The 65,598-nt window shown below is 39.7% G+C and overlaps 2 protein-coding genes across 2 annotated transcripts; both read right to left on the bottom strand.

The window, feature by feature from the left end:
* Positions 1-6,168: 6,168 nt before the first annotated feature.
* On the bottom strand, positions 6,169-35,942 carry slc4a5a (solute carrier family 4 member 5a). The gene is made up of 25 exons (XM_062418109.1): positions 35,885-35,942; positions 34,820-35,035; positions 32,122-32,251; positions 30,972-31,132; positions 29,334-29,486; positions 28,570-28,692; positions 27,765-27,820; positions 26,221-26,378; positions 26,019-26,106; positions 23,622-23,776; positions 23,224-23,352; positions 22,609-22,783; positions 20,919-21,052; positions 17,767-18,038; positions 15,932-15,966; positions 15,292-15,483; positions 13,531-13,644; positions 12,444-12,605; positions 12,155-12,333; positions 11,877-11,949; positions 11,456-11,524; positions 10,695-10,868; positions 9,969-10,145; positions 9,802-9,860; positions 6,169-6,334 (listed from the first exon to the last, which is right to left on the bottom strand). The coding sequence occupies exons 1-25, from the start codon at positions 35,940-35,942 to the stop codon at positions 6,169-6,171; spliced, it is 3,408 nt and encodes a 1,135-aa protein (XP_062274093.1).
* Positions 35,943-46,502: 10,560 nt separating this feature from the next.
* zgc:110329 (uncharacterized protein LOC550500 homolog) lies at positions 46,503-61,965 on the bottom strand. The gene is made up of 8 exons (XM_062416660.1): positions 61,683-61,965; positions 57,546-57,731; positions 56,894-56,968; positions 56,675-56,770; positions 54,373-54,489; positions 50,752-50,802; positions 49,404-49,520; positions 46,503-47,754 (listed from the first exon to the last, which is right to left on the bottom strand). The coding sequence occupies exons 1-8, from the start codon at positions 61,767-61,769 to the stop codon at positions 47,419-47,421; spliced, it is 1,065 nt and encodes a 354-aa protein (XP_062272644.1). The 5' UTR covers positions 61,770-61,965; the 3' UTR covers positions 46,503-47,418.
* Positions 61,966-65,598: the final 3,633 nt, after the last annotated feature.

Raw genomic sequence — 65,598 nt, 5'->3', positions numbered from 1 at the left:
CTTTCCAGCTGCTCCTCCAAATATTGAATTTGTTTTAAATATAAGGATTTCTCACTGACATCACAACTGAATATGTCCTCCATGATGAGGGATTCTTTGCTTTTTCTTTTAGTATATTTGTTGGTTTGGTTTGAGCTGCCCTCACTTTTCTAAATAAGAGAGTTCTTAAATCAAGTTGCTTTGAAATCACACTGCTTTGTTGCTAGGGAATGCTGCCTTCAGGGACTGCTCACACTCTTCACCTTTCATCTTTCCATCCCTCTTTTCACCTTCTTCTCCATCTACCTCGACCTTTCCTACTGTTTCCTGCATCTTCTCCTCCTGCTTTCTCTTCTCCCGGTCTCCTCTATCTGATTTTTTCCATTCCTGTGTGTGTGTGACTGAAAATAAGGAAAAGTATAATACGTTTTCTTACGTAATGACAGATGTGCACATCTTTCCTCAGGAGTCCTACCTCACTCCAAAGTTCAAGCAAACTGTCGAGTTCTTTCTCAGCAGCTTTTCAAGAGGTAGAAGATCACTTTGAATACAAAATAAATGAAATTGTTGCCATTATAAGAGCTGCTTTTCACATTTTCTGTTGACAACAAAGAGTCTCCATTATGCCACGCTGGGCTGAGTTATAACAGAAAACTAAAAACTGAAAGCTCTCAGATGTTTCCCAGCCTCAGTGTTACTGTTTGATATGGAAATCAATTTGACATATTACACAATTTTATGATTGCTTTGAGTCAGTCCTCACAACAGCTTTCTGGTGAGCAGCACTGCTATAAAAAAAAGAAAGGTTTCGAAGGCTATTATGCTCTGGCTTCTCTTATAAATTGCACATTTTTGCTCAGAAAATCAGTAGTGCAGACTCTTTTTTAATTAGTTTTTAATTTGAGAGAGCAGTGACAGAGCAATAAAGTAAACATATTAAGATGACAGGCAGCTGTTTTAAATTGTAAGTGAATTCACTCTGTTGAAACCAATATAATATTTCCATTGAGCTTTACTGATGATGTAATTTCTTCTTTTTGGAGAGCATCACAGTCTGCACAGTTCATGTGGTCTGAATAGAGAGAGATAATCCACCTGCTGACCCAGATCCACCATCACAATGTTTTAATTTTTTTTTTTTTTTCTGACAGTAGTATTTTTTAGTACTTTGGAGAGCCAGTTTGATTTTTGAATCAAAATTTTTTTTCATTTGGATAGAAACATTTAATAGGGTGAAAATGACAGCTGAAGATCTTTGATATCAAGTTACAACATAAAAAAAGAAGCAAATCAGCTGGAAATTTAAAAAAGAGCATCACAGAAAGAGTATCAAACATCCTGCTGTGGCAAGCAGAACAAAAAAGAGCGAACATCTATTACAGCCACTTTAGCAATAAAATACAAAAAGCTGGATTTTTTAAAACTGTTTTCATTTAATTATTTTATTGTGATATTTCTTTTTTTATTCTTATTATTGATTATTACCAGCTAATGACGCTGTGTCAGAAAACTGTAAGACACTTTTATTGTCAGACATGATATTGATTTATTGCTAAATGATCCTTAATATGTGACTGTCATGGTAACGTTATATCATACAGTTCCATTCTGCACACTGATCATAGAATGTGACCTAACAATGATCTAGAATCTACAGATCCACAGAAATAGAACCCATCCTCAGTCCTTCAGATCACATCACTGAAAGTACACCCAAATCTTCTCACAGAGACATTTTGTTCATTATTTTTGTTCTTTTCGTCCGTATTGCATTAAACTTACTTGTCCCAGACATCACTTGACATGTCATGTAAGCTGAGAGTGGTGAAAAAAAAGTAATATATCTTAAACTCTGAACAACTGAGTAACACAGAAAACTCTTCAGTTATGTAGATATGTGAAAATACCTCAAATGTATTTGATTAAACAATTTTGGATAAAACTTTTAACAACAAATAATCTTTATATTTGAATTGAAAAAAGTTATTCTACTGCACACAAGAACAATGTTTCAGAAGTTGTGTATTGTCAGTGCATATTAATGATGAATGGATGATTTTTTTTGCAGTTGGAATAATCCAGTCTGTCTTGATATGATTTTCTTTGCTGTTGAGATGCTGTAAATGCAGCAGTAAAGTATATGGTGCTTTAACAATTTGAACAAAGAACAAACAAACAAACAATTGAATAAAATCGTGTTTTTAATATTTGAAAAATCATTTAATTTAATAGCAAGAAGTAACATGGCTGTCTTGATTGTGTGACAACGTGTGTTTTCATGTTGTGTTCATCTCCTCTTTTGACTACAGAATATTTCCCCATATGCAAAGGAACCGAGGTGGCCTCACGCTTTGAGGTCCAGGCCTTTCTCGGTGAAGGCAGCTTTGGGAACGTTGCCCGGTGTCTGGATGTGGTTACCGACACCAAAGTGGGGATAAAAAATCACCAAGGATAAACCTTATCTGACCAAGCAAGGTCTGGAAGAGGTAAACTAAAGCTGTGCAAGCAGGTTCAAGCTTCTGGATCATCATAAGATCCATCCAGTCCTCCACCAGGTATGATGGATTTTCTTCTTCACTCTTCTTGTAAGAACCATTTTACTGCATTTCTAAAAATGAAGAGAAATCAATATCTATGTACATTGTGTTGACCTAACAAGAATAAATCATTGTGTGTTGTCAGCTGACCACAGCGCTTCTTCACCTGGAGACCCTGAAGCTCATCCACGCCGACTTGAAACCAGACAATGTCATGGTGGTTGATCGTTGGCAGGAGACGCTAAGGGTGAAGATCATAGACTTCGGACTGGCTCACTATGTCTCTGATGTTCTCCTGGGATCCTGCGTTCAGTCTCTGTTGTACAGGTGACTACAGCAGCTGGAGAGTCATGTGGCAGAGATGCTGTACTGGGGGAGCTCCAGTATCAGTCACAGGGAAAGAGCCAGATCTGATGTTACCTGGAAAAAAATAAGAGTTTAGAACTGACAGCGTGACTTTTCCTCTTTGCTTAGAGCTCAAGAAGTCATGCTGGGCCTGGACTACACAGAGCAGATTGACATGTGGTCACTGGGTCTGATAGCTGCAGAGATCACACTCGGCTTCCAGCTGTTCCCCGGGTCCCACCAGTACGACATGGTAAAGATCCTCTTTACAGACTGCTAAATTCTCTATTAGGTCCTCAAAGAAGTGTACTTACAAATGAGACATCGGCTCATGGATCAAATGGCGCTGTCAACGCTGGGTCCAATCCCAGATTACCTCCTGAACTGTGGGCAACATAGCACCCAGTTCTTCAACATCATGGACAGCTTCAATGAACTGACCTGGAAACTTAAGGTATATATCTATCCACCTATCCATCCATCCATCCATCCATCCAATGTAATGTAATGTAATGTGTGTCTTTGTAGACCCCTGAGGAGTTTGCCAGGCAGACTGAAAACAGTTTGAGGACAGCAGACCATTTGAGCTCCAGTCACTGGATGTCTAGGAGAACATAAGTCATCTCTTTTGATCAGTCACTGGTTACTGTTAACTGACGTTTTACAGTAACACCTTCAGTTTAAATTTATATTTAAATTGATATACAACAAAGTTATTAGACTTGTTTTTGACTTGTTGTTCCAGATGATGTGTTTCACTAATGAGGCCGTCCACATCCAGATGCAAAACTTTTTGGACCTCATGAAAAAACTGAGAGAATTATTCCCAAGAAAGTGCTGCATCATCCTTTCTTCATTGTAGGGCAGCACAGCAGCCAAATGATGGCTGACATGGAAGCAACGGTCCCTGAACCCGAGACTCCTCATGAGGAAAGTGACCCACAGAGTGTCTCAGCATTGCTGATGGAGTTCCAGCCTGGTTAGTCACATGTCTGAAGCCTTTGTGATCTCCTTGAGTTAATTGCTTCAATCAAACTAGCAACATAAATCTCTGTGGTTTTCAGAGGTCAAGACCAAAAAGAGAGGTGGCTGAGTGAAGAGGTTCTTCAAGAGGATGAAGAAAGCGGTGGTGTCCTTCTTCCACCATGCCAACTAAATGCCCTCACTCATGACTCACTAAACCTCTGATCTGTATGATTAGTCATTGTTTTAATTTTTTCATTCATATTTTTTTTCATTGTTTCATCACTGGCTCCAAAGCAACTGAGCAAACTCTACTGATGAAGACCATGAGATTGTTTGTCAGATATGGTGTATATGTTCTGACATGCAATAAAAAGATCCGAAATTTCAAAGATATAACCCTGTAGGTGGTATTTCATTCTCATTTAGTCTAGAATGAGAAAAAAAGATATTTGTTTTGTGTCATGTAAAAAAAAAAAAATGTAATACTATACCTCTCACTTTACTGCCTTATATGAAAGACTATGTAAAGTGATTGGGAGTGGTTGTTTGGTAAAACTTTTGCTGCAGTTGGCAAAAGTGCATCAAACGTTTCATTTGGCTAAATATAATAATGATCCCAATATAAGTGTGCCTAAAGGAAGACCCAACACCATGAACCACTACGGGGTAATGGATCCATTTCTACAGGCTGAAACGCCCTTAACACACCATTTATTCACTGCTCAGTCATTCATATTTCATCTTTACTGTGTCATGACATCTGAATCCTCGGCTCGCTGTGGTCCCATCAGTCATAAAGTATCTGGAACTATATGAAATATAGGAGGTGTATTCCAGGCAGGTACAGGCAGGGACTTTGATGAATTTTCCAGGAAAGTCTGGGAGTGTCAGGGGTTATTTCACAGTTTGTCTTTAAAAATTCATTTCATTATGTGGTTTTATGCTGAACTTCAGTAAAAACCTTGAATTAGGAGGCTATAAAATGTTAAACGTGTGACTTAAAAATATATATAATCATGAGAAGGTCAGAGAATTAAACATGAAGACCACATCATCTTTAAATCATTTTCTTCATATGTGTCTCATTTTCTCTCTGGGTCCAGATCCTCCTGAATGAATTGGGCTTTTACAGGGGGCTTCATCACTCTTCTTTGACTGTGGGGGGCGCTGTCTGGATTGCCAGAAGACCTGGACATGAGCTACCACTACGAAAATGCAGAGGTCACCCTCAATGTTTCCCTGGGCAAGGACTTCACCGAGGGCAACCTTTACTTCGGTGATTTGAGACAGGTCATGACAGGTCATATGGCTACAGTATTATACTAGAATACTATAATTACTGCTATCGGAATTGCTTCTACTACTTTTATTGCTACTGGTACTACTGTCACTGTTAATAGTATTCGTGGAGATTTAAAAGAGATAGTTGACACCTCCAGCCGTTGATGTCACAATAACACAAAACAACACATATAACATAACACACATGATTTAGAATATCTTTAATTACATAAATTATATCTGTCAATTCAAGAGTATCCTATATATGTGTGTGCATTTCTTAATTATTGTCAAGCGTGTAGTGTTGTGCTGGAAGTTAATTCTATTCTCATACAGAGTCCATGAGAGCAAAAAAAACAAACATAAACCTGCAACAGAAACATCAAGACTTTTTGGTTGTTTCTTTTTGTAAAAGGAGAGCTGGATCTCTGGGATCATATTCAAACACACCATAACACCAACATGCATCAAAAGCTAACATAGAGAAAAGGCATGGCTTTGTACAGTTGATTTTACAGTTTTGTGTAAAATAGTTCTGTAATTATTATATAATTGTACTTGTCTCCACATTTCCTGCCTCAAAATCAAACTCTGTACACACAGGCTGATGTGAAATTATTGTACAATCAGATTTTACTGGTTTCAAGTTTAGTTTGGATTTAGAGTAATTACAACAACAGTACAATATTAATAGATGTCTATTATATATAAATATGAATATTTTCACATCAAATATGATCCTATACAGCACATACCGATAAATATTTCCTTTCTTCTTATGGCCATTTACATCATACACATAAATAAATAAATAAATTCAGTATTTAATATATTATTCCATTGAAAAATCTCTCACAAATGCACCAGTTTAAAAGTTGACTTCTCCAGCTGCACTGACTGGATCAGTCCTGTTTCAGCTATCTGTTCGGGTGTCAGTCTGCACACAGCTGTCACTCTGTGCCAGCTCATACTGTGCTTGCTTCAGCAGTGGCTTTGTACAGCATCCTGTAGTCTGCCCACACCTCAATGTGCTCTGTTAGCGAGACACCAAGTCTCCGCTTTATAACGTGGTCTCACTGCTCATGTCGCGGGGCCGGTGGGGGTCGATGTCCGAGTCGTAGTCCGACTCCATCTCGATCTTGACCTGGGGCACGGGGCAGGCCATCCCTCGGCCCATGGGCATGGCCGGAGACGACGGGCAGGAGATCTTCAGGTGGAGGGTGATGCTGAGGAAGGGCAAGCTCCGGTTACCATACACACCCACAGCCAAAGACACTGAGGGGTTGGGGGGTGGAGGCCGGGGAAGACAAAGGAGCTCAGCCACATGGCATGATGACAACAGCCGGAAACTAGCAGCTCATGACAGTTGATGAGCAAGAAAAATGAACTAATGGGTGGCAAGAGCCGCTGTGTTGACTGACTGGAAGGAAAACTCGCAGAGTCCTTGGTCACAATGTCTTATGGCTGAGAGTGATAAGAGAAGGTAACTCTGGGATTAACTCTATGAGGATTGGGTGTAAAACAGTGATTGAGGGAAGAGGCTGGGAAGTGGGAATAGGTTTTTTTGTGGCACTTGCAAACCTTCACCTCAAGTCATTTTTAACAGAACCAATGAAGATCACAGATCAAGCTCAATTTCAACACCACTTTTTCCAAACTTGAAATTGAGGATTTGATCATTGAGATTGGAATTCCTCAAATGTTTCTCTTGTTTTACCTACAGTGGAAGAGACCGGAGGAGCTTTGATGTCAAAATCAGGATCATGATCACACTGGAAATTTAGAGTCAGGTTAAATTTATAACAACAATAGAGGAAAGTACTCTCAACTCAAGTACAATTTTCAGGTATTGGTGTATTTCAATTTTATGGTAATTTACATTTCAGAGGTAACTTTGTACTTTTTTACTGTAATTCAGTCATTATTGTACTTTGCCAAACAAATAGGTTTGTAAGGCATGGTGACAAATGCATTTTAATCAGTCATGAAGAAAATGATATTGTATAACAAGTACAGATTTTTTTTATCACTTACACCGTCAAATCCAAACCATGCCTCTTTCAAAGCAATGCAGACATGATGGGTAATCTCCCAATTTTCCACAAAGGAAGTTAAAAAAAAACAGAGGCCAAAAAGGTAAACATTTAGCATGTGCTGTGTAAATTAACGGCAAATGTTATATATATATATATAGCTTTATCAGCTGCACTTTCAGTTCAGGAGATGGTAGTTCAGAGAGTAAAAAGCTACAATAAGATCAAGCTACGTTTCACATGCAGGTGTGGCTGATTTGCTAAAGAGATTCAGCACATGGAGGAAAAAGAAACAACCAAAACAGTGATGCTTGTTGCATGTGGATGATTATACAGTTATGTATGAACTGGCCTACAATAAATCCTCTAATTTTACTACTCCCAAATATACTAGATGCACAAGAGACTTAACATAAGACAGCTTAATTTTTATTTAGCTATTTAAAGTCCACATACTGTATGTTAATCTGAACAAAGAGCAAACTACACAGCATGCATTTCCATTCATCACCCTTCACCTCACAGACACTGCCTTTCAGTATAACCTAGTACACATCAAGGAAGAATTACAATATGCCCAGATGAGTGTACAAAGGGCAGCGCAGTGCACATACTGTGAGACATATAGCACATGACACAGGAAGAGTAGCAGCAAGGATTATACAGTTAATAGAGTTACAAAGATCTGCATTGCCTTAAAGTGCATGGAGAGGAGACTGTAATTACACCTCAGCCCAAACATGAGGGACTATGAGAGCCATAAAAGTGGTCGTGTGTAACATTTACATTTTAATTTCCGAACATCTGACAGTGAAAGAAGGAAGGAATGAAATAGTACTGAAGGGCACAGTTTTGTCAGAAGTCATGTAATATAACACAAATTCATTTAGTAGTAAACAGTACACCACATTCACAACTAGTAGTTCGTTCTTCATGGGGGGAAAATATTAGAGGTAGCAAAATATAATGCAACGCAAGCAATGCAACATAAAATAAGTCAAATAGTCAAACTGGGAAAAAGTTAGTGTTTGTAGCCATCGTTTGAACATTGGATGCTTTTGATAAGATGCTATGTTGAAATGTACTGTTTTGTTCATGTCTTTAAAGGGTTGATTCACCCAAATTACACAGAACGTATATTGTTATACTCCCAGTGGAGAATATCTGAGGGGTCCCCCAGCTGTTTAAAGGGATAATAAAGAATAAGAGATTTCTGTTACACATAAGTGTTTATATTTTGTTTTTATTTAAAGGATCAGTGTGTAGGATTTAGTGGCATCTAGTGATGAGGTTGCAGATTGCAACCAACCCCTCCTCTACCTTTCAAAGTGTGGAGGAGAAACTTGTGAAAAGCATAAAAGGCCTTGTCCAAAACCAATGTTTGGTTTGTTCAATCGAGGCTACTGAAGAAACATAGCGGTGCAACATGTCGGCTTTGTGGTGGAACATGGTAGAAGAGGACCCACAGGACTAGATATATAAAGGGCTAATTCTATGGTAAAAAAAAAAATACAACAATTCTTATTTTCAGGTGAATACTTCTTGTGTCCGTTCTGCTAGATGCCCCTAAATACTACACACTGTACCTTTACATTAAACTCCATTTGTTTGCTTTTTTCTTGTGAAATACATACTTTAGCTGTTTAGGGCTCTAAATATCCTTCAAATTAAAGAGTCAGATGAAAAAAAAGCTCATGCTTGTCATCATGAAGGGTCACAAGTACATACTGCTTAATTTTAAGGGCCCAAAAGACAAAAGAGTACATTGTAACTTAAATGTAAAAATGGTTAAGGCTATAGCTAGCTAGCTACTGGCTGGTTGTTGCTGGTTTACCTTTCCATTGCAGCCACTGGACTCACTTGACTGTCGGTTGGAGGAAGTGGTGACATGTCGTCCATCTTTATATACAGCAGTATATACAGTAAAAAATTGCATTGTATTCTGTCCGTACACACTGTTAGATCTCTGTCTCTACCTCAATGGAAAAGAGTGGGATTTTGTTTGGGGTGCTCACAACATTTCAGCTTGACATTTAACAAATTAAAAAGCAATGACCTCTTTCAGAACATATATCTTTCTTCAGGCACTCTTTCATTTCAGGCAGAGCATCAAAAACCTTTATCTAGTCAGATATATTGGTAAAAATTCCAGTTAGTTTTGACCTAACAGGGTTTTTTCTATGTACCAAATACTTTGAATGACACACAGACCTCGCTGTGAACTGTTTTCATTCTAACTGCTTTTTAATTTAAGAAATAGTCCCTCAGATAACAGTTAATAATCAGGTGTCAGTGACTTATTGATTGTGGAAAATAATAAATAAATGTTAGTTTTCAATGCTGTGAGCACCACTAATGAAATTGTATTTACATCTCCTGTATTGTCTCTCTGAGTCATACATCTCAAAAAAATTTTGTTTGGGTGAACCGACCCTTTCAATGATTGTATTTACAGTGTATGTGTGACTAAATGTTCACATGCACTCACTTGCAACAGGTGTCTGTTCATGGCTGTGTAATAGATGGTGTGTGTGTGTGCGTGTGTGTGTTAAAGCGCACTGTGTGTGGCAGCAGCCTGGCAGTATGCTCCCCAATGAGACTGTGCAACATCAGGATAGACGAGATCTCTGTAGGGGATGTGCAGTTTGAGGACACAGTACCTGCGATCCAAGTCCGACTCTGAGCTGGGAGAATGGTTTGTATAGGAGTGGAACTTCTCCTGCAAGCCAACACACGCAAGCGTTACACACTCAGGTCAGATCATTAGAAAAACTCCCCTCATGATTCATTCTTCCTGCAGGGGGCAGAAGAAGCCCGAGTTTCTCACCTCATCATCGCTGTTATCTGGTTTAGACTTCTTCTTCTCCTTATCCTTCCCCTTCTTTTCGTCTTCACCCTTCTTCTTCTTCTTCTCTTTCTCAGGCAGCAAGTCGTCGAGCCAGGCCAGGTCATGCTGGGAGAAGACCATGTCCAACATCTTCCGGACCAGCAGCAGACCAAGGATCTGAGGGTTAGACACAGAGATATACTGACATACAGGACTTGTTTGTACCTCTTATTAACATTCATCTCATAACCTGGTTATCATCTGCACATGATTTAGCTGGATGGCATTTATAGATGACATTAACATGAATCACTGGTATACACAATGAAATCAGATCGCCTCCTCTCTTTATATTTACACTCTTAAAAATGGCTTTAAGCCTTCATTCAGGTCATGTTTCTTTCCATTCATTTGTATCCTGACAATCAATAAGAATAAGATACGGTTTTATTTGAAAATGCTGCTTAGGTCAATATAGAAAAAAAATTGTTTGGGCTCTATAATTGAGAGGCATTATTTTAGCAGCAGTGAAGCATATTTGATCCTTGGATTTTATTATTGAAATTGAAATTATATCCAACTTTTTGAACATCAATTATGCATGTTAAAGCAAAAACAGCTGTCTCTTTTCCTCCACTCGGATACAACAACATGAGATCCCTCATCAATGTATATATACATGGACAGGGCAGCATAATACAAATAAAAGTCTATTCTATCACATACCATAACAGGGAAGATGATAGCCAAGAAGGTGGATTTGAGGACCCAGAGCACAGCCAGACATATAATCTGGATGAGCGTGAACAGGTGGACCTTCCTCAGAGGAACGTGGCGCAGGAAGGAGAAGTCCGGCTGGTGCTTGGACGGCATCATGTACAACTTGATCCTGTCCCAGAACTATGGAGGATGGAGGGGACCAGGTGGCAGAAGTGTGAGATGACGAAAAGGTTTGAGGGGCACAAGTTAATTTCATTTCTGTGGTATGAATGATTCATCTTAAATGATTTGGAGGAGGATTTCTATGCACCGCAGTTGAGCTTGGGTGTGCAGGGAGTTGCGGTTGAGTGGAGGAAAGTTATCAAAGAGCACCTGCCCTGGCACAAAGTCACCCAGCATGCAGTTTTAGGATTCCAAAACCATCTAAATGCCAATCTGTTACTCCACATATTAGTTATAATGTGACGTCTGGCCATCAGAAACACACATACAGATGCATACAATCTAGGCACACATGTACAAATTATATATTCAAGCCAGGGTTTAATATCCTCTTGTTTTCCCACTGCGCACAATTTCAACTTTTACAAAATCTGCAACCCTTCATTACCAATCATATCCGCATGCTTGACTGCTTGTCTGCATACTTGGCAGATTTAAGTAAGCTCATACCTGCTTGCTGTCAAAAAATTTAATAAGGAAGATGTCCAGCCACCATAACTTAATGTATTATGATAAATAACATCAGCAGCTGGCACACGTCGTACCTGGATTCCACTGAGCGAAGCTACACCCATGTAGAGGAAGACACCATACAGCACAGGCATGGGGATGAACTACAAGGTAGAGGAAGGACAGACACCCATGTAATATTGGCAGTTAGCAAAGTGTGTTTAAGCCTACACTCAAGGCAGTGATATCGTGGAAAATAATAACAAAGCCAGTGAAATTTGAACACTAGTAAGAGATTGTAAGAAAAAAAAACCTAATATGAATAAAAGAAAATACAGTTATATAGTCTCAGGAAAGCATTTGTTCATGTTGTAATCATGACATGCTTAAGTGGGGAGTAACCTGTACTCAGATTGCTTTGCCCTCCTTTACAACCGTGATAAGGAAACAGCACACAGAACAAAGCCATGTGTTAGTCATGTGACACATGTCAATCATCCACAGTGTACTTCATACCTTAAGTACTGGAGCGAGGAAGATGGAGACTCCAGTGAGAACAAACACCAAAATGCCAGTCATTCTTTGTTCTCTGTATGTTGGACATTGATACACAAGAGACTGTCAAGTCAATTTCACATACCTTCTCTATGCTTCAACAACAGTACAAAGGATTTAGCAAAGTGTTTCTCTCATACTGTGATATTGCCAGTGGCAGCCTGAAGGCATTATTTCCCAAGTTGCAGTTTTCTCTTTTTATTTCTGTGTCCGGTGATTTTATTTAGCTTGAGACCAACCTGACCCCGAGGAACTGAGGCTGCTCTCCGGGAGCGCTGGACTCGCTCTCCATCTTCAGAGAGTCGATGTGGGCGATGGAGATGACGGTGGCGGCGACGTACCAGGGAAGGCCTAAGAAGGAGCAGACGGCCATCAGGACCCCCACCCAGAACAGATCCAGATGGTAGCCGCAACCTTTCTGTCCAGGACAACAAACACGGATATATCATATATAACAAATGTTAAACAATACACTTCAAGAGAGATCAACACTATCCATTAATCCATTTCCTCCAATAGCACACCTACTTTAAGTTTGTTCTCCTTGCGGTTGACGATGACGGCGCTGATCTGCTGGTCCATGAAGATGAGGATGGTGACGAGGAGGGCGGGGACAAAGCTGGCCACATAAACCCACCACGGGTTCTTACTAAACGGCATCACCAGCCAGCCGCGACCCGGCCGAGTTGGCTGGTGGGAGATGACAGACCATTTTTATTTCCACAACAAATGAGCAGCTGTACATGAACATTTTAGATGAAAACAAGATCTTGGAAATGACCATCAATACTTTAAAGATTTTCATGAAGCCAAATCCCATTGATGCTATTTGTGTTCTGCTTTCCTGCAAAAAAAATTCAGTGCATTTACATTCTCTAACTATCTCTTTATTTAGTAGTTTAAATTGTTAGTGGCAGGGTCTGCCATGTCTGTACTGGATTCACATGAACTTCACATGCACAATTGATTCAAAGCAAACAATGAAGTTATTCAATGTTACTCTTTGTAATATTCCTTCACTGATATCAGTCTCAGTGTTTACTGTTCACTCTCCTCCAGCCATATCAGAGCTGTATTAAATTACTGATAATGCATACGGTACATTTTACACTGCTGCTGCTTCATATTCAAAGCACTCAACTGGTCAAACGTGGCTTTTATTGTGAAGTAGTCACGAGAAAAATGCCAGATATTTTCAGTGTCTTTTGACAGCGGATCGGTTTTAAACATCGCAGGGAGTCAGTGAGCTGCAGGCGACTTCTTTTACTTATTTAAACTGTGTCCCAACACAGTGCAGCAAGAAGTCAGATCATGTTTGCTGATGGCATGAGGCCAGTATCTTTATCTTATCTTCAGTGTTAGTTGGTTTGGCTGCACTGGAAACAGATACACCAAGAAGCTTTTCATGTTTACTGCTTACTGTCGTATTAAACCACACTTTCTGTTACCACCAGTAGCCATCAGTCGCCAAATCTAACAGGACTGATATGTCAGGGTCTATTACTTTAGAGTACCATTATTTGCTTTAATTCATGCTGTGACTAACTTTGTGCGAGCAGCCTATTTTACAAATAGCTATCTAATTTGTGAATGATACTTCAATGACTTGCTTTACCTTAAATTCTGTTGGGACGATCAGCTTGGGGGTTTTTAGACCTATCAACATGTCAAGCCCCACGAACGTCATGATGGACATGAAGATGGAGAAGTCACTGATGAGTTTCCTTAACTGGTGCAGGAGAGAGAGAGAGAAACAATGAGACAAGACAATGTGACAAAACTGAACAAATCAGAAGTAAAAGCAGAAAAAAATGTCTGAAAGGAGGCAACTCATAAATACTGAAAAAGCTGAGCTGTTCCTGGCTACACTTGAGTCAGCAGTAATCCTATGACTGGAAGAAGAAAGGACCAGATTTTTGTATGTTTGACTATCCAATTCCAGACACAAGATAGATGAGAGCAGCACTGTGGTGTTGGGCCTGAGGGGATTGTACCAACCCAGCTATATAATCAGCAGCAAGTCACTGTGCTGAAAACTACCTGCATACATAAAGAGTGACAATAAGTGAGTCATCTGCTTGAGACATTTAGAGCACAGCAGTTACTTTCTGCTGGAAATCTACACTATCGCCCATGATGTTGGAATAAAATATTTTTTACCTCTTTCCATGAAATGATTGTGACAATGTGATTCATTCTTAACAGATAAAGCGTTTATCTTCTCAAAACTGTATAAATCAATCTCCTCCAAACATATCACAACGCAAATTTAAATAGGAATAAACAGAGGATTGTATCTGAAAACAAAATTATTCCAACTTTATGGACGACAGTGTACTTGTAACAACCTATTTTGTTTACAGTTTTTTTTTTTTACACCTTTAACAAACGCTTTTTAAATTGAGGGAACTACAGGTCACAATCAGTGTTTATTGCTGTGCCATTTATTGACCTTTTTATTCACAGGAAGTTATGACTACTGTAAGGACTGTGGAGCAATGTTTGCTTAAGCTTGTATGGTGCACCTGATATAATAAACATTCCTGCTGTGAGTTTTACTCAATTCCACCGATCGACAGTCTGTAGCATAAATGGCAAAAAAAATCAAGCAATGCAACATTTAATGAAGACGAATAATGTAAGATAGAAAACTCCTTGCATTCGCCAATTCTTCTTATTTTTTTTTTACTCTAAAGTTTTCTCTTAGGTGTGAATGAAAAATCTGCTTCACTGTCATCACCATAGCTTTCCAATTAACTGATACATACTTTTCTTGGAAATTTTTCTCACCCTTACAGCAGCCTCTCTGTTATAACACCTGACAGTGTAACATATCCTACTGTATAATATTATCTTCTCCCCCCTCTTTATTTCTATCACAATACAAAATTGCTCTGATTACACATTGTTGGCAGCTCTATTCATATTTTCTAATTATTTGGGGTCCCCTAACCCCACCGACACTCCCAAAGCACAGCTCAAACCTTTGAGTGGTTCTTTTTTACTCTTGGGTGACATTATAGGAAAAGAAACGTGCCCGCTAACAGAGTGCGATTTAAAGGGAGCCAATTATTCTAATGAGCTCGTCTCATGAATGTGCTCCTACTCATGAGAAGGTGTCATTTATCAATTGAAACAAGCTATTTTGTGCAGTTGAGAGAGTTTGGTAAATCAGGCTCGAAGTACTCACATGAACCAGCCTCACAGAAAAAAGTAAGAGAGATTTAAGATGAAGATGATGATGATGATGAATATAAATGAACTTGTGTTTGTTTAGAAGACTCCACAGGCCGCATTTCATTTCTCTGTTAATCATAACGCCTGATTGAGGAAAGACGGACACATAGATAAATTGATCAGTAAGTAGTTTTGTCACCTTGGTGGGGAAGTAGCGGCTGAACTTGAACTTCTTGAGGGACACGGTCATGGAGTAGGTGCCGAAGAAGAGGATGAAGGACATGAGGGCCAGATCGGGGACGTACTTGCAGGTGTTCCCCACCAGAGATCCTCCGTACTTCAGACACTCCTTCTTACTCAGCTGGCTCCAGTCCAGAGCTGTCACATTCAACTGGGGTGGTGGGTGGCAGTGATGGAGAGACAGGAGAGGAGGAAGAAGAGTGAAGTATTTTGACAAAGACGTGGAGGTTGAAAAAATCATAAAAATGAAGTAAACAGTGAAAATCGTTGGCACGGATGTGAAGTTGTGTAATCCACGGAGGAGAGCGAGCGAGGATGATGGGACAGATGGTGATAAACAAACAAAGGAGAGAAAGAGGAGAGCAAAGCGACTTCATTGTCAGAGAGAGTTGATACCTTGGTTAGCTGTAAACAAACCATTTTTTTTGCTATTTTGTTTTTAACAATGCTGCCATATAGGCTTTCAAAAACAGCTTCAAATTCATTCTGGGGAAAAGCTGAAATGTCACCAACTCTTTAAACTTTCAGCTTATAATGCAATGCATCAAAGTAGGGGTTAAAAAAAAAGAAAAGAAAATTGAATTAAAACAAGCACTTACCCCAGAGACACTAGAGCTGTTATCTGGTATTGGAACTAAACCATTGAAGATCATTGCAGCCACTGTTTATGGATGGGAGAGGGACAGACAGAGACAGGGAGGTTAATGAGACAGAAAATGAAGAGGTGGGTTAGGAGGAAAACAGAAGGGAATGAAAAAGAAACGCAAAACATTATGAGAATCCAGCTCCCGGACATTGCAGAAAGCACTCTGAGGACCATGCAGACGAACAAAAGAGGTACTCACTTGCAAGAGACGGCGGCCAAATTGTTTGTGCATGGCGAAAACAAACAAGAGACAAATCAGTTACAGAAATCAATTTCAACAGAAAGTACTGCAATATTGAAAAGGAGTAAACACAGCGAGCAATTGAGAACTTCATTTAAAATGGATGTGCATTAAGCTACAGTCCAGTTCAGGTTGGTCATCTTTATACAATGTAACCAAAACACAATGATATTTTGAGGAAAATGATGAATTGATTATGTTTATTTCAAACTTAAAGGTACCCTATGCAGTTTTTCACCACTAGAGGTGCTGTGGACCAAACTTTTTAAGAGTGTGTTCTTGTTTTATTAGTATCATTTACAAGGGCACACATGCATGCTGGGGCACGATTCAAATCATGCTGTTTTCATGCTTTCCTGTTGACCAACTGCTGGTGGCAGTAACATACAAGGAATTGCAGCAATGAGCAGTGAAGAAGAAGCCTGCAAGCTAGCAAACAGGATGTAAACAATGCAGGAGTAACAGTATTTTAAAAAATCCACTTTGTAAAGGTTTTTTGATGAGGGGTACTTTGCCAGACCTCAAGGAACATACTGCGTTAAAAATTTAACACACATTTTGTTTTCAGGAAATCGTCAAAGGGCATCTTTAACTAAGTAACATTTGAGAATAATCACAGCATAGTCATATTGGTCAGATGAACCAAAAGGATAAGAATGACATCATCTGGTCTATGATGTAACTGTTATATATATACCTATAATTCCAGGTCTAAAAGAACAAATTTGAGGTTATGCATGTTTAGCCAGTCAATTAAAAAGTGTGCATACTTTGTCACATTACATACACATCATCAACCAACATTTTCCAACACATACTCGCAGGTGTTACCAACGCCGCCATTGGTTTACATGTATTTCAATTGTATAAAAATGAACATGCAGAGACTTGGAAAGTTGTTCAGTAAGGTGTTGAGTTGAGATGGGTAATCTTAAAGCCTCTGAAAACTCTGAACTTTCTTTTTTTAAGTATCAATGTCTAAGAAAGCAGTAAAGTATGGACAAACACATCTTTAGATATTATGTATAATGAACACTCAAATATGTAAAGTAATTCTCCTTCATCCGATTTGATTTGACAGCAGCCTGGCAACAAAAACAGACAATCCCACAACTGTAATCAGACTCTTAATCAAATGTTGCTAAATCCTGATTGGTGAGCAGAATCAACAAGCCATCAAATCAGCGAACTTAGAGAAAAAAAACAAATATAGAAATCTCTCATTGTGAAATAACCACCAGTTCTAATTTGGAGACAAATAAATAACGTGTTCATGTAGGACGCCATCGCTCATAATGATCATTTTTTATATTTTTTAAATATTTTGTATAATAGTCACTGCTCTGAAGATTCACGTTATAAAAGATCAGTAGGAGATAAGTGTTGGTCTGGTTGCTTTTCCAACCTGAATACTGATCGATTTACTGCCCATCACAACCTGCCTGGAACATCAGTCTACCGAGCCCAAAACCAGACCCTCGTAACCACACTGCCTCGCTGTGGAGAATCCCCCTGTATCTCCCCCCCGAGCCAAGGGGTGAACTCACTCGGGTCTGGGGCCAGGCACTCGCACTTGTAGGCGGTGACGTAGTCGGGCTTGAAGTCGGTGTTGATCGGGTAGTATTTGAAAGAGCCCACCATCTTCTTGATGGCGTCGGAGATAAAGATGAAGGAGATGAGGCTGGAGAAGCCCTCCTCGGTGAAACGCGTCATGTATTTGATGATGTAACTGGCGTCGGTAGCCACCAGGATGAAACACTGCAGGCAGGAGTGCATGCCGATCCACAGACGCAGCTCCATGTAGTCTATACCGTTGTTCCTTTGGGAGGGAGAGGTCAGAGAAGTCATGGTGAATGCATTGATGAAGTGAGTTAACTAAGACTCATATACATACTTATAGTGTATGTATACATATCCATTATGTATTCATGTTATCTGTATTCATAACATGAACATACACAGGACTCTATCTCAACATTTAACTTATTCTACCTAATTCATCTTACAGTCTGTGTCATGTCATCAAGTTCATCTGTCAGTTAGTACATGCATGCTACTCCCTCTTCTTTCTCCTATTAATATTTCTGTTTGTTTATGCAGGTTTGTGATGATCTATGCAGGAGTGCTGTTGACACTTCCAACAGTTTGTGTCATTTCTGTACTGAGCTGCAGATATTACCACTGTCTGACACATACGTCTGTCCTGACCATATTTTATGATCCCATGGTTATTCAAATTCCATTTTTTGCTAAAAAAATAAGTCTTCATGCCAGCTTTAGTGAAGCAGTTTATGTTTTACAGCTGAATAGCTCTGCATTAGCACTTAGTATTTCTACTAATTAGCTGAAACTATCTGTTTTTACATATTTTGAGGCTCTGCAGTTCACTTGCTCACAGTGCTGTGTGGTCACTGTTTTAACCCTCCTGTCGTCCTCCCGGGTCAAATTGACCCCATCTCTTTCTCTCCTCCCTCTTTCTTTGCTCACTCCTCCTTCCTTTCTTCATTCCTTTCTTCCTTCCTCCTTTCCTTCCACCCTTCCTTCTCTCCTTACTTCCGTCCTCTTTTCCTCCCTCCCTCCTTCCTCCTTTCCTTCCTTCCTTCCTTCCTTCCTTCTCTCCTTCCTCACTTCCTCATCCCTCCTTAGTCCTTTCTTTCTTTCCTTCCTTCCTCATTCCTTCCTTCCTTCCTTCTTTCCTCCCTTCCTCCTTTCCTTCCTTCCTTCCTTGCTTCCTTCCTTCTTCTTTTCCTCCATCCCTCCTTACTCCTTTCCTTCCTTCCTTCCTTCTTTCCTCCCTTCCTCTTTTCCTCGATCCCTCCTTACTCATTTCCTTCCTTCCTTCCTTCCTTCCTTCCTTCTCTCCTTCCTCCCTTCCTCATCCCTCCTTAGTCCTTTCTTTCCTTCCTTCCTCATTCCTTCCTTCCTTCCTTCTTTCCTCCCTTCCTCCTTTCCTTCCTTCCTTCCTTCCTTGCTTCCTTCCTTCTTCTTTTCCTCCATCCCTCCTTACTCCTTTCCTTCCTTCCTTCCTTCTTTCCTCCCTTCCTCTTTTCCTCGATCCCTCCTTACTCCTTTCCTTCCTTCCTTCCTTCCTTCCTTCTTTCCTCCCTTCCTCCTGTCCTTCCTTGACCTGAGGACAACAGGAGGGTTAATGAAGCAGAGTGGTAAATGATAAATAATAATCAATGTCTGGATCAAGGTCCTATCTTTTCTAATTTTGTGCAATGTTAAGAGTCAGTGAAAGCAGACATTAGATGTCTGTCACTACATTTTAAAGGTAGATTGAGTGTCTGGAGTGAGTTACAAAAAAAAAAAAAAAAAAATCTTCCGCCTCTTTAGCAGCCCTCCAGCTGGAGGTGCCCTCATAGGCAGCTGTCTAGCTTATCTATTACTTTTTCAGTAATTCACTCAGTTGGCAGTATACATATATATGATAGGAGGATTAATCACACAACAGTTTGACAGGTAGTCTGACTCAAGCATGGCTGGTAGACATGTCTTTACTTTTTTATCTCTAAACCTCAAAGTTTCTTTTTACTGCCTTGAGATCAAAGATGTGAAGCCAATTAGACACCTTCCACTCGTGCCCTTTAAGTGGATAAAGGATAAATCAGCTTTTTGTTCACATTGGAATACAGATGTGAATGTATGTTTTCCCCTTTATTAACAATACAGATCAGATCAATTCTATCAGTAACAATGTAATGATCACACTAACACACTGCTGGTTTGGAGGGATATGAGATAAATATTTAAATATTCCTTCTGTTATTTCTGTTGTCCCCCCTGGCACTAGCTTCTGGCACATATAAGGGGTGCTGATAGTGGGGACTTATCAGATTTGACAGGCCTGTTGATGACTGACTCTTTAAACTCCTTATCATTTTAAAACTGTTACGGTTTCTGCCAAATCTCTCAAAGGTAAAATGTATTTTATTTCAATGGATACGTTTTTACAGTTTGTCTTATCTTATCGTATATCTATTTGGCTCCAGAAAATGCTCCCCAGCAGCTCAAACCTCTGCTGTAAATGTAAAGGTATGTTCATCCACCTGCTCTGGTCATTTGATCATATCCAGATATTTTGATTCACTCTTTGTTCCAAGATGTTTACATTGTCCTATCTGCATTATCTGTTAAAACATGTCAGTGATCTGCCCAACATATTCCTATAGTCAACATGTAGATAGCGTAGATATCTGTTCTTATTCCACTGGAGAAACTGACCCATGATCTCAATCATAAATCATTTAATAATGAATTAATAATAATAATCATTCTTGAGATTGTGCAAACCTTTGTATTACAGATGTGTTTTTTTTTATCGCTGGAAGGCAATGGCCAATTGCCCCATCTGTATGTGTTATTGAGCTTTATTATTATTCCAGTACAAATTCTATATACATTATATTCAATGTTGGTCAGAGATAGGATGTGTTTTTGTTAAAACTATACAATATATATCTAAAAAACCTGATGCATCGACTTCTGATGGCTTAACCTGTCATTCAATTGCAAATCATTAACGGAATCAAGAAGGGGAGGTCATGCACTGCAGACCAGGATATTCAGTTGCATTTTTCTCAGTAATGGGATTATCAAATAATCCTCTACTTGGTATTAAAAAGGGTGCCCACGGTACTCCACAGTATTCCCACCATGTCTGCCTAGTGCAGGGTCATTAGGCTCTTAAGTGGCTCACTTGCTGAATTCATACAGGAGCTTTTCAAAGATGAGGATGGGTCCGGTGGAGCTGAGGATGATGAGTGGCTGGCCGCTGAAGAGACAGAACACAGAGCCAGCCAGAGCTGTACCCAAGAAACTCTCCATTACACCCTGTTGGAAGAGGAACGGCACACGGAAACTTAATATACACACACACACAGACGGAGTTCCCAGACCAAGTTGGTGGGAAATGAAAATGTGGCTGAAAATAAAAGGATTGGTGACAGAAAATGGTTGAACTGTACTGTTGGTAAAGTCTGTAAATCAAGCATCGGATAAGGAAAGAAGAAGAGAAAAGAAGCAGCAGAAGTGTGTGTGTGTGTTTGTGGATGTCTGGATGTGTGTGTGTGTGGGTGTGGGGTGGTATTGGCAACTATGTCTGAGTGTATTAGACATTACACAAAGGTTCAAGATGTATTTCAACTTGACAGCGAGGAGGACTAGTGAGTTCCGGTCAAAGCACTTATCTAAAATGATTCCCGTGTGCATGTGTGTGTTTATGTGTGTGTGAGTGTGTGTGTGTGTGTGCACATGCTGTTGGTGCAAAGGTATTGATGTGCAAATAAAAAAAGAGAGACCTGATCTGATGTAAAACTCTAAGAACTAAAAAACACTGCATCCTCACAGCGCAGTGGACTTGCAGAGTCACTTACAGAGATTTATGAAGCCAGACACTCTCACTAGGAGAAATATATATTCACTGTTTTATGACCGAGCAGAAACATGAAATGAATCATGATGCCTTGTAGTTTTTCTGACATGCGAACAACACATTCAGAAGACTGACATGCTGAAGTAGATGTTATTTGATTGGAGACAAACCAAATTAAATACAGGAAAGCAGTGTCACTTATATAACAAACTGGCCGTGCACAGGTAAAGACTGACAATATATCTCACCTAACCTGATCACCATGACACACAAATTACACGAGCTTCCTGCGCTGACACCAGTTGATTTTAATCTAGTGCTTGCTTCTTGCCTGTGTTTATATTTGGCTTACAGTCTAAGAGCTTCCAGGCTCTGCTCTTAACACATGTTCAAAGTACAGTAAATGCGACGTGCCTTATAACATATTAATCTTATGACTTTTAGGGGATATTGTGTATGGCGTTTAGTTATTTGAAAAGTGAGAAGATGACAAGAAATGAGTTGAGAAAGAGATGGAGAATCACATGCAGCAAAGGTTTCCAACCCTCCCTAATGTCGGAGGAGGAAAGAAAAACAGGTGAAATAAAAATCCACTGTTGTGACATCTCGAAGCAGAGCTGCTTTTTTTCTGTGTTTCAAGATTATGCATAAATGACATTTGTATTAACATGGAGTGCATTTTCACAATAGCCCCATTTATCCTAGACAAAATCTGTTGAAAGAAGTGTGAATCCCAAACAAACCTTTAAAAGTGATGTTATTTTAAATGAAATACTATGTATACCACTATTGATATTTACCAAACATCTTTTCGGGATAATAAGGGGGTGGGGTGGGGGGGTGGGGGGTCTTTGGAACATCATTCTAGACCATTCTGCAGTGTTTTGTAAAGCTGGAGACACACTGCATCTCTGTTCAATTGCATATATAAATATATATAATAATATTAACATACAGTAAATTGACTAAAATAAACCGACTTGTACTGCTTGGTGAGTTTGGCACACTCTTTTACCTGGTAGTTGTCAGTGGCGTCTCCCAGCAGGCCACCAAAGGTGATGGCATTGGTGATGCACCCCAAGTAGATGAAGAGCACGGCGGAAATGGACTGAATGTGGAAACCCTCGTAGATATCACTGGGCACCCATGGCAATTTCCGCTTTATGTCCAGGAACAGACCGCCACAGAAGCTATTGTGCACGGACACACGCGGCGGTTAGGATGTGTCACCTATTCCGCCTCTCAGCATGATACATATTACTTTCTCCAAAGCAGGAGAGTATTTACTATGACAGGATGTGATACTCTAACAATGATATAAAGTGCTATCTAAACACATCTGTGAGAGCAACATTTGTCAAGTTTCTTTTATGTCATGAAAACTGTCAATACTTCTTTTGACAGTTTAAAGATTTTTTTTCTTTCAACCTACTAATCCAACTTTCAGTCACTACATCTAATCAGGATCCTCATCTGAAGTGCTCATTTTGGAGTGTCTGGATCTTTTAGTGAGTTGAATTTGCCTACTTTGCCAAATTTTGATGAACTCATATTAAAATTCCCTTTCATTATGCAGGTTAAGATTGATCAAAACCTCTCGGCGGTGTGCCGTGTGGTCTGGACTACCTACCGTCCAGTGAATGCCAGCTCCTCTCCAAGCTCATGTTGCTCTGGCATCTCTTCGTCCTCAGCCAGTCCTCCTCCTCCGCCGGCTGTACCGTTCATCTGCCCCAGTTCATTTAAAGAAAACACTGACTTCCTGAAGAAAACATACAAACGGCACAGATGGGGGAAAATATGAAGCACATCAATTCATTTGTGTTTGTTAAAGTAATAATCCATGAAAGTGTGAGGATGAGGTTTCACCCCTACAAGCTTTGGCTGATGCTTCCTAAGTTGGAGCCGTTTTCCACCTTGCATTAAGCTCTTACCTCTGGGTTTCATGCTGGAAAGAATTATTTTGACGTATAGCTAAAAAGCTGAGAGCTTAATGTGCATTACACACGACATGCATGGTAAAGCTCCAACCTTTTGTCAGCGGAGGGGACTTTCTTGGGTGGCTCAATGCGGATTTTGGGATCCCATTCCCCAGGTGGAAGCACGATCACCTCATCCAAAAACTCATCTATGCCTGCAATGAGATCCTCGCGATCTCTGGCCTTGTATGCTACATCACTGAAGAGCTAGGAGAGGGAGAGAGAGAGATTAAGGGAGAGGATTTTTTTACTTCGGCTTGTATCATGGTGATAGTTATCAGTATGTACTACTATGTTTAATAAGAGGGATTCAGCTCTGTCTCATCCCGTCTGATGGCCTCTGGAGACTTGTTAAACATGAATTAAGGAAGCTATATCGACACTTTGACCTCAGTCGGATTACATTCAAAAACAACTGTCACTCAGTAACTAATCATGCTCTAGAAACACTGCTGGTCAAGTGCACAAGAGTATCATTCTGAAAAAAAATCAAAGGGTTGATTCTAATTGGCAATGACTTGGGCATTGGTTGAGTCTGGTTCTCTTAATGTTTGCTACTGACTGCACACACAGGTCATTAGTTCTGTAAACCAAAAAAACAGCACAGACTGAATATCACAGTGAAACTTTTTAAAAATTAAAAGCAGTAGGTATTTGCAGCGTGTGGAAAATAAAAAAACATTGTTTCCCAACGGTAGTATGTGGTACCGTCATTGATTTTCTTCCTCCCACACAAACAGCTTAACTCAATTTTGGTCTGTTGAACAATCACTGACTGTAGGCTATTGGGGCCTTTTTTTCTCATGTGCTGCCAAGCTTGTAGATTGACTTAAATCTAATAACTAATAAATCTAACTGCATATGGATCTTATAGGTTGCCTTGACTTGATTACATATGTTTAATAATATCGTGAACACTTATAGGTCCGTCTTGTAGGATTCGGTGGCATGTAGCAGTGAGATTGCAGACTGCAACCAACTGATTACCCTTCTCCTCTTCAAAGTGTGTGGGAGAACATACAGTGGCTGCAAAAAATGTGAAATACCCTCTCTAGAGCCATTGTTGGGTTTGTCTGTTCTGGGCTACTGTAGAAACATGGTGGTGGAGCATCCATGGGAGAGGACCTGCTCCCTATGTAGATAGAAAGTGCTCATTCTAAGGTCATAATACTTATTCTCAGGCTTGATAACATGTTACATGAATCAGTTCTTTTCTGACATAACTCGGCCCTTACAATCTTTGGTTTTTTTGCTTACTGTAAGCACAAGAAGAAACACAGTGAGCCTTTTGTCATCAAATAGATAAGAAATAAGCACTAAAACAAGATTAAAGTCTACAACCATGTCAGCAAACTAGCTATAGTTTATAGCTAGCTATACTTAGCTAAATGTCTGGCTGATGGGAATGCTATTCATGTTGCAGGTATTTGGTTATGAATGAAAGTGAATTGATCATTAGAGTTATTACAATTCATCCTGAGAGGATCATGCACGTACAATCCAATGCATCAATCCATCTAATAGGTGACACCTGACTCAACACCACAAATATCAATCTCATTGGTGGTGCTACAGAGAAAAGTCAGAGTATCAAAGTCATTAGGATTTATTTCTCTGACTATCACGAATGTTTATTCCAAATTTCATAGCAATCTATCCAATAGTTGTTGAGATAATGTGGTCTGAAACTAAATATTGAACCAACTGATGACTCACAGAGCCGTGAGTGTGGTTTAACAGTTCCACGTTGAGATGAATTTGGAGTGCTACCTGCATTGCCAGGCCAACACATATTTGTGATGTTATTTTAAAACTGAATTGAAAAAGAAGTGTCAACACTAAGCTACAACATCACATTATGAAAATCTGAACCTGACCCACATTGTGGCGGGTCGAAGCTGGTGTATAAGACGGAAGATTCGACCCTTATTAAACAGCCAGATTATAATGGAGTTAAATACAAGATTTCTAACCACCAACTTTACTGTTGCTGATTGATTGTGGCTGGTGCTGGACTTGAGCAAGTTCAATTTAAAATAACAGCCTATTATTTCTTTGCTACTTGCATCTGCTATTAAATGGCACATTCGGCTTTTTTCTTTGTGATATAGGAAGCAATAACAACTGAAACTGCATTCAGGAGTGAGAATAACACTACCATTATCGAGCCACGGGTGGCCCATTTCCCAACAGAAAGCCTGCTCCTAACTGATGCTTATCAATCAGCATCACTTCCTGATGTAATTAAAACACAATAGCAGGGTACCGTTCGGTGGATCATCGGGTAAAGCACACACCACATGCATTTTAGCTTCATCTCCAGCCTACATGTTTTAAAGAAAATCATACTTTCTGTCTCTATATTTACTGAGTCAGTGTCACTGTGTGTTGTCTGTTAAAAATGACAATGAAAAAAAAAAAAATTAAAATCACAATGACAGGTACTTACATCATCCACCATTAGCGTTGCTATGGCTCGGCCGATCTCGTTATACGATTTGGCCTTTCCTTGGGGGCCCAAGAGAATAAACAGGAATCTGTAAAAACGACGAGACGGTGTGAGGGTATGCACAGAGATGCCATCAGCTGTCTGTGATAAGGACTTGGCTAAGTGATGGTGAAGAAATGTCAGACGCTGAAGATCATTTCACCTGGTGGGTACAGGGACCTCAGTGAGACCTCCTAGTGTTGTAGCTTGGGACAGGCGGACAAAGGCTACAAAGGGTTTGGTGAGGAAATCCACTTCACCCACCAACACGTTGGATGCCTCAGCATCTCTGGGGATCTTCTTCATGAATTTATTTTTCAACTACAGAAAATGAAAGGTAAGAAAGAGACACAGTAGTAAGACATCATGTTCATGTGTTAGCCTATATGTATTTTTTCTTCTGTTCTTTGATGTGGCTTTTTTTTCATATTTATAGTCATATGTTTTGGTATGTGCTTTAATTGACATGCTTTAGTGTTTATCCTTTCCCTATTTGCTTGCTGCGATGACTTGTTCTCCTTACGGGAGCCATTAAAATTTCCTTTTCTCATCATTTGTTCCTAACCTAAACCTAAACCTGGCAGATTAGTCCGGAAGGACATCATTTAATCCATAGACGTTTCCGAGATAACAAGCCTGTGTTGGGTCCATTAGCGTTAAACCTCAAGAAAACACCAAGCAGAGAGAGGCAGATCAAATGTAGGCTGACACAGCTGTAACTGAAAGAGGGATGGCAAACTAACCTGACCTGTGTGATTGCATGTAAAGGTGTGGCAGGAAATTGGAGCGGCACAATAACACTCAATAACAAAAAGAGCCTTGCCAATAACCCACAGCTCGAGTCTGTGGCTACATGTGAGAGCCTCGCACGCGGACTGCACAATGAGATCCATGTTTTCCCCGTGCCAGCTCAGTATTGACACACACGATATGGCACACACACACACACACACACACACAGTCACAAACTATCACTTGTTCATTGTCACATGTGACCTACTGTAGGCCTTTAAATACGATTTGAACATCAAGGCAGCCTCTCATAACTGGGGTACTTAGAACAGGACAACCAGTGCTCGTCCTCACAGTCGCACTGACAAATAAAGTTCAGAGTCCACATCCCTTACTCCCACATAAAATTGTCATTCATTTAATTTTCACACGGTATTCATTGAAGTGAACGACACTTAATCCTGACCTGTCCGTTTCAAAGCCTAGGAGCCTAACCCGAGCAACAGCACGCCCTTGTATCAGTGCGAGCATGCGTTCCCCGGGTTTAAGCCACATTATTGCATCAGCCCAACAAATGAGTGAGTTATGTGTTCGCACGCTTTCTCTCTATGTAGCTGTCACCATCGCTAGGGACCGCAATGAGAGATTGATGACATGCAGGACAGAGCCGCCTCTCACCGCTCCGGTACGACATCAATTCAACACAACGCCTTAACAAGACATGAGATGTGTAATCTCACCGATAATGGAAAGCAACAAAGTGGAAAAAACGAGAATACATCCCCAGAGATATGCTTCCATACAAATAAACAGATATTTACGTTATGCTGTTTATTCAATTATAAAAGTAGAATTCATCATTCGACACTGTGAGGAAATGTTGAGGTCGTAAAGCCAGCTTGGTATTTGTTTCTTCTCATTCAATATCAGTATTTAATGACTATAAATGAATAGAAGAAGATTAAAATGAGTTACCTGATCTGTGCTGGGAGTATCTGCAATATCATTCATACTCCTACTCTGGGCGTGACCTGGAGGGCAAAAAAAAACAGCAACAATAACAATTATTACACCTCAACTATATGATAATTATGTCTACTCTGATATTGTTATGTAGCGTGTCTTGTAAGTGTAAAACAAGCAACAAATAGTGTGATGTTCAAATATGATAGTGTAACAATAGATACATTTATAACAAATAAAAAAGTGAGGTAAAGCAATCAGGCAGAAAAAGACAATGTTGTTTTTTTTACTACTTCGATTTATCAGTAAGAGAATAATTCTTCTAGACGACTATTTGAAAACCCATTAAAAAAAGCAAATGGAGTGAAATTGCTCTTTGTAATGCAAAACACAAGTTGCCGCACAAATCACCCGCTTCAGTATCAAGATGCTGGTTGAAGATGAGAAAGAGAAAATCTAAATATAACAGTTTAATTCGTGGAGACAAAGCGACCTCCGCAAATGTGTCTTACTGAAGACATTTAATTGTCATGAGCTGCTACAACCATAATTCTAAAAAAATTCAAATATCTTGGGTGTTGGGATGGATGTGGCGAAAGGATTCAACCATCCTTACTGAGTCTAATAAATCTTTGTTATTTTTATATCAAATATCTAACAAGAGAAACATCATATAGTGGTGTAGTGTAGAAGTCCAGGTAGTCGATAAAAGCTGTTGTGACATTCACAAACCTAACCAAATATTTTTGTAGCTTACAAAAAAAGTCAGGGTGTGAGAAATACTATGATGCTGTTAACCCCGTACACTGACACTTACGCAGGCGGCCATAGTTACTTGGCTGCTGTTTCATTCGGATGTCTTCTGTGGATCGGTTAAAGTTGGCCATCTGCCCCGGCCCTGGCGCTGGCCCTGGACCGCCGCGGGGCCCCACGTTCCGATCTGGCAAGTGGAGGAGGGGGGGGATGAAACACAGAAAAACAAGACAGAAACAGCAACAGAGCGGTCAGAGGTGGTGCTTTATGATTCATCTAGCAGTATTTGCTGCGCCCAAACAAAATGAGGAAATGTTACAGCGGTAATTAACTCATCAAACATTAATGCGTTCCCTGTGGAGGATATGAGCCTTGTGGACTCCTGGAGCGCATTCAATCATTTACCAAGTGAGTCGAACATATGCATAATAAAATATATCAGAGGCTGCAAAAGATTATACATGGAGCCCATTATCTACTAATCATTGATATAGAAAAAGAAATGGCTACATTTCAATATTACAGTGTCATTTCATGTGATGGTATATCATAATGTATGCTGTCCAGCTTTGCATGTAGTATTGTTAATCATGGTACACTGTATAAGTAATAAAGGGCCATGTGGCTGCAATTTTTCATTCCAACCAAGCAGGAGGACACCAGGCTTTACTCGTTTAATCAACTAATCTCAGTCTTCAGACAGTTGATTGGTCGGATCATGCGCTCTTGATCGGTTGGAAAGAAAAAACTACCCTTTACGGAATAGTTTGGACGTGCCTGAATGAGATGATGATTTTTTTAGTGGCTAATACAGTTATGGACACTCACTGGTTGAGGAGCTGGACTTGCCGATGTCGGCTAGCGAGCGGTGGATAGGCTTCTTGGTCTGGTGTCGATGTTTCCTCAGCAGGACGAAAGTGATCTGGTCCCTGAGGTCGGGAGAGATCATGCCTTCCTCGATCTGTCTGTCAATGATGTCGTCTAGAAGAATACGCGGTTATGTGTCACAGTTTTATTCATAAAGATGTATGCGGTGCAGTGTAGAGCACACAGCCAGGGTTAGTGCTCCTCTTCCCAAACTTGTAGTCTGACAATAAAATGTCAGTTAAATGTCAGTTTGTCTAACTTGTACTCAACAAGAGTTTACACTCAATAGCAGTAAAGCATTGTTTGGTGTTCAGTGTAAAGAATGATTCTCCTGAGATAAGCTGCTGCCATGGAAACTGTTATCCCCCCCCCCCCCCCCCTATGTTTTTCAATGATGAGTTGAGAGACGCACAGCATGCACGTATTTCATATTTATAAGCCAAACTTACTTCTGTCAGAGAATTCCCCCCAGAAAACATTCACCAAAAATAGTGAATAGTCACATACTGTATTGTAGCTGGTTAGTCGATACATTGCTATCACAGCTCAATTTAACAATCAAGAAACTAAATCACATTTTGCTCTACTAGCAGCATGGCTGACAAGGGACAGAATATGAAAATGACATATATAGCCTATCTATATCAAGGTCCTATTCCGATGCTTGTACACATAGGCTGACACTGTTATCGCCCCTATATATTCAATTATGATCAGTTGAGAGACACGCAACATGCTAATTTGATATTTAAAAGCCATATGTATACATTTTTCACAGTTAACAAATTCTGCTCAGTATTTTAAGATGAAGAATGAATAATGTGATGCAGTGTAAATAGATGACTGGTGAAGCTCCTACATTTTGACCCCTCTAACATTGTACTTACCATGAAAAATAAACACAATTCTGTCAGGAAAATGCCTTAAATAGTCTGGAAAGAGCTGTAAACTATCAGACTGTTATCAACTTTATTGTTTTAACTCTTTTTTCATGAAAATTTGCATCTGAGACATACAAACCCAACTGTTAATACTTCATAAAATGTTTCTAAACATATGTTACCGCTGTGGCAATTCTTAATTTTTCAGTATAAATAAATGAATGATATTATTCTAAAATGTTTTCTACCTAATCCACTTGAGCAACCGGTAGGAAATTGTGGTTTATGCAGTTAATCAGTAATATAGAAGCTGTATAGAAGCAGTAGTTAAGGAGATGAAACTGTAAATGCTGCCATTGATTCTTTTTCAATGGATTATCTAATTGATTTATCGACAACTACGTACTAATGTATCTGCAGCTTCCGTTTTGGTGTGAAGAGAGAAGTATAAAGAGAAAGCCTGAGATGAAAATTGTATAAATAGTAAAGGTTTTAATATTTAACAACTCTAACTTTAACAATTAATAGAGAAACAGGACATGATAGCTTAATGTACATATGAACTATTATTACACTGGCTAAATGCAGCTGTCAACAAGAGTATGTACAACTACTTTTAAATCTTCAGTAGCTGGATAAACAAACCAGAGATTTGGATGAACTGCAACTGACTCACACTATTAGAAAATATAATTATCAGTGGTCTTGAACATCTCACCAACTATCTGAGGCAGCGAGTAGCCTTCCAGGTCCAACAGAACCGTCCCCGTCTGAAGACACGTCCTGAGCTCGAAAAGACTGTGCAGGGACAGCGTGGACACGTGTGGTTTACTCCACCTCTCTCCTCCTTCCTCTACCTTCTCCTCGAACTTCACCCACCTGGAGGCGGGAAAAAGATTGAGAGAAAAAGAACATGTGATGAATGCACAACTATTGGGGTTTTTCTTTGAGCAGACAACTCTACTCTGTTGGTGAATTGGACTTGAAAGCTCCGAGGCATGACACAGTCTGAATGGGAAGCAAAGTGTTGAAAAGATGCGGAGACCTTTGTTGAGTTCACCCACAGAGGAAACCTGTACTGCTCAGTGTGTTGGCTTGTGTTGTATTATGTCAAAGAATCTCTTTTATGACGGCACCAAAAAAAAGTGTGTGAAAACTTTCCTGTGTACTTCTCTGTTTTGAACTTAGTGAAATCTTGTCCTAGACCTCCTAGCACTACATAGTTTGGTAAAGCAAACGCACAGTTTTCGTCGCAATCTAGGATCTGGATTTGCTTGAGCCAGACTTAATTTTAAATACTCACCAAATGCGCCATTGAAAAAATTACATCTATTCTGGAAACATAACATTTCTTCTAAACTATCTAACAAGTTTCTGAATACATTTGGGATGAGATAGGTATTAGTCATGCAGTTGCAGAATCATGCTTCGTTTTGCATCTGCAATGAACCCACTTCACAGTACACATTTTGATGTGCACTGTGAAGTGGGTGGAACTAATGACATGATGGCCCTTTGCATCCATGCCACAGAGTCACTGTGTAGAATACTAGGACTCTGGAAATTACGTATCTAAATGGTATGACATCATCGTTAGTTTCGCCTAAGTCAAAATGTTAGTCGTGAAATGTATGTCTACATTTATAGTTAAGTTTCATGAGGGTGTGCAGAATATGACATCATAGTCTGAACACTTTTCATAGTTTGTCTGAAGCTGCCACGTATTTAACCAGGCAAATCTCATGAGGATATTCTTCCAGATTTTAAATGCGGAACAAACATAACGCATAACAGCAAAATGGGTTTTATGAGGACCGTGACTGTGACCGATTGTGTCCGTGGATGAGTTTGTGAGTGTAGTCATCCACCTGGCAGACTCCTTCCACTCCAGCTCATCCCCTTCTCGTTGTAGAGTGTCCATCTCAGTGAAGAGCGTCGGCGTGGGCATGTCATCCTCTTCGTTTAGGATGTAACGTAGCCGCTCTGCCGCCGGGGACACTTGATGAGATGAAAGAATGATTTTGACATTTTTTTACAACTTTCGAATGATATGTTTGGTTTCAACAAGCTCCCAGGCATACAAAACATGCACAAATAATGTTATGAAGAAGATGTTTTGAGGTTCAACTCGAACACCATTCAATCGTCGCATTTTTCAGTCAAAAATATGATGATTAGTGGTGAACTTTTCCCTGGTGAATGTTTGTTTGGTCTTTAGCAGGGAAGCTAATGTGGGTTGTTCAGAGTGTGTGGCTGTGTTGTGTAGCAGGATGCAATCAGGCTCAGTGTGACTGTTAGCTCTGCCTATGATAGAATGTTGCTGCTTTATGCAAAGATTAGATTGGTTGTATGGAAACAAAGTCTCCTGCTGGTAGTTGGATAACTTGGTAATCTGACAAATGAATACAAAACTAGGGGGCACCATCATGAAACCAAACAAAATATAATTTTTTCCCTTCAATTTGAGATTTTCCCCCTTCGGTTTCAGATCTATGAAGAACAATAACCAGTTTAATTTCAGTTGGACTTTTACTAAGTTTCAAATTTCAAGTGTATTTTACTTATATAGCGCTTAAAAAAGCAAATGGATTTTGCACCAAAGTGCTTTAAAGAAGATATATACACAAATATAAGCATGGGGACATTTATGTGTAAAGCAGATGGTTGTGAAAAAAGAAATCAGATGAAAAAAAAAAAAACAGATAAAAAAAAAAAAAATTAAAAGCCAGATAATCTATCAATTGAATACTTTAATACATATATTTTTGGAAGTTACCAGCTGGGCTAAATGACATTAGTGACCTGGGACTCAGCGCTGTAATCTAGAGCATCTCCGGCATACGAACAGGACGTCCCCTTTCCTGCCCTGGGAGATCAAATCAAAGCTGACCTTTCACCTAAACAATATCAGTATCACTTATCACACTGAATGTACGAAGCAATCTCTGATGTTAATCGATGAACATGGTATTTGTAATTATAATCTTTTCACTGACACCATGTTTAACCAGCTGTAGGCTGTTGTATATTGTTCAATGTGCAGTATTTCCTCTACTGTACTGGCAGTAATGAAGCCTACATACAGATTACTACCTGATTATAGGTATTCAATCATTTGCCTCCTGTACGTACGATCCATGCAGAGAGGACTCCGGCTTCATGAATGGCGCTGCAGGGTAATGACCTGTCAGCCGGCCACAATGCTGCTACCCTATGGACTGAGCTGTATGCTAATTACAGTAAACGGGGTGTGTCTTTTAACGCCACCAGTGATCAATGATATTGACGGGCTGCATTGACAGCAACCCGGAGTGGATTCCACTTACATGTTGTTTTTTCTGAATGGGCGAAGCAATGTTGAAATCAGTCATGCAAAGCCAGAGAAAAATTAGAGGTTGCCATGTAATCTACTAACTGGTCAGAGCCCTGTGAATACAAATGAATTGCAGTGGTTGCCACAGACAAGCACTCAACAGAATGACGATCATCAGAGTCTATATTCCTTCCTGTACTCTCTAAGTTGTTTACTCCATGCTGGGCACCATTTCCTCCTGCTGTTGTCCATGCCATGACAACATATGCATTATTGATACAAGTACTGCAAAACACACAAAGAATTTATGTATGCATTTGTGCATATAGTCCAGATAGGGGTTGTCGTACTACTGATTGCACTACAGTAATTCACCAAGACGGGAAAAACCTTCCCAGCCAAATTCTTTGAAAGCCAAAGCAGCAGTGTTCTGTCAGGCTGTTCATTACTCCTGAACCTGAAACAGAAGCACACTCTCAGCCCATGTCTCAGGCTCCCGCTGTTCACGGTTAATACTGCCGGAAGGATAGAGGAGTGCAAAATTGTAAAACATGACACCATCTGATTCATGTCTAGATTAGGCTTTTGGTATATTTGAAGCAAAAGCCACCCTGGCACAGCAGTACAGCAGACGTTTTCTATAAACCGCACTTCACTTGAGCTTTCTCCAGTTATTTCTCTTTGCAGCTTTACTCCCCTGCAGCCACAGCACACTAATTAGAATGAGAAGTGTATTAGAGGCTGTTCATAGTGTTTGTCCTCAACAGAGTGCTTTAAAGCAAGGTTAGAAAATGATTTTTTTTTTTTTAGATCTGGCAAAGAAAATATTCTTTATTGTCTGTATCATTCTTTATTTTATAACCCTTGTTACTAGTTTTTCCTACAGTCATGAAACTGTGTACAATCTAAATCACAAGAGCATATAGGAGCATGAAGTAGAGGGAAATCGTAATGGTGGTAATTGATAAATAATGAAGTAATTGTGGGACAAAAACCAGATCTAAGACAACCTCATAGTCTTTAAATAAATAGTTCAAAATGTTGGGAGACTCTCTCTCTTTCTTTCATTCACTTTTTTACAGAGATTTTGATGAGAGGTAGATCGATACCACTCTTGACTCATACACCGTTCTAAGGTTGGTATTTAAAAGAGAGCCAAGCAGCCAATCGAAATCCGATTTGAGGTTTGACCTTGTGAGTCTATTGTCTCAGCGGTTCAAGGAAGATCGCGGCTCCCGTGGCCACCGACTTACCTGTACGGTTGATGTCTGGTAGACTCTGGTCGTTCGTATCGGTGAGTCCTTCCTCGATGTCTATGTCTCTGTACTGGTCGTGCTCGTGGTGTCTGCGCTGGCTGTAGCGCCTGCTGTCCCTTTCCAAATCGGAGGCCTCGCGACTAGAACGCCTTCGCCTGCGTTTGCGTCGATATCCTCGAGGCACCGGGACACCGATGTAGATGGACTGATGGTCTGTGGAAGAAAACGGGCAATTTAGTTGATGAACAAGCTTTAATAAGATCGAAGTGACTTAAATGAATGTTTGATGAAAGGCACCAAAAAGAATTGACTGACAGCCAATAACATTTGCAGATTGTTTAATGAGATCTTTCATTAATCCCTCATACTCAGGGGAGTATTTTCATGAATGTTAAACCACTTTAACAAACTCTGAATAAATGATGTTTCACAGCTCATGTCTACTTATTGACAACAGCAGTGTTCTGTGTTGGCACGGTTCAGAATCACCCAGTCCTGTAGCTTTCCGACTCAGCTCTTGCTGTGTGTTATCCCAGTATTGCCACAAAAACCCTGGATGATGTGGATTTGATCATCTGCTGGCAATTAAGGCGTCGCTGTAAAACTAATTGCACACAAAAGTCCATGTGGAATAACTCAACAGCAGGGAGGCGTGAACCAATATTGGATGTTTGGGAAAACACAACCTTCTAACCTGCTGCACAGTATGAAGACAGAATACACCCACATGCATACACAATTACTCAGCCCCCCTACACTCATGTTCACATGCACTAAAATACACACACACACACACACACACACACACACACACACACACACACACACACACACACACACACACACACACACACACACACATTAAAACACAAAAACTCAGCCCATTAACTGCATTCACCCACACAAACTCTCAGTGCAAATTAGGAGCTGTAACTTAGTGTGATGAATCTACTGTCTCGCCATCATATTAAGAGACAAAGTGGGTGCAATGACCTAATTTGATGTTTCTATTAGCAGAGCACCAGTGTGCACAGTGTATAATATGCGTGCTCACACACTCACCCTCCTCGTCCTCATAGCGAAGGTGAGAGACGCCCATCCCTCTGTCTCCATGGTCCATCCTGATGAAGAGGAAAAGAGGCAATCGTTGGCTATTTTGAAAATGTGAAAAGACAACTCAGGAATATGTTCCCTTTACTGTTTATGTAATTGTACATGTGCACATTAAGTGATTTAGGTATGTATGTATATGTGTGTGGGTGTGTGTGTGATTGCATGACACACACAAACATATACACACACACACACACACACACACACACACACACGGGATGTACACTATGTTGCTTCAGCAGCAGCGGCAGAAGATTTTGTTCGATGACCTGCATGTTAGGTTACAGTGTGGATCAATGGGAAAATAATTAAAAGCGAGGCCAAGTCGATGGAAATGTGCATAATTAAAACAAATGTGAGGGTAACTTACTGCACGTGGCACAAATTCACACAATGAATGCCACCAGCAGAATTTAAGGCCATCGTGTTCCCGCTGGAGAGAAGTTAGAGAGTATATATATATATATACACACTCACAGTAACATGTACAGTAGTTGATACAACTACCTAAATGGTCTTGACAGGGAATTTTCTTAATTATTTTAAAACAAGCAATGAAGCAAACAAGGCCTGTGAGAAGATGTAAGAATTGGTTACACTTTATTTGTTGTATTATCATAATCATTGCAGCATGTGGGAACATACTGGACTTATGAACTGACAGCACTTTATACAGTTATCCCTGAACTCTATGCACTTTATGGATGTTTTGCACTTTGGCACTGGATGCACTCTATGTACTGTGTGTAAATGTGATTTGTTTCTAGATTTCAATAAAAAAGTGAAAAAAAATGTGGACATCATTGGTCAGATTGTTGTGTAAAATCAATAACACTGGCTCTGGCATGTATGTTCAAACCCTGAACAGACTTCTGTACCGAGGTCACATTCACCATACAGATGTTAGATCATCAGCAGGGACAGCCTCGGCCATCAGCAGCATTTTTTTTCCTTCTTTTTAATATTCGATTCTATCATTGATTTACACAAAAATGTATAAATGAGAGGAGGACAGAGCACAGATCAGCAAATAATGAGACTCCAATCAAACTGCCATAATACTGGATAATAATGTTCATTTCATTATTAAAATGCACATTAGAAAAAAATAATGAAATACAGTTTGGCCTGAAGTTGCAGTGTTAGCCTAAAATATTTAAAACTGTCAATCAGTTGATTTATGATACACATCCAGCACACACTGTGCAACATTAGCATTTATTGAGTACATTTGTGTTTCTGTTAATAACCTAATAGTTAGTCAAATATCCAGTTTCCCCTTTAGTCTTGTTGTTAGTTGTTCAGATTGCTTACAACTTCCTGATCAGCCAAGTTGTGTTCAGTGGGTTTATCTGGACTTTACAGTAAATATACAGCATTAAAAAAAAACTATCACTTTTGCATTACAGATTTTTTTAACTTATCATAGCAGGAAAAGTCCTGGTGTAACTCTTATAAATGTTGTCTTATTTGAGCTTCAGGCATAGATCAGCCTTTATCTTCTGCATTCATGCTTGTAGACACAGTGATTCCCAGTGAGAGGAGGGAAAGAGACAGTGCAGCAAATGTGTTCCATTATCACTGTGAGTTAAATGGTTAGTAATGTTGGATAAAATGAAAGAGTATGAGCCAGGTTCAGGCTTCGGTTTCAGGTCCGTGCATAACACCAGGATTTTTCAAATCGGCTGACCTAAATGAAGTCCGCGCTTCATAAGTGCTCTCGCTTCCCATTCAAGTGACACGTGTTTATGAATTATAGCTGTGCTTTAACTGCTGTCATGTCAAAAATGTCGGCTGTGGGAAGGGGATACTGCATCACACCGCCTGGCAAACCACCAGACATCAGTACATTATATGAAATGAGTGATGAATGATACATAAGTATAATGAAGGATTATGTATGGATAAACTATTTTAATCATAACAGCACATCAAAAGACTATTTGTGGACATTAAACACATACATTACATTTATACACCATAATACTTAATGACTTAACTTAAACAAAAGATACTATAAAATCTTCATGTTGTAGCTCATCATATTAAACATCATTGCACATAATCTGGCGAAGAGTTCAAATACGATCTTATTATATCCTGCAATCCCTCCAGGCCCAGATCAAGGTGCCTCAGTGTGGCAGCAGTTCTTTCCATCCCTATCAAGTCTATAAACTCTTCCAACCACCTGCTTAAGCTGTTTGAAGTTCCTATTTTCCCATTTAGAACTATTTTCCATTTAGCTGTAAGACAACTTAACGTCACACATCTCATTTTACTGATAGACGACCCCATCTATTTTGTCTCCTGGTGCAGTAGAGGACATTTAGGAACATCGAAGACAGACGAGGACATTTGTTACCGCTGACCAGAGGGAATTGACTAATTGACTAATGTTTTGCCACCTACTGAAAATAAAGGATTGTGTGAAAGAGGGCAGAATGGGTGAGAGACGACTGTAGTTTTGAGCCTTTTTTGTGGACCGATCAAATGATTATCTGTAATGTGATAGGTGTCATTTATTGGGACAAACTCACATGTAAGTATGACTGAAGTTCATCGTTTTGGTTTTATGGCCTGCACTTTATTGATGTGAAGCAGTTGGTGGAGACCCATTTTTTCACGTAGGCAGAAACGTGACTCCAAATAAATGCTGATTTTGCTCTTTGTTGGATGTGTGAGTATAACAAAAATGTTAAGGAACGTATGAAGATGCATGGTTACGTTTACACAAATCTATATCATGCTTTAATGGGTCAACATAGCACAAAGTGAAATGGTCATTCAGCCAGTACTGAACAAATCTCCTCTTTACTTTTATACGTAAGGCAGTTAGTCTTAACATTAACAATTAGGGCACATACACTCAACACCAAGTCCTGCAAAACAGCCCTTTGAATCTAAATTCAAGGCAAATTTTAATTACTTTATGAATCAAAAAATTACCTCCAGTGTCAGAAATAAAACCACTCAAATTAAATCAATTTGTTATTAATACTTTTTCCAGGCAAATCAGTTGAAATAAATTATTAAAACACTTTTTTAGATATTGCAAGGTTAATAATGTACCAGCTGCAAAAGTCAAAATAAAGTATTTTTAACAAGTGAATTGCTGTTGGGGGTTTTCTCTTTCACTTTTTTTCCAAGCATGTCTGGTTTCTATATCCTCTTACTCAAAGCACTGTTTCTTTAGACTTTACTATTTGTATATAATATCTCATGTTGGCACGTCACTCCTGAAATACAATCCAGCCCGGAGGGATGAGGGGTGTAAATTGGCTGGTGGAAGATGAGTTTAGCCCAGCAGAACCCGGTTGAGCTGCTGCTGTGAATGTTTGTAGCTCTGGCTTCCTGCCTCTGTAATTAGTGCTGTCACATCGGTGTCCTTCACACCCAGTGGGCAGATGGAGCGAGAGCTACAGACTGCCCCCCTCACGAGCTGATCGATGGGCTCACCCTGCCTCCAAAAAACCCCACACCAACACACACACACACACACACACACACACACACACACACACACACACACACACACACACACACACACACACACACACACACAAACTCATGCTCACGTGCGCATGGGATTATGTGTTCATGTCCTCTGCGAGTATGCATGCAATGTATACAAGCCTCTGGCAAACACCAATAGGCAGCAATGTGCATATGGTACTGTACAGATACGGTACAAAAAAAATCAAACAGGTCATTCCGTCTCATGAATGAGTCGTTAACATTACAGAGTACAAACAGCATTTCATATCTATAAATACATCAGAAATAGCACTAGTTGTGTAACACCTAGAACTTTTGAGGAACTGGTGTGTTCAAGGTAGAGTTAGAGAGAGATTGGAGTTATTAGGTTAAGTGGAGCTCATCAGTGCTTCGGTAAGTTTAAAGAATTTACTATCTGTCTCATCAGTTCCTCTGAAAGTTTTGAAACTTTTGTAAAATAATCCTTTTTTTTAACTCCATGAAGACGATGGTGTCACACATTTATACATTTTATGTATTAGCCAAAAATATCGAACCCTGACAAAAGTCACCGCCTTCTACTTAAGCCACCAAATGAGCACAGCTTCTTTAATATGACTCAATACTGTTTCTGAAGATTTATTTACAGATGAAAATATACACTCTAAACTGCTTTCAACATTTGACATGAAATATCAGATGCAATCGTTTTTGGCAATACTTGAGATATGGTGATATTTGAGAACCGTAGCTCCTAATTGGCTACAAGTCTTGTAGTGTTTTTCCCCACACATCATTGACTGACATATGCTAGGCCTTGAGCTAAGGAGAGAAAGCCTGAGAAACTAACTCTACTCTATGTACACTATCTATGATTCAACAAGCTGAGAAAATAAAATGAAATAGCAGTGTTTACAGTTCAGACCGGAGAGCACAGAGAGATGGGAGCGAAGGAATCGATGATGCCGAGAGAGAAAAAAAGAGCAATAAAAACAGTAGAAGACGATAAGTCAAAAGGAGGAGACGACTTACCTGGATTAGTTGTCAGCTGGAACGAGTGAAAGGAGAAAAGGCCTTCGCTGCTTGTAGGGTGGCATCAATGAAAACATGCCAGTCAAGCTCCAACAAACGGGATCGAATGGGACGAATGCAGCAAAGAGGAAAATGCTTCTTTCTATTTGTCTCTGTCTGTCTGTCTGTCTGACCGTCTGTCTGAATGGCTCTCGCTCTGTCTCTCTCTCTCTCTCTCTCATGACTGGTTCAATAATGGGCAAACTAGGACTGGGCACAGAGCTCCAGGCAGGAAGTTGTTTCAAAATATGCTTGACACCAACCACCGATAGAAAGTCTCTCAATATATTGAACCGGCGGATCGATATATGGCATTGTGGAAAAATTGATAAAAGATAGGAAGTTACAGGATGCTGCTTGTGACGACACACCGCAGGTTAAAATGGATTTGGAGGTGGAGAGAAGAGTAGTTAGAGATTTTATCTGATCAGAATTAGCAATGATAGTTTAGATATCAATTGAATGAGAAGTGTGAATACATTTGCTCTGCAGTTGAATCTTATGGTGCATTTATAAAGAAGACAGGAGTCTACAGCCAGGGTAGCAGTGGTGCTTTGAGTTAAATGCTAGCAATACAATATATACCATGTTCACCATGTTGAGGGGGTACATGACATATTCATTTGACAGATACTTTTGTCCAAAGCGATGTGCAAATGAAGTATTATCCAATCCACAGTAGGTAAAGGAGAAGCTTTCAAGAATAAGTTCACCAACCTTCAGCTGCACGTTGCACCTGACCTTAAGTGCTACGAAGCTTACAGGGACAAGTATCATGGAAGTGTGTAGTAGAAGGATTGAGAGATGGAGAAAGAGCATATTAGGTGGGTCAGACTCAGTACACTCAGAAGAGGTAGGTCTTCAAGCTACTTTTGATTGAGCAAAACTGAGTTTGTTCCATTGTTCCACCACAGATGGACTACACGGGAGAACAATGACGGTAGAACAAGTTGTTGTTCATTCGCAGGTCGTAGTGAGCAAGAAGGTAGGTGAGTGCTTTGCCAGTGAGTACATAAGCATTAGTGACTTGAGCTTAACAAAAGCAGCTACATAAAAGCAATGCAGTGTAATGAAAACTGGAGTCACATGAGCTGTTTTTGGCTGGTTGAGGACCAGACATACTGCTGTATTTCTGACAGTTTGTAGAGGTTTTACTTTTGCATGGTTGCAGCCCTGCTAGGGTAGCGTTACAGTAGTGAGGCCAAGAGATGACCACGGCTTGAACAAGGAGTTGAGTGGCATACTCAGTCAGATAAAATGTGATCTTTCTGATGTTGTATAACGTGAAGACATGAATGTCCTAAATGTTGTAACAATCCATACAATAATGGTTGAGACCTTTCACCAAAAAAACCCAAATATTAACCTTATGGTGGTGTTAGAAGAAAGTCAGTACATCACCACAGTCAGAGGGATTCAGAGGGGCGGCATGAAGGTCTGTACAAAATTTAATTGCAATTTATCTGATAGTTGTTGAGATATTTCAGTGGACATATCAACATTGGCATCCATGGAGCTACACCACTAGCATGGCTAAAAGGTACATGGTGGATTTCCTGGCTTGGTAATGATGGTATATACTGTGTACAGGCAAATCTCCTTTCTGTCTGCATTCACAGCATAGACTGTATATAAAATGGACGTAACATCTGTGATGTCACCCATTGGTTTGTGGACTGCTGCTTGGAAGCGAATAGTTTCAGATCTGGGCAGCGCCATCTTGAAAATTTCCGGTGCATGCTGGGTAAAAAAAAAACACGGATTCCACTTATATGGGCATCAGGAGGAGCAAGAGGCGCCCTCCTGAACCTGTGAACCAATCAACCTGTCAATCACGACGTAGCCACGCCCTAATGCATACCCTGCTTTATCGTCACATATAAAATCAGGGAGGCCAAAATGTCCCAAATGAACATCATACTGCATTGAAGAAGGCTTTAAACTAGCGATTGAGACCATAAACACATTTTGAAAACGTTTACTGAGGTTAGAAATCAAGTGAGAAGTTGGTGAATTCTCCATTGACTTGTATAGAGACGGAAGTCCTTTTGACACCAAAACGGTCGCCCCCTGGTGGCCTTTTGATAGAATGCAGTTTTAAATTACTTCCGCGTTCGCATCATTTCAGAGGACCAGAACTCCCCGCCTGATTCACAGTCTAGTGTCTATTAAAGTTTGTGTATAAAGAAAGCCGGAAAGCTTTCAGTCCACCATGTCTGCCAGCTGTTAACCTCTTGAACCAGAGGGTGTTTTGCTCATCTTTACTCCCTTTATTTCAAGGCCTTAAAGAATTGTCATTACATGTCTCAGCCAAGCAATCTTATTTTCAGGACAGGGTAAACTACTCAGGAATACAATCATTAGGCGCATGACCGGCCACTGTACATATACAGGTTCTTTGTATTGGGAAAAAGGATCTAAAGGGTTTAACATAGATGTAGATCAATAATGGTACTATAGCCTTCCACTGGGAGCCACCAAGTCTGATGATTGCTATTCATAATGATCACAATGGCCATTGAATATAAACATTAACTCCTCTTTCACTGCCTCGTCTACTACCCTTCATCTCTCCGTGAACTTAAGGCAACTGTTGCCTAAAGAGAGGTCCACAACACAACACAGTACACATGGATAACAAGTATTTCAAATAATCTGAAGGCAATGTATAGATTTACTCCTTGTTTGTGATGTTCATGCCTTAAGATTTTATCAGATAAAACTCAAACTAGCTGCATGGCCAGAGGAGGGATGCCTTTTTGCTTTTTTGTAATTTGCGTGAACCAACTCTTTAAGCTGTGAACCTTTTACCCCTACTAGACCACGACCATTATTGATCTTCCTTAACTCTAAGCATACTGAAGGCTACTTGGTGAAGTCCTGCACTTTGGCAACAATTTCATTACAGCTGAACTGAGGAGGCAGGCTCCAAGATGAGGAAACCAATGCATGCCGAAAACAAATTTTAAATTTGAATGATCATAAGCACCAGTCCCTTGTTCAGCCTTGGTTTGTAACAGATTAGAAGAACTCCAATGTTCTGTTGCTTAAAGACAAAAGATGTATGATATTGTGGAAATGGGCTTTTCAGTTGCATTCTGAAATGACTTCTCACAAGAGGATTAAACTGTGTCTTCCAACTCATCCACACAGTGTCCTTAATGACTGTTAAATGGGCAGCCATTCATCAACTCTGAACCCTCATGCTTTGCATTCCCAATTGTAGAAACACAAAGAATATGAGAAAAGATCACTTTACTTTTCAATTCATTAAGAGAGGAAGTATTAATTTAGCATATTCTGCACTTATAGGAGTTGGGGCTTTATTGCTTTGCTTATGGGAATATAGGTAATATTGGTTCTCGGTGGGCTAGGGGCTTTGTGATTCTCAATCAAGGTAGGTGATGTCTTTATTATTGCAATGATCCATACATTTAATTGTAAAAAGATCAATTAATGATGATTTGTTCTGATTTCAGGTTAGTCCCACAATCATCAAGCATGCTAATAGATTTAGATATATTTACACTCATCTTTAATTGAGAGTAACAATTCCCTCCCTTCTCTGGAGGTTGTTGAAAGCACCTGTGCGAGCAAATCAGTAACTAAAGTGGAGGTGGATAGGGCAGGTTGAGGGAAAATAGCTACACTCAAAAAGTTAATTACAGCAGTTCATCACAAAATAACTTACGAACACAGGAAACAGAGGACTGATGATTATGAGTGAGTATCTGAGAGGACGGGGGGGGGGGGGGGGGGGGGGGGGGGGGGGTTACCTCTTAACTATAAATCAATCAACGCTCGATCAGTTGATCATCCATGACAATCCTCCCTCTTCTCCTCACATTGTAGAAAGTCATAGAGTGGGGATGAGTAAAGATAGTCTATTAAAGGGACTCTGTTAAATCCTAATGGAGTGAGACCGCAGATTCAAAGAGGCAGATTTAGAGAGCGCTGAGTTTATGAAGAGGTTAATAGGAAAGGGAAAACGTGATGAGATGCCTTTGTGTAACTGCAAGATATTTGCAGACTTGATATCTGGAAGGAGCAGCTTCTGGTAAAAGTATCAAATATAAATGCAGCCCAGAGCATTCAGTGGGAAATTGACTGCAGGTTGCTTGGTCAAGTTTTCCCTGTAGCTGAAGTCAGAAACCTGGCCAATTCAATTAAGGATGCACTCGGCTGTAGACACTTGTCTGTCCTACATATGTTAAGAGAGAGAAGTAAGAGTTACCTCAGAGTCATGCAAGTGACTGACATTACTATGTTCTTTACCCTAGAAAAACAAAAAACAAAAAAGTTTTTTTTACAAATGAATATCCAAAAGGAAACAACAACAACTGAAACGACAGACAAGCTACAAACCTCTAATGTGGGACAATTTGACAGGCCGGAATATATTCCCTCACCCACAGTCTGACCCCTAGTAGCCATTAAGAGGCATTGCAGTGTTTAGGGCAGTGGTGGCAGGAAACCTATACATTTACTCAAGTACTTTAATACATTTTTGAGTTACTTGAACTTTACATGACTCCACTTTTTTTTGCTTTTTTTATGCTTCTACTGCTCCTACACTACATTTATCTGCAAGCTATAGTTATTGTACATTCAAAACATATGATCTGTTTATAAACTATAATGCATTGTTAAAGATTGAACAATTCAACGGCATGAAGAGCAGTTGGAATAACCCCACCTGGAGAAGCTGCTGTCTTATATACAATAATAAACCTCATTAAATAGCCATTCAGATGCATAGGGTGTGCTTTCACCTTTGATACAGTCAGCACATTTTGTGTGATAATAATAAATTGCTGTATTGCTACCTTTAATTAAAAATCACATATGTTTTGAAATCTATTATTAAATCTTATTAATCATTTGTAACGAATTTTCAATAAAAAAGTTTAATTACCTAAAGAAAATTATAAAATTGTATCTTCTTCTTCATCTTCTTTCCATCATTAAATAATCAATGAATATGTATATTATACAATATTATGTAATATAATATATATATTCATTGATACAATACAATACATATTATCATAAATACAGTCAATACAATATCATACATATTCAATTATCATATCATATTCTATTCTATTCTATTCTATTATATTATCCATTGTCCATACCTAGTGTTTCTGCACACTTGTGTCAGTTGCCTACTGGACCATGACTACCTTCCAACTTTCCAAAGTTGTGATGTCATAAATCCTGCTCACTGACGAATGTGTTAGAGTGAGATTTTAGGCGAGTTCAGAAAAAAAGTTCCACTTTTTTAGCAGATGAATGTGAAAACAGACTCTGCACAAACATCATTCTGCACAGTGAAGCTCAAACATTTAAATTGCATGAACAAGAAGTAAAACATATTTTTGAATGTAAGGGGACTTTAAAGTTTTAGCGGTGGCAGAAATGTAAACATATCTTTGCATTCAGTGAATTTTCTGTCATCTTGTCCAGTTAAAAAAAACACACTTTCATCTTAATAGCACTCGTAGTGGGGATGATGATGATGATGATGATGGGAAAGCAACATTATTCAGACTATCTACCTCTGCAGCATAAGGCTGTATGTTGTTGACAATATATGCTGCTGGCTGCTGAAATGACTGCTTGATGCAATTTCAGCAATTTTCTAAGAATCCTAGCAATTGTATGTGAGCTCAAAATGTGCTCTTGTTGCAACAATTGATAATGATACAAAGCCTCCAAACACACTGATAACTGTGTACGTCTCATGATTGTAATGACAAAATTCACGTCCATATTATGTAATCATTCTACACTCAGGCCACAGAGTATTATATTATTATAATATTATTGATGGTCATCGTGAAAGAGGAAGAGAGCTAAGAAGTGAATAAGGAGAGATGACCTGCGGGAGGAGAGAGAGCTGTGTGCATTCATGTGCTTGTTGTGGATTGAATTGCTTTTCAGATTTGACTTAAAAACATGACAAACAACACATCCAGCAATAAAAAAAAGGAATGAAGTACACAAATCAGTAGACAAATTCAGCTTTATTGACAAGAACAGTAGTGCTGATACAAGGCAGGAGCTAGGGGGAAGCTCAAAACAGTGCATAACTCAGATAGAAAAAATCGTCATAGAATAGCTTTTCACTGGATTTGTAGTTTGGATAAGTCATTCCTTTAAAAGATGGGAGGAATAAAAAGTTTTATTGAAAAATGGAATAGACTGAACCCCCCCCTATGAGAGCCTAACATGTAAACTGAGTTGTTGCTTGTTTTTTTTTTGTTTTTTTTTTAAATAACTTACTTCATATACAGTACAAAACATGCATCCCATATAATTCCACAACTATCAGTCTTACACTGATTGCACAAAATCAAATTCAAAAAAATCATATCAGTCAAGAAATAATACACAAACTGTACACATCCGTCACAGACGCTACACGCAAGACATACTTGGCTATTCCTATTTCTCGTACACTGAAAAAACTTCTGTTCAAGCTACCATTAATTTATACATCAAATAGTACTGTCCTCTGACTTCTGGGCTATTTTCAAAACAGCCTGAGGTAAGCTTTAGCACATGAGACGTAGCTCAATTTCAAAGGCTAAAAAAAATATAAAAAGAGATAAAATGTGATACAATGGCAAAAAAAAAAAATCTTTCAATATCAATCTTCACAAACAAGACAGAAAAGAAACATTAGTTTTAAAAGCCAATGTTGTGCCTTCATATTTTAGTGTAAACAAATTCATTGACAAAGTGCCAAAGTACTTCTGATCCCTTTAGCTGACCAATTTGTCTTGATCCAATAACTGAGAGGTTTCAACCATCAAGTAGCGCAACACAACTCCGACAAATGATTACAATGACCCCATAAATAAAAAGGCAAAACCTAAAAAAAAAGGCAAAACCTAAGAAAGAGGGGAAAAAAAGGGGGAAAAAAAGAGTGCTCAGTGTTCTCTTTTCTGCTTCCGGCCGATGTCCACCTCGTCCAGCCCGGTGACAGATCTGGACTGCTGCATTTCTCGGAGCTGGGCGTGCGTGAGGGGTTGCTGCTTCTTGAGCTTCCGCAGGTGAACGTCGATGGGGTCGAGTTCGGGTTCGGCTGCCGGGACGGGCAGGTAGCCGCCGTCCCTCGGCAGGCACAAGCACCAGCCGGCGCCCGCCAGGTCCAGGTCGCTGTAGGCGAACTCCGATTTCTTGATCTTGAAGTCGACCATGTCGGCCGACTCGCTCATGTCCACCAGAAGGTTCCAGAAGACGCAGCTGAGGATGATGCCGAGCAGCTGTAGGGAGACATGATGATTGGTTGAAAGGGTGGAGTTCATACACAGTAGCATAGATGCAGCTGATGATTATTTTCATTGATTAAAAGGAGTGTTTGAATGATTAATCAATTCATTAAATGCTTCATTGTTGCCTAAAAATGTCAAAGTGATGTCTTCCAGCTGCTTATGTTATCTTACTTATCTTAAACAAACCCAACTAATCCAATTTAATTTTCTTGACTGTTGAATGACTTAACAATGATCAATTATCATAACTGGTCTTAAACCTTGCATACTGTTCAGGGTCAAATTTGACCCATTTTTACATTTGAAAGCTGTAAAAAAAGAAAAGAAAAAAAACAACCTTTACACATTTATTTTAGGTGGACTTTACCAAATGTACAAAAAAAAAGCATCATATTTTTTATTTTTTGTGCAGCTGATACATATTTTAGTATATCCAACTATCCAAATTGGACCTGGGTACCCCTCATAATCTATCAAATGTTCTCCTGGACCTGGATAGTTATAGTGAATATATTTTTTCCTCTAGATAAACACTTTGTTTGCTCTCTGACAGCTTCATTAAGGATTCATCTAATGAATTCATTAATGACTGATGGGGGAATGTATGAATGTGAATTGGTGTAGAGACTAATTATCAGAACATGAACATTAGGTAAGGGTTAAATCACTGAGTCAACATGACCATAAGTATGTGTGTGTGTAAAACAAGCGTAACAAGACTAATTAGAATGCAGGTACTTGTTGTAATGACTCGTCTACTTCCAGCTGCTTTAAAGGATGACTTGACATTTTTCAAGTCTTTAAATAACAGTTATGTGCTCCCATCCCTCCTCCTGATGTTTAATGTTTCCTCTCACAGGTGTATTATTCTTTTTATGGCAGCGGTCCATCTCACCACTATAAAGCCCTTCAATGAAGCTCTGTTATCAATAACTGTGCCCTGCCATCTTGACCTTCTATCACAGCCAATGAAATACGTGCTCACAGCCTGACCACATTAAAGTGCTATTTAGATTTACAATAAGTCACGATCGCAATTTTTTAAACACTCGAGCATTAGTTTAGTCTTCGACCCGTGCCGATGTATTCACACTATCGACACATGGGAAGAAATGAGACGCAACCACAAGCAAGGTCTGTTAATGAAGTTAAAATGAGGGAGTTTTTCCTCAAGAGAAAAAAACAGGGCAGGGTGTTTTTCTTGCAGCTTGTATGGTCTCTAAATTTATTCTGGTGCAGTAGTTCAGCAAAGAGTCAATTCTATGGATGCAGCTGTTTCAGAAAAGTAATTATTATAATTATGACTCTGTGAAGGGGGCTGTTACAAATCTAAATTTATGCATTAGAAGACACTTTTGGACATTTCGATGCGTAAGAGGAGAATTCAAAGCTTAATGAAACTGTCAACAACTGAACCACCGAAGCAAGTTTTAGAAAAGCTACTTTTTCTGTATGAGGCATCAAGTATTCTGACAGGGTGTGATCTTTCTGCCAAAGCCTCCGCTGTTTCTTTAATGAAGCATAAGGTGACAAATAGTGCCGCTAGGATGAACATTTTTTAAAAATTTGAATTAGCTTTTGGAAACTTTCACATGAAATGAGGCTTCAAAGGCAGCTCGGTGTCAGTAGGTTTAAATTACCTGTGGCAGCCCGATGGCGCAGCAGAACGCGATGGTTATTCCAATGTTGTCACTCATCCAGAGGTTGACTGCGTGGATGCAGCCTCGCACATGGATCATCTCATGCAGGGTTTCACGCTGATACACAGAGCAGAGGAAGACGACCAAGAGGAAAGTTTACAGTTTAAAACTCAAGTTGAACATTTTACTCCACTGAAAAAAAAAAAGACTAAAAAGTTAAACCAATAAAGCTCTCAAACTCCTGAACTGTGTGTCCATACAGTCTAAATGACCAGTTCATACAATTCAAGTTGTGATAATAAGAGTATGAAGTAATACAACACTATGAATTAAAAACATGCCCTATTCTACAAGAGGTTATTGCTGTCAAACAGACATACTGGCTATGTTATTCTGAAATTGTCTTCATAAATGTTCCTTTTTTTATTCTTAAAAAGGACAGATACGCATTTTCAAGCGTGTTTTAAAACAACATTCAGTTCCCAAATAACCACTGACACATATAATCATTCCTCCTGTTCATACTGACTATTAGCTGATCCTTTTTTTAACTTTTAAAATACATTTTTGCTCAAAAACAAGGACTGCAGATTTGGTCCCCCTACACTTACTGTAAAAAACAGTAAATAAGACTAAAAATAATGCAGAGAGAGGTTGGATCTAGATTTGGTTATAGGTCTGTAAAAGCCTGTCCACACTAAAAACAATATAACTATAATGATGATGTTAGCATCTACACTTATGAACTATAACGTCCTATAAACAGCGATGTCAAGCACATGTTGTGTCGGCAGCTAATGAAAATAGATATTGTATTGTAGTTATAAATGAACAGCTACTGGTGCATTCAAATAAACCAGTCTTTAATAGACTTTCCCCAAAATGACACCCCCCCCAAAATAGACTGTGTCTTATACACTGGTGCAACATATTTAACGATTTTCACCGTACATTGAAAACACATTTTAAGGTGATCCTGTAATAGCCAGTATGAACAGGAGGAATGATTACAACTGACTGTTGTTTTAGGACATACTTGAAAAACTGTGAATCTGTCCTTTAATAGTTCTTGGATAAAAATGTAGAAACATGTTGAACACATTTGCAAAACTGATTTTGTAAAAAAAAAAAAAAACACTTTAAATCCTGTATTACCTCAGCCTACTCATTATGACAAAAACAAGCCATTAACACTAATTACAACTAATGTAACATGAAAGTAGGCATCATTTAGTCCTAAGGGAAACGAATGTTGACATATTCTAAATTGATCTCTCATTTGAGCTAGCTTAGAAGAAGTCAGGATGCACATGGATGAATAAAATCTGTCTGCAGCGGCTCCTCTTACCTCTTTATCCAGAGTCTTGTATCCACATAGAGTGTTGATGACTTCTCCCATCTGGAAAGATTTAGAGAGTTAGGGCCAAGGTGACCACACACACACACACACACACACACACACACACACACACACACACACACACACACACACACACACACACACACACACACACACACACACACACACACACACACACACACACACACACACACACACACACACACACACACACACACACACACACACACACACACACACACAACACCGTAGGGACATAGGTGAAAATGCAATGCTCCTCACAAGGGAGGAGGGAGAGGTGTGTGTGTGTGTGTGTGTGTGTGTGTGTGTGTGTGTGTGTGTGTGTGTGTGTGTGTGTGTGTGTGTGTGTCTGTACCTGTCCCCTGCCAGCCAGAGCGTGAACTTAAGTGTGAGCAAAATGACTCCTTGCCCTGACAGGTAGGACCTGATAACAGCAGAAACCGAGCCAATGTTCAGCCTTTCTAATCAACCCCTCTATCTGTAGTGTGTGTGTGTGTGTATGTGTGTGTGAGGGTATTGGATGATTCTGTCATTAATTTCTCCAGCACAGCTCCACTGCTTTCAGAGACCATATCGGTGCTTTGAGGCGAGGGACAGGAGCGATACCAAACATACGGAGGGCGGAGTGGGGGCCTCTAGGGACCAACATTTCATTTAGAGAGAAATCTCATAGAGGCTGTATACCTTCCAATTGCAACATGTCTCCTGTTAGCTGGCTGAAATGCTTCTCTCGCACAATCAATTATGTCTCTGTCTCTGTGTAAATAATGCATGTCTTTTTCTTGCTTTGATAAAGTAGGAGACGTCACTGACTCAGTGGATGGTTTGTGGGTCTGTACCAGGGGTGTCAAACATACGGCACATGGGCTAAAACCAGCCAGTCAAGTAGTCCAATCTGGCCCACTGGATAACTTTGAAAAGTAATTGCAATAAATGATATTATTGTCATTTGAAGATCATATAAGGAGTATTACAAATAATATAAAGAGAAAGATGTGAAAGGGACTTTCTGCTTTGAATTTTTTTCTCTAGTGCTTAATGTGCTGCATGTGTTGTCATAATACAGGATACTCTTCATTGCTCACTACAAAACTGCTGCAGTTTATCATGTTTTTTTTTTAAAGTTTCCTTTTTACATTTTAATAACCTTGCTTCTTAAGATATACTACACACAGCTGGTGCAGATGTTTCAGAGATAGGCCTGTAACTAACTTGGACGATATATTGTCTCAGAAATAATCGCGATAAACGATATTATTGTCATTTGAAGATCATTTTATACCACTGATATAATGATAATATAATAGTGTAATAATGTAAGGGGGGTGGGAGGTACTTGTGTTAAAACACATTCATGTCATTATGGTTGGGAACAGAGTTATTTACCTTTAATTCTTCTGCAGTCTCCACTCAGGACGTACACAGTGAGGAATGGAGGACACTACTTGCTTAACCAATGTGACATGAATAGCCTCTTAGCTGCTAATGTGAAGTGTGACAATATTGAGGTCAAAAAATGATCAAGGTCATATCCATGTATCATATGATAAGTCCATATATAGACATGATGATGCTGATAATTACGTTATTGTTTGATAGGTCAATAATTATTGTGACAGGCCTACCTATGGACATCCAACATGACATAATTGACCTGCAATGTGATTCAGATATAAAAGACAAATCTGCCTCAGTGGGTTTGAACACATTTTATCAGTATCTCTTACCAGGGTAACCCCAGATTGACAGTCCAGGCTGGGAAAAGTTTGTGCACGTTTGGGACGACTCATCTATTGTGAACAAGCTTTTTCTGCGATGAGCATGAATAAAACAAAACTGTGTTCCAGGCTCACACAAGAACATGAATGACAAACTGATACTGGCAGCAGCTCAGGATTTGACACCTAATATCGATGCACTTGTGAAGGTTGAGAGATGCCAGGTTTCAGGATCAAGTTATAATATATATATTTATTATTTTTAGGTTATTATGCAATGATTTCACAGGTCACTTGAGATCAAATTGAGCTGTATGTGGCCCCTGAACTAAGGTCAGTTTGAGTCTCCTGGTCTATACTATCAGTCAGCAGGGTGTAGGATTAATTAGCTGGTATTGATAACAGGTAGGAGTATCGCCCACCTGATCACATGATATCAATACTAGCTAATTAACTGGCTGAACTGGTTTAATCTGAAATCTATCTTAGAAAGAGAGAGAATCAACACACACTCATTTATGTTATATATTATGTCTGAGTGTGACAAAATCCCACTTTATCTCTCTAATCAACCAAGTTAGTGTGTTGGATAATTACATTGCCATAACAAATCTAACCCTCTACATATACAACAGTCACTTTCAGCTGTGTGGTTTTATACATTTTATTTTTTCCACCACTGAAACTCAAATAGATAAAAGGAGCACCTCCCACACCTCATACAAGGCATGCAAGCTGTGGTGGCCTCGGGCTGAACGTCACAACCTAAATGCCTAAATGTTGCATCTTCTGAGAGGTAGGCAAGCAGAGTTTTGGAGTTTTGTTCCTTTAACAGCTGAGTAAACTAATGAGGGTTAAAGTTAGTCTCACCTGTGCTTTCCAACCAAGTCTGTTGCACAAGCGTTTTATTTCCTTCTTTTTTTTTTTAAACAATAGATATACTACAAAAGGCGCAGATGTCATTCATAACATGAACCTTGGCTGCAGTCCGTTCACGTGTGCAGGTTTTCATTGCCTCTGTATTGTGTATGCTGGCTCACTGAGACTCCTGCATGGAACAGAGTCACCGTCAAGGTTATTGGTAACACCTGTGCTTTTTCCTACCGCTGTGAAAATAGTCTCGGAACATCCCGCACAGCTGGGACGAGATCGAATAAGCTGTAAATGTCAATCAAAATAGGGAGTGTGACAAATAAATATCAAGAGTAAGATGTGAAAGTTAACTTCTGATTTCTTTTTTTTCTCGAGTGCATGACGTGTTGTCATGCAACTTTCATGTTTTTAAAAAAAAAAGTAGGTTTTCTTTTTACATTTGAATAACTTTGCTTCTTAAGATATACTACACACAACTGGTGCAGATGTTTCAGAGATAGGCCTGTAACTTCTTTTGTTGGATGATATATTGTCTCAGAAATAATCGCGATAAACGATATTATTGTCATTTGAATATCATGTTATACCACTGATATAATGATCATATAATAGCATAATAATGCAGGGGTGGGGGGGGGGCTACACTTCTGTAAAAACACAGACTGCCATTATGGTTGGGAACAGAGTTATTTACCTTTAATTCTTCTACAGTCTCCACTCAGGACGTACACAGTGAGGAATGGAGGACACTACTTGTTTAACCAATGTGACATGAATAGCCTCTTAGCTGCTAATGTGAAGTGTGGCAATATTGAGGTCAAAAAATGATAAAGGTTATGTCCATGTATCATATGATAAGTCCATATATAGACATGATGATGCTGATAATTATGTTATTGTACCATAAGTTGATAATTATAGTGACAGGCCTATTCACAGTGTTTATGTGACAGCTTGCTTGTACTATGTGTGTGTGTGGTGTGTTGCTGGCACTCACCTTGCCGCGAACACAGCAGGTATACGGAACCCCGCAGGCTAGTGGACCAGTTCCATTGCAGAAATGGTACTGGTTGACTCCCCAGTCCTTATACTCATCCCCTCCACAGCACGAGAACTGGAAAAAACAAAACAATAAATAAAGACAATTAGGGGCTTAAGTGTCTTTTAGGTCCCCTCCCACTGATCCCAACTCCCTCTACACAGACAGACAAAGTATCTTTCCGTGCACTGAATTCCTGCAGAAATCCAAAGTTGAAAGTACAGACCGCTGAGTTTCTGACAATCTGTCAAAAGGTTATAAATTAAAACGATTTAAAAAGTGCCGCACGGACAAAATGTAATAAAGTGTTCATTGTATTGAGACCTTTCCCAGACAATGAAGGACACTATCTCTGCGATCGCCTAACCTCAGCTGCGTGCTGTTGTACGGGGCACTGCTCTGGCTCTGCAGATAAGACATTTTTACAAGCTGAGGGATGAAAAAAAAGAAAAGAAAAAATGGGCAAGAGGCAGGAAGCAAGATTTATTGGCCTCTCTATCGACGCACATGATGAAAAAACTGTAAGTATCCCTTCATAGAAAGGCTCCAAACTGTGAAATTGTGCATTTCAGGAACAAAAGATTATTTTCTGAGCTCGTGTTGGAAAGGTTAAATATACCCATTACGTCCAATCTGTTTTCAAGTTCAATAATCAGACAATCAAACCATACAGTGCACGCTTCAGTGGAGTTAGTAGTAATGTCATTTGTACTCTCACACAGAAAGGCAACATTTCTTTTATATCCACTTGTACAGTTTTTATTTTTATTCATTCTTTTTTTGTTTTTGTTTAAAGATTTTCTGCTTTGGGCATTTTTGCCTTTGGGCAGTGAAGAGGCCAGACAGGAAACGAGGGAATAAATGCGTATGGCGTGCTGCTTTTATGTAGCATGTCTAATAGACAGTCGGTTACCAGGCTGCTCCACTTCATTTATTCTCTTGTTACATTTAATACCTGCAGGCTGCCACAGCTCAACTGTACCCAACCTTTCTCGTCCATCCTGAGGGTCTTAATAGAAACACACACCACTTTATTTTTTTCCTGCTCTAAAAACACCTTTAAAATTTCAAAGAGTCTGTATTTAAAAAAAAGCAAAAGAAAAGAAGTTTTAAGGCTGGCAGCATTCTAAAAATCCTGTAATATAACTCTACAACGTGTGTGCTGGTGTGGATCTTCAGTATGTTATGAAATCACAATGTTCCAAAAGCCTTTTTGAGAGGACAATTATGGGTTTTGTTCAATTATAAGCTTTATTTTGTTATTTTGTCATTTTGTCAGGCTTTAATTCTTTTTCCTATAACATCAGATCCAGCTCCCCGCTGAGCAACATGCCACTGCTGGGAGAGATAATTGTAGAGGAGACACCACATGTTTAATAAAGGCAGATGAAAAAATAAATAAACAGAGATGAATATTAAAAACATCAGAGGAACAATAACTGTGTTCGTGTCTGAGTCACATCCCACAGGTACAAACTGCGAGGGATGAGAATCTCTAAATGTCACGATTTTTGTCCCGAACTGACAGTTAAGCTAAAAGGTTTTGATGAAAGTAACTGTTGGACAGAACCGAAAAAGTGAAGAAAAGCGAATGCTGCCTCATGAAGTTTTAGATTTTTGATATCTCTGAGTTGATTCAGAATCAATACCTTACAGCAGGGGTGTCAAACATGCGGCCCGCGGGCCAGAACCGGCCCGCCGATGGGTCTAATCCGCCCCACGTTCCTTCCGGTGTTCTTTTCCTTCCTTCCATCTGCCCTTCCTACCTTCCTTTTTTTCCTTTCTTCCTTCCTCCCTCCCTTTCTTCTTTCTATCTTTCCTTCCATCTGTCCTTCCTCCTTTCCTTTCTTCGTTCCTTCCCTCCATCTGTCCTTCCTCCCTTTCTTCCTTCTGTCCTTCCTTCCATCTGTCCTTCCTCCCTTCCTTTTTCCCTTTCTTCTGTCTGTCTTTCCTTCTTTCCTTCCTTCCGTCTGTTTGTCCGTCCTTCCTTCCTTTCTTCCCCACTTCTCCCACGTCTGTCTTATATTCCTTACCTTCTTATTTCCTTCCTTCCTTCCTTCCATCTTTTTAATGATCCGGCCCACATGAGATCAAATTGGTCTGTATGTGGCCCTTGAATAAAAATGAGTTTGACACCCCTGCCTTACAGTCATTTTTTTTACCTGCATACAGTTTTTGGACCATTACTGCCCTCAAATATAAAAAAAGAATCAATTTTAAATATCCTGTTTTTCCATGTCCTAGAAAAACACGGCGCTACCTTTTGTTGCACGTAATCCAAGATGTTTTTGAAGTCGAGGTCATCGTAGTAGTGTTTTATTCCTTCTCGTATGCTGCTCTGAAATAAGGCGGATGTCTGGAAAAGGCAGAGGCACAGAGGAGAGATGGCGGTCAGAAAAGCACAATGAAGAGGTGACCTGACTGTGACCGGAGTAGTGTGCAGATCGTGTGAACATTTGCCACAAAACAAAAGATTTACCTTCTTTTCAAAGATGAGAGCTGCGGTGAGAGCGACCGCCTGGAGAAGCAGCAACACACAGAGAACACAGAGGAACTGTGGAAGGGAGGAAGACGACATCAGACGGTGCATTCGCTTGGTTTAATCTACCTACCGGTGCTGAGAGATGCAGCGTGTAGAGGAACATATTACATACATTCAGCAGAGAGTCAGCACCTCATCCTCTTCATCAAAGCACAAGCAGAGACATCGATAACTTTCAGGTTATTTATCTCAAGCTAATTAGATAGCTGCAAAGCAAACACAATAATATATCACTGTTTCCTTTGAGCTCTTTCTCCGTTATTGGCAAAACCAACAGCTGTGATCACTGATTTAAATACTTTTTGGAGCTGCTGCTGTTGAACAAACTTTGAACACAACATCATTTTCTCAGTTTTAATAAACACACACGTATACAGTATAGTGTGTTATACTTGTGGAGGTGTACTTGTGCATCACTCATATTAGAATCCAAAATGCAGACACACACACACACACACACACACAGGTGTCACGTACAATAAACTTTATAAGACATGCCGTCAGCATACACCCTCCTCCTCCTCCTCCTCCCCCTCCTCCCCCTCCTCCTCCTCCTCCTCCTCCCCCTCCTCCTCTCCACCATGCTTACCATGTGCAGCAGGGTCTTGTTATCCCTGAGGGAACCAACCATGCCCACCAGAGACACAGTGAACATCACCAGGCCCAGCAGGATGAGCACCACGGCAGGAGCCAGGAAAAGACCCTCCAGGGTTCGATTCTTCTGCCTTTCCACCTCGGCGTACACCCCCACGCACAGCACACAAAGACCCATCAGCTGGAGGGAGAAAGAGGGAGAAAGAAGGATTGGTCATAGGGCATTTTGGGATGTAGTGTTTGTGTGAAGACAACAATCTGAAACACAAAAAACACTGGTAAACTTAAATGATTTTAAAAACATGATGTTTTCTTTTTTTCTTTTTATCTTCCTTATTTTCCATCTTTGCCATGTTGCTTCTTATTTCAAGAATTTGAAATGCCGATTTGGTGAAGTTTTCAGTCTCAAAACAATATTCTGGGAAAATACATGCCAAATAATACAAGTAACAGCTGCATGCAGATGGAAACAATGACTTAAACAGCTGTTTCTCTACTCTAGCATCACCTGTAGCAGCCACACAATGGTTTGATCTATTTATCTGAAAGTGACAACGCTAATTATCATAAATCAAAATGCGTAAAGGTTTCAATGCTTCCTTCAGGATTTGATTTATATGACTGTGGAAAAAATCCTGTGAAACAGTATTTACACTATCAAAGGGCAAACTGAAATGCTCCACTGTAATCCACACTAATGAAATTAATCTAAGTGGGTTTGTTGCTTCTCCAGGCAGGATAAGACTCCACATACACTGCCACCAGATCCACTTACTGGAATGAAGCAGTGAATGAAAGGCCCCTTCTCCGGTCTTTAGTGTGGAGAGATTGAGACGGGATAAACCAAAAGACAGCTGATTGGGTGAGCTGCAAAACCTGTGATGACGGAATCACAGTGTGTGACAGGACAACAACAGATGGCTGCTGTGACGGCTGTGGTTATGATTCTGTTATTTTTGACTGAAATTTCAAATTGAAAGCAGGATCGGCCGCTGCAAATTTAACCCTCACACGCCGTTTGAGTCAAATTCGTGAAAGTCATACAACACCCTGAATTTGAAATATTTCAAAACTATTCATTTGAGGGTGTTCTGGGTCAGTGTGGAGTTACTGAAATGAAATCTATCATTCAAATCATGTTGCATCCTTCACTTTCAATACATTAATACAAATCATTATGGCTGCATATGATGTTCTCTTGTTCTAGATAACATGAGATCACCCATTTATAAATGACTGATCAGGTATGTATGGATGCAAAATATATGTGTTGTTCAAAATCTGGTATAGGGACTTAAAATATGAACAGTATGTAAAGGGCTATGTCACGTTGTGTTATGTTACGTTACGTTTAGATCCTGACCTATATTGACCTATCACAGATATATAAGCATCGGTGTATATGTTGTCCGATATGTGCCGATATTTTTTTTTAAAGTCATACAATTTAAATGTAAACAACATTTTTTCATCAAATCTAAATCACTGTCAGATTCAACTGTTGCCTCCGTCACACATGGCAGGAAGTGCTCTTTTTTTCTTCTCCGGATATTATGGGTCTGCATTGCGCAATATTAATAATTTGACCAATTTATTATTTTTTGTTCCTGGTACAGAACATTAAAATGTGCTGAAGGTGTCCTGAGTACTCGCATCATGTTGGGTAAGGATGATTAGAGCCACCGAAAATTGAAAAATGGGGGAGTACATAGTGGTGTTACATGAGCATCATCACAAACATGATCAACAGCAAAGCAAAGCCGGTCCACAGAGCAATGTATGACTGCCTCACAGTAAATAACTGTCACACTACTTTATATTGACAAGCCTAACAAAGTCTAACTCTTCTATTTTTTTTGGAACTCACATTCACAAATCGTCAATAGCCAAATAGAAAGTTACACAACTGTTTACATTACGCTAAGGGGAGTGCTGCAAAAAACAGAAAAGCAACCAACAGCGTTTGCTTCCCTGCTATTGATTTTCCAATCGGAGACAGAGGCAATCTGCCTTAAGAGTGGGGTCCATCTACTTTAACTCCATTTACTGCTCTCAACCCTCTATAAAGCACTGGTGGATACGTTTGGCTTCCTTACCTTCACCGCTGCAGTAATGAAGATAAGAACGACGACCAGACTTTATAGAAATGGAGTCAATCATACCAGTAGTCACAGTCCAGTGGTAAGAGGGATTACTGTGCAAAGACACAAACCCCAACCTCTATACTGCATGTGTGTGAGCCTGCTTTGGAAGTAAGCGTTTAAAAAGCAGGGAATACTCTTTTATCGTGGCAATAAAATGTATCTACTTATTAAAACTAACAATAAAATCAATCGACCGGTCCTGTTAAGTGGATAAGGCCAAAAATAATCCCACTTGCTGCTTTATTTCTGTCAAAAGACATTTAAATAATTTCACATTACAACAGCAAAGATAGCTTTAATTAAGTCTACATTGTTAGCTTGGGGCTAAAGGAGTTTTTTTTTTTTTTTTTTTGGTATTCTGCTGCGCTGAGCCACACTGTCCTAAATCACAGCAGTAAGAGGGAGAGATAGAGGAGAGATAGTATTGTATGAAAGAGACTGAGGGAATGCTAATGGACTCAAACTACCCATGTTTTGGAGTCATATTCGATAATGTGCTTTGGGGTGTGTGGGTGTGGGTGTGGGTGTGTGTGTGTGTGTGTGTGTGTGTGTGTGTGTGTGTGTGTGTGTGTGTGTGTGTGTGTGTGTGTGTGTAATAGTGGTGCAAATTGAACATTATTCCCAATGCTGTTCCCAGAGATGAAAGCGGTATATGGGTGAGAGGGTGAGATGGAGAGAAGGGGTCGCCAGCCACAAAACACAGGGGTATGTAAGTGAGGTGATGAAGGTTCAGAATGGCTCATTCTTACTACTTAATGTCTCAGGAAGAAATTCACTGACTCGTCCAGAGATTGGTTGCTGGATCTCAAATTAACCCAGAATGACACACACTTGGTCACATTTTGGTTCAGTTGGATAAAATGTGACTTTGGATGAGTCCTCTTGTTATAATCTAAAGTTAATATCAAATTAAAGCAGCTAGGGCAGTGATGAGCAGTTAAACTTCACTGAAATTAAGATATAAATAAAGTTTGCTGGCTCATTTTTATATCAAATTGACCAGAATTTTTTCAACATTGACATTTAAAAAAACAACAACTGAGTGATTCTCTCTGTACCAAAACAATTTCAGAAAATATAATTACAACCACATGGCTAAGATATATAGCTATAGAAGGGATAACTGTGTGAATTAGCAATATCTAATACATTGAAGTGATGTGATTGATTTCATTCAGAAAATGGACATGAATTGGTTCAGTGTGGAACTAACAAAAGCTCCTTTCAGCCTTCTCTTATTTCCTGTCGGCGAAACTATTTACCCACATTATCATGCCTTTAACTGGATCCAACGCCCTGCACCACGGTGCTGTTTGTTACCCAGTGAACGGATTAGTATTGCAAACACATTACATGTATAGAATCGTATAACTGTGTTGTTTTCATTCTTGATTGCCCATAAACCTTGTCTTCATCACAGATTCAAAGTTGAATGAGTTAGCATGATTTGAAGATACCTGCTTTGAAAGCTAATCAATCACAGCTAGCTAGTGTCAAGATAATTTCATACCAAATCCCATTGACTAATATAGTGATTTAATATCGCTCATAGTAACGATAAATGAACAGTTTCACACGTACAATAATCAACCTAGAGTCTAATGGAGAATACGGAATGCCTGCTATTCATCACAGAGCAACTGTTATCAATAAAACATGACGCTTTTTCGGTGGAAGCTAGCTGAGGTTTTTGACAGATCAGGTTTAAAACTTGAAATTATAATTAAAAGAGTCGTGCTAGTTTTTATTGCTGTATGCCGAATTGTACAATAATATGTGTAGATGTGTAATACACCTGATTTTATGCTCTAAACACTATATAGAAGCTTGGAGGAGATGATACGTTTAAACGCGAATGTTTTGAATGAAGTTTGGTGTAATGTCTGTGATGTTTTTCTGGGTGGTTCACTACCATGAGCAGATACAGCTCAGCAACATTTATCAATGCACGTTAGATGCTGATGGGAATAGATTGGTCGTGCACTTACCGAAAAGAGCATTGAGTAGATATTTAAGGTGAATTTGATGAAGTAGTAGAAGTGGTTGGTTTTCCTCAGTTCAGAGTAGGGCGGCATGGCTGCTTGCGTTAGTCAAGCTAGCTCCCAAGCTAGCTAGCCAGCTATCCTTCGTTTAGTTAATGTCAAAATAAATTAAATGATAGGTAAAGTGTTCTTAGTTAAATGGAAAAAAGCTTTAACGAGAGATAACGGAATATGAAATACATAATAGCTCTCATTCCTCACATAGTATTATGGGGAGACACCGACACAAAACCACTTCCGTGCGGCTGGCTAGTCCACGCTTTGTTTTGACTACATTCTTAAAGGGGCAGTGCACACAACCGCTTCGTTCAATTGGATTTAGCCACAATGTTTGTAAGAGTATTTTATGTTTAATCTCAAAGATCATGCTTGCTGCAGTTATTTGTATCAAGATGAATTATTAAATGAAGATAAAGTCTTATTTTAACATTACAATGAAGCCTGTTTAGTGAGATGAAGCTCAAAAGTGTGTCATGGCAAAATCAGTCTGGTGGCAAAACAGGAAACAGGACAATGACCTACATAATGTTAAAAAGTAGGAAAACTTTTTTTTTAAACCCCAATTTAAATAAGAATATAGCATAAAGTGATTGCAAAATAAGCTATTCAAATGTGAGTCAACAGGATATGTATGTCCAAATATACTTAAAAGGAGAGAAAAACTGAAAACATGCCTTTAAAGATTATAAGTAAGGATGTTAGTTACTCAGAGGACTAACATATTAACTCCACCCTCACTACACAGCTAATCTCAGCTCTTACCTCATGTTGCGTCAGTTGTTGCCACCACTTGTTGGATATACTTGGCATGCTTATAACATTACTGGTGCTTTCACAAAGAGGTTTACAAAGCTGGAAAGTTGGCCACATTAATAAGAATCAGCCTGTATAGTTTCATTTTCTTCAAATTTTTCTGTCAATCCTGGTCTGAACAGAGCTGTGGTGCATTATTTCAAATTGTAGAAGCTGTGCAGCATCACCTGCTGTGCACACGTCATAATGTTTGAGACTGAGTGTGGTGTGAGCTTGCTGTGAGTCATATCAGTCTGAGTTTTCAGCCAGTGTCACCCTTTTTCTGTGTGAAAATCTATATTAGTTATGACCCTGACCTCTGACCTTATAATGGACAGGAGCAATCAGAAACTCAATTTACCGAAAAGGGATCAAGAAAATATTAAGTTGTCAAATTATCAAGTAGTGCTTGATGTTCCCCTGTGACCAGTGGGCAATGGCCAAACCTTGTCTTTCCAAAGCCTTCCTCCTATTCATCAGCTTATTTATTGATCTTTGTTGAAGGAATTAAATCTATCACCTCTGTGCAGATTCTGAGGGGTCAGTAAGGCAGGCAGCAGTTCATCAGTGGGCAACATTCAGATTGTCCCATCTCTCACGAATAATTGAGTTGAAATTTGAAGTGAGAGGTAGCAAAAATCGTTTAGGCCAAACCCCCACTGGAAGCCGATCGATCTAAAGGTCAGAAATAACACTTGGAATTCAGAAATGTTTTTGGTGTCCCCCAACGTCCCCTCGGGATCATTGGCTAGGCTGGGAGACAGTCTGCATGGACTCAATTGAGTTTATATTCAGAAACCCAACTCATTTCTTCTGCTTAGTCATCTGAATCCAGCACTTCCTCTGCCAGCCTGCTTTCCACACTCCCAACCACACACACACACACACATACACACACACACACACACACACACACACACACACACACACACACACACACACACACACACACACACACACACACACACACACACACACACACACACAAGCATGCACAACCACCTTTTGGGACATATACAATTTTCACTTACATACAGTGCAGCGCAATGCAGTTCTATGCAATGCTTGAATTTGATATAGTATATTTCTTTCATTTTTATATATAGTGTATCACTTTATTCCCATTGCATACATAACTTAAATACTGTGATTAGTTGCGTAACACCAATTCTAAATTGTGCCACTCTATTTAATGACTTCTTTCTTCTTGTCATAGCAGGAGGTTCTGTGAGATGACGTCTTCCTCGCTTGTGATGAGAATAGCTGTGCGGAAATGTGCAATTAAAAGGGACAATTTCGAAACCCGGAATGACGCACGGTCAGTTAAAAATATTTAACACACTACAGAACAGGTACAGCTGATGTAGTGAATGACATATACACATCACATCTTTATTCACTTAGCATCAATAATCGTCATATATATACAATACACATTGCACACTACAGTACAGTGTTATAAAGATCATCCGTAGACTTGTTCCTGCCCAAACTTGTGTTCGGGCAGTGCTACCTCACAGATGACTCCTGATCCCTATAGCCAATCTGGAGGCTCTTTCAGCAGCCTTCAGTGTGTGGATTTCATGGCGCTTCTCTTTGCAGCTCTCCTCACCTCTTTAAAGCCCAGCGGTGTGAACACTCTGCAGAGCGAGCAGCCAACAAAACCCACTACATCGCATCTTTGTAGGTACACAGCGAGATGTCCATCCCTGCCTTTGACACTTCTCTAACAGCTCCTGTTATCTGGCCCCTCTTCCTTTTGAGTGCCTCTTTTGATCGATCTTCCCACTTTTGACAGCGGGACCTCAGTGATGCTGTCAGGTGTAATAGTATAAGGGAGCGAGAGCTGCCTATCACCAGGTCCACACACACACACACACACACACACACACACACACGGTTTCCACTTTGTAGTGAGTAGACTTGTGGACAACGTGCATTTAGGTTGAACGGACTCTGTAGTTTGTCATACATACAGTAGAGTAGATTATTAAATTTGATGAGGTGGGCCTCTGACTGTCAAATGTCACATCACATAAGCTTCAGCACACTCTCTCACCTGGTCAACGCTCCCTGCTGCTGCTGCAGAAACAAGATCAAGTTGAACTATCTCCTGTAAGAGAGAAGCAAAGAAATACAAGTTTCTACACAAAGTTAGAGAAAATACAAGTCAAGTAATCATAAATAATATAACATAGAAATAGAAATGTACTATATTAAACCCTACAGCAATGCTACAGCACTTTGAACAGACTCAGACATACAAGATGAATGTTTTCTTTTTTAATGTGGGACAAATAACTTTTATACTCAGTGTGCAATATTCTTAACACGCACTTTATCACAGCAGTTTATTGTTTTGTATTCATTATGTATTAATGTGTGGAATGTGTTTATCATTTTAACCCTCCTGTTGTCCTCGAGTCAAGGAAGGAAGGGAGGAAGAAGGGAGGAAAGGAAGAAGAAGGAAGGAAGGGAGGGAGGGAGGGAGGAAGGAAGGATGGAAGGGAGGAAGAAGGAAGGAAAGGAGGAAGGAAGGGAGGAAGAAGGAAGGAAAGGATGGAGGGAAGGAGGAAGGAAGGAAGGAAGGAAGGAAGGAAGGAAGGAAGGAAGGAAGGAAGGAAGGAAGGAAGGAAGGAAGGAAGGAAAGAAAGGAGGGACGAAGGAAGTGAGGAAAGGAAGGGATGAAGGAAAGGAGGAATGAAGGGAGGGAAGGGAGAAAGGAAAGGAAGGAAGGACGGAGGAAAGAAGGAAGGAAAGGAGGAAGGAAGGGAGGAAGAAGGAAGGAAAGGATGGAGGAAGGAAGGAAGGAAGGAAGGAAGGAAAGAAAGGAGGGACGAAGGAAGTGAGGAAAGGAAGGGAGGAAGGAAAGGACGAATGAAGGGAGGGAAGGGAGAAAGGAAAGGAAGGAAGGACAGAGGAAAGAAGGAAGGAAGGTAGAAGGGATGGAGGAAAGAAGGAAGGGAGGAAGGTAGGGGGGAGGAAAGAAAGAGAGAAGGAAGGAGGGAGGGAGGAAAGGAAGGAAGGAATGAGGGAAGGAAAGAAGGAGGGAGGAAGGAAGGACAGACGG

This window comes from Scomber scombrus, chromosome 4 (genome assembly GCF_963691925.1).
Source record: "Scomber scombrus chromosome 4, fScoSco1.1, whole genome shotgun sequence".
Classification (NCBI taxonomy): Eukaryota; Metazoa; Chordata; class Actinopteri; order Scombriformes; family Scombridae; genus Scomber; species Scomber scombrus.
The sequence above is the reverse complement of the archived record's forward strand: the minus strand, read 5'-3'. Positions and strand labels throughout refer to the sequence as shown.

Coding starts and splice junctions, on each gene's coding strand:
- slc4a5a (XM_062418109.1), bottom strand. CDS start 35,942: ATGGACCATGGAGACAGAGGGATGGGCGTCTCTCACCTTCGCTATGAG. Junction 23,777..26,018: donor CAACGCTAATGGTGGATGAT/GTAAGTACCTGT, acceptor TCCCTCTCCTAG/CTCTTCAGTGATGTAGCATA. Junction 21,053..22,608: donor ACGCCACTGACAACTACCAG/GTAAAAGAGTGT, acceptor CTCTTCCAACAG/GGTGTAATGGAGAGTTTCTT.
- zgc:110329 (XM_062416660.1), bottom strand. CDS start 61,769: ATGCCGCCCTACTCTGAACTGAGGAAAACCAACCACTTCTACTACTTC. Junction 54,490..56,674: donor TGGATTACGTGCAACAAAAG/GTAGCGCCGTGT, acceptor TGTTTTTTCCAG/TTCTCGTGCTGTGGAGGGGA. Junction 50,803..54,372: donor CCTGCTGTGTTCGCGGCAAG/GTGAGTGCCAGC, acceptor AAATCTTTCCAG/ATGGGAGAAGTCATCAACAC.